At 39.1% G+C, this 72,089-nt stretch overlaps 1 protein-coding gene across 1 annotated transcript; it reads right to left on the bottom strand.

The window, feature by feature from the left end:
• Positions 1–24,749: 24,749 nt before the first annotated feature.
• On the bottom strand, positions 24,750–50,470 carry EDNRB (endothelin receptor type B). Its single transcript, XM_061170704.1, has 8 exons — positions 50,153–50,470; positions 48,830–49,365; positions 34,228–34,340; positions 33,888–34,092; positions 32,041–32,190; positions 31,505–31,638; positions 30,176–30,284; positions 24,750–27,337 (listed from the first exon to the last, which is right to left on the bottom strand). The coding sequence occupies exons 2-8, from the start codon at positions 49,313–49,315 to the stop codon at positions 27,203–27,205; spliced, it is 1,332 nt and encodes a 443-aa protein (XP_061026687.1). The 5' UTR covers positions 49,316–49,365; positions 50,153–50,470; the 3' UTR covers positions 24,750–27,202.
• Between the last annotated feature and the right edge of the window lie 21,619 nt (positions 50,471–72,089).

Genomic DNA, 72,089 nt, shown 5'->3' with positions numbered 1-72,089 from the left:
AGGACAGAGAAAATATGTGCCATTTCCTTGACACAGAATGGAGCATTTCATGTGTAGAAAATAAAGGGGAAGAGAGACCCAAGAGAGGCTGGGGGTAAGCTGGTATTAGTCTATGCAGAGATTTTTAAACCATGGGACTGATTTTTTTTAACTTTTCATTTTGAGATAATTATAGACTTGCATGCATTTGTGAAAAATAATACAGGGAGAATCAGTGTACCCTTTACCCCGTTTCCCTCAATGGTAACATCTTGCAAAACTACAATACATCCAGATATTGACATTGATACAGTCAAGATCCAGAACATTTCCACCACCAAAAAGATCCCTCATGTTGCCCTTTTAGAGCCACTTCCACTTTCCCCTTGCTCCCCCCTCCTTCTTATTCTGGTGCAAACACTGCTCTGTGCTCGATTTCTATAAGGGCAAATGCAAGTCTCTGCATAGTGAGTCTGAAGAGCAATTAATCCTTCAAGGTAGATGTTTTGCAGCAGTTAGAAATCTCAAAGAAAAGTTATGCAATTGGTCAATACTAGTTTTGGAATGTCAAAACATACTGATAATTCTTAACATGAATTTGATATTCAGCTCTAAAGAAATCAGAAAATGAGTAAACAATTGATAAAGAAATCAACAGATGAATTAATAGCAAAACTGGTCAGCCACTTAAAGCCTAGGTAGCTAGAAGAGATGTCCAAGAACCTCTCCCAGAAGGTATTAAGAGGGATTACAAATGTGGAAAAAAGAAAATGGAAAAGAGGAAGATGGAGTGAATCATTTTTATTTATTAGAACAAACAGTGTTTCTTTGTATGTGGGTATCCTTGCACTTAGCTAGTCACCTTGATAAACTGAAAGAATGCAGTCTCTATGGGTCTGGAACACTGTGAGAGGGGAGGAGATACAGGATGAGGGGGGCAAGTGCCCTGGGGCAGATTTGAAGTGCCACAAAACATGACACAGATGCTAGAGAGCCAGGGGAAAAGAAAGGTCACAAAAAGCTTAGGTTGGACTTCTTTAATAATTTTGGCCATGAATGTGTTTTAAGATATGGATAAGTGGGCTTCCTTAATGGCGCAGTGGTTGAGAATCTGCCTGCCAATGCAGGGGACACGGGTTCGAGCCCTGGTCTGGGAAGATCCCACATGCCGCGGAGCAACTAGGCCCGTGAGCCACAACTACTGAGCCTGCACGTCTGGAGCCTGTTCTCCGCAACAAGAGAGGCAGCGATAGTGAGAGGCCCGCGCACCGCGATGAAGAGTGGCCCCCACTTGCCGCAACTAGAGAAAGCCCTCGCACAGAAACGAAGACCCAACACAGCCAAAAATAAACTAAAAAAAAAAAAAAGATATGGATAAGGGAGAAGAGAGAGTATGGGTCTGTTATTTCAGCCTTGGTGCACAGTGGAATCACCTGAGGAGCTTTAAAAATGATCAGTCCCTCAACATCATCCTCAGAGATTATGATTTAATTGATCTTGGGGATGGTCTGGGCATCAGGATTTTTAGCAGCTCTCCAGGTGATACTGATGGACAGCCAAGATAGAGAAAGACTGGTTAGATGTAGACCTGTTCAATATTGTGAGATTGATGGTTTATATATTTATGTATGATGATTCTGTTATTGTGAAAGGAATTGAGTTAGGGTAAACAAGTTAGTTTACAAATAAGACCATTGGAATTAAAATAAAACAAACAAATGAAAAAACCAACAAATTTAGAGCATCCATAGAAATGACTCTGAACTCCCCCGATATATTTGAATCCTCCCAGAGAGCACTTAAAATATTCCAGTACCTGGCCCCAACCCTTAGATCTGGGCTAACTCTGCCCCAGACATCCAGTATTGTTGAAACAGAAGATTCTAAGGAGCAGCTGGGCTTGAGAACTGCTGAAGCAAATTGCAGTATTCAAATAGATGCTACCAAACACCTGAAATAAACATATTACCTCATTCAGACATTAAATGGAGTGGTTCCTGGCAACAAATTCAAAGGGAAAACATGTTACATGGCTTCCATTTTCTGGATGAAGTATACTAAACGTTTCTTTAGAAATGACATATTTCTGGAGTAAAATTTAAGGTTGAATTTTCCTGGATTGACCTTTGTGTAAGGTCTTGAGTAGTGACATGGCTTCAACCAAAGCCTTTCAATGGACACTGCCATGCTGCTCAAATGAATACTTCTTATAGAGATCTGTTATGGATGCAGAGGATATATCCTTAAAATGGGTCTGTGAATGAAATTTTGGCTAGGTAAAGAAACAAGGAGACCTGAGAGAGGAAGGTCTTTTATTATTAAACTAATTTAGATATAACCCAGTTACCCCATTAGAATTAGTTTGCATCTCTCGTTTGGGGAATCATTGAGTAGCCAGGAATATTCCTGAAACCTGATTTGCATGGGTACCCCAGATTTCCATGAAAAGGTAATATAAACATTTATCTCAGCTTTGGCCAAGTTCCTTAGTTACTTGAAGTTACTTGCCTGGGAGACATCCTGATGAAAGTTGGGCAAGCAACTTTCAGGTAAAAGGTTACCTCTAAGACTTGAAAGGTAAGGACCTGACTTCTGCCTTAAGACCTAAATAAAAGGGAGCTGAGTTGTCATCCAGAAGTGTGACACTAAATCTTTCTGTAGCACATGTGCCCCAGAGCATGTGGCTCTTGTAGCTAATATAGAGTATCTGCTCTAGGTACCAGAAAGAGAATTCAGTCATGAAAGAGCTTCCAATCAGCACTTGATAAATGGGCAAAATATCTGAGTTGAGGAAGACTCTAACAGACATTTTTAAGTTCCTCAAGTTCTGTCCCTAAGCAGCCCTCTTGGTAACATCCTGGTTGTCTAGTTACTGTTGGCTCATCTCTGTTAATTGGTTCGAGTCCTTCTTGAATTTATGGGCACCTAGCCCCACTGGGATTAATGGTAGGAAACTGTTAATGAAGGATAAGAAAAATAAATTAATAATTTCCACCACTGTGGGGAGTCATATTCTGAGTCCTCATCTTTCTAGATAAAAGTTTGTAAGGGGTGAGTTATTTAACTCCTTTATGCCTCACTTAACTCATCTGTAAAATGAAGATAATAATTGTACTAACTGGTAAGGTCGTTGTAAGAATTAAATGAGATAATGCTTACCAAGGGCATTACACAGTTCCTGACACACAGAAATCATTCGATAAAAACTGTGTTTGGGCCTTCCCTGGTGGCGCAGTGGTTGAGAATCTGCCTGCCAATGCAGGGGATGCGGGTTCGAGCCCTGGTCTGGGACGATCCCACATCCCACGGAGCAACTAGGCCCGTGAGCCACAACTACTGAGCCTGCGCGTCTGGAGCCTGTGCTCCGCAACAAGAGAGGCCGCGACAGTGAGAGGCCCGCGCACCGCGATGAAGAGTGGCCCCCCACTTGCCACAACTAGAGAAAGCCCTCGCACAGAAACGAAGACCCAACACAGCCAAAAATAAATAAATAAATTAATAAATTAATTTAAAAAAAATGCAACTGCGGAAAAAAAAGCAAAAACAAAAAATGTGTTTGTGGTCATCACTGATGTCTTCATTGTCACTATCATCATCATAATCCCTGGAGTGAAATGCAAAGGTTTCCCAGGTGGGCAAGACAATAAGATAGACATCTATTTCTAGAGTGTCAATTTTACTAAAATATTGAAGACTTGGATTGGAGAGAGAAACATTTTTTATTAAAACAAATATAAATATATTTTGAAATAAATTTCAAAAATCCCATGGATATTTAGGCTAAACTATGAGTAATTTGTGCTTGCAAAATGTCATAAATCTGTGCAACTTCATGTTAAGTCTCAAGACCTCAGAGGTCACATATCCTCTCCTGCCATCCATGGAGCAGAACTCTAGGATCAATTGCATCTTTTTTTAAAAAAATTTTTTTTCTATTTCTTTATTTTATTTTTGGCTGTGTTGGGTCTACGTTGCTGCACGCGGGCTTCCCCTAGTTGCGGGGAGCGGGGACTACTCTTCATTGCGGTGCGTGGGCTTCTCATTGCGGTGGATTCTTTTGTGGAGCACGGGCTCTAGGCGCGCATGCTTCAGTAGTTGCAGCACGCAGGCTCAGGAGTTGTGGCTTGCAGACTCTAGAGTGCAGGCTCAATAGTTGTGACGCACGGGCTTAGTTGCTCCACTGCATGTGGGATCTTCCCGGACCAGGGCATGAACCTGTGTCCCTTGCCTTGGCAGGCAGATTCTTAACCACTGCGCCACCAGGGAAGTCCAACTGCATCTTAAGTAGTTCCTTTCTCTAGAAGAGTTGAGCATCACTGTAATTCCCACTGGAATCTATAGTGCACTGTGAGTTCCCAGTGAATGGTGGGGTTGATGTGGTACTTGAGGAGTCAACTCAAGAGACAGATGAACAAACTGGGTGTGCACGCACACACACACACACACACGCAAAGCCTATAGCCTATATCTTGCCCTGTATACTGGCAAGATCTGCTGTAGGGAGACAGCTGTGGAAGCTCTGTCTTCCTAAGAACAGCTGGGAGAAGGAAGAAACCACCAAGCCCTGGTGGTAACTGCAAGGGCAGCCACTGTTGACCTGCTGCCCAGAGCTGCTACGAGAAGCAGCAGGTGGGGCTAATCCCAAGAGATGGTCCTTCCAGGATTCTCCACACCTCTCCATTACCTCAGCATGAATTACTTGAAGGAAGAAGCGTGTGTGTGATTGTATGTGTGCACGCACATCTCATGCCCAGGGGAGAGAACCAGGAAAACGTTAAAATTAGATTGGGATTTGTGGGAAGTGATGTTTTTTCTTAATCATCATCAAGGAGAGGGACTGTGTCTGTGGTGCATTCCAGTGGGACTGGATGCCTGGGAATTCAGAGGCGAACTCTGAACCAAATAAAAGCGAGTCAATAGGAAGTAGGCAGCCAATGTTGGTGTCCAAGGGAAGAGGGCTTACGGAAGGACTTGAAGGAGCAAGTGACGCCACAATTAGCCATCTCTGAGATTCTCTCTCAACTCTCATATATTTGGAACCCTTATCAGATACTTGATGGAATCGAATTTTACTTCTTAATTTGGTAGAGTAGTTATCCTGTATAGACTGAAGGAGAGCCATATTGAGTGGATGCCAAGTTTAATCCTTTAGTTGTGACCTACAGGAATTTCTCATTCCTTCTGTGTTTGGACAGAAGTGGAGCTTACAGGTGGAACCAGAATTTTCATCAGAGAATTGCACTTCTCAAGCACTTGAACTCATGCATGATATAGTCTTTTAAAAACATTGATATAGCAGGAGCCTGCCCACAGGTCTCACGTGCATCTTTTGAGCCCTACTATTCAAACCAGTTTACATTTTTAGTTGCCTACAGCATCAAAATATGAATTATGTAAGTATTTCTTATAAGTACATAATAGACATATATAATACATATATATGTATACACATTGAAGATATATATAAGGATTCAAGTTGCATTTTCCTACTTATATTTGTAATAGAATCTAGTAATAAAGAGATTAAAACCTTTTTTAATTAAATAGTTACATAAAATGGATTAAAGTTTTATAAATTTTCTAAAATTGAATGGAAAGAAAATTAGAGTCCACAAAATATCATAGAGACAAATTCTGATTTTCATTAAGCTTTTCTGTTTTGACTCAAAAGAATCTGAACAATATCCTGTTATAACAGGGGATTGCAATGAATGTCTGAAATGAAACAGGTAAACAATTTTGGCTCAAGGATACTTAAGGTGGCTAGACAAAATATGAACTCCTATAGCCTAAAGCTTAAAGTGTGGGTCTCCTAATATGAAACATATAACTAATAATTTCATCCAAAATCAGAATACACTGAAACTTGATAGGAAAAGGATAAAAATCTTTTTACAGTGAAGGGCATATTGCAAGGAAACTTCTATTTTACTTCATTTTCAGCAACATTGCTTACCGAGTCACTGCCACGAAAGCTTGCAGCCGGCTTCCTCTGATATCATTCTTCTTTTTAAATTTTATATTTGTTGCAGACTAGTCAAACAGATTACAACTTTATTTCTTTGAATCAGGCTGCCATGACAGATTAATTATGCTGAGTAATAGAGTATGAATTCTTAAACCAATGACACTGATGCTTATCATTGCATATGACAAATTGACATATTTCCATTAATTACTGAATGAAGGGTGGACTTAAAGCCATGATGCTGTAAAAGTGGACTCATGTGGAATTTGTAGTTAATCAAAATAATTTAAAATGGTTTGCTTTTTAAAAATATAATTTAAAAAATTTCCATGTCAGTTGACACACATCTTTTGGGGGGTAGGGGATATATGTGGATAGTGAGCCTTTTGTCTCTTTTCATTCAGAATGTTGGTAGATCTTTGTGGGAATTGTTCTTTTACAGATGTTGGAGAGTCATAATCTTAAAGATCTGTACATGAAATCATCATATGACCCCATATTCTGCACTTGCTTCTAGATTGTTTGTTTAGGATTTGTCCCCTGTGTTAGTCAGTGTCTCCTAAATATGTTCCTTGTAAAATTTTCCTATAATTTAGGACCCATGAAAACTTTTTCTTGATAAAATCTTTTGTGTTCTGATTTTGAAAAACGATATTTTGGCATGTCAGCCTCCATATAAGCAATTATTACACCCATTCATAGAAAAGATATAGATCTGGATTTATTTTTTATTTGTCTTTTTCAGATATCTGATATATTCTTACTTCTAAATTGTCAACTTCTTTAACTTGCATTCTTTGTTGTGGACTGCCTCAAATCTCATGTGGAAATCCAGTTGCTGTAAGTAGAATATCCATGACTTTTTCAAAGTCCATGCAAAAGTGTGACTGGGTTACACCAAATTTTTGACCCCAGTTGATCAAGTCATAGTAAAGCTGTAGTGTTTGTGCAAATAAGTGAGTATATACAGGAATAAGGCCTTTTAACGTTTGCTGTCCTCGAAGAAGTTTTTAGGATAACAAGGCTGGGCGGGGCCACATTCTTACAAGACCTGCTCTCTGTCACAAGGAGGTTCATAGCAATGCAAATGTTTCTTGCTTATGGCAACGCAAATGAATTTTGTCTGTTAGGGGAAACGAATCTCTGTAAATCTGATTCTCATTTGAATGGGTTTTAATATCTTCTGTAACTTCTAACTGGGCCCTCTTGGCTATTTGAGAGGTCTTATATCTAACCTCAACCCATATCTCCTGGAGTCAATGTGAATGTTGGAAAAGCTGAGAGTGGTTAAGAACAGCTCCAAGTCAACTAGTGGAGACTGGAAGGAATGCTGGGTGGAGAAAGAGGCCACCTTCTGACAGGCATCTGACTGCCTATATGCTGTGTCTGTGTAATCTCCTGCACTTGGAAGAGCCAGCCTTCTGAAAAGGAGAGTGATATTATCTCCCAGGGAAACTTGAAAAGAGAATAAACAATGCATTCCTCTTCATTAAAGTATGTCACACAGTTGATTTTTTGCATGTAAGAGTTTACCAAAGAAAATCTGGAACCACTAAATGCTACTTGCTCAACCAGGACCCTGTAACCATAACACTTAGCTCTTTGGAAGAAAGACGGAAGCAAGATGAGGAATAATTTAAATTAACCAAAGTCCCTCTAGATAGCAGATGCACACCATTCAGTCCTCAAGTCAGTGATGTTTGTCAGTTTTTAACTCTATAACTCTAAGTTTTATAAACATGAAAATGCTATATTTTCCCAGTTGTGTGGGTGAAGAGATAAGCTGAACTGTCTCAATATCAGGGGTTTCTCATTCTCTTAAAGGTCTCCTAGGAAAATCCTGGGAAAGTAGTGACTATACTGGAGAAAAAAAAGCAATACGTTATTAGGCTCTTTGTCAAAATCATTTCTGTGATTATTTGTCCTTCTGTTTGAGAGTAGACAAATAATCAAATACTTTACACAGAACTGTTAGATACATTAACCTTGGAGATTTCCAGGGAAAATCAAGGGCAGATACTCCCAGATCAGTTAGACTGGCTTCATGAAATGCTTAGCAAATGAGAAGTTTTGGGAAAAGTGTATTTGAAAGTCCGGTTGATACATAGTTCCTTGTTGATCTCTCCTTCTCTGGTGAACCATCAAGCATCTGCTCTGTTGTTTTATAAGATTTAACAGTTCTTTTGATGGAAGCAGACAACACATTGACACTTGAAAGGATGAAAGGCAGAGCTCTTTGTTACCTAAAACGCCAAAGGAGAGAAGGCAGCTGGGCAGTGCTATCCAAGGGTTTGTAGCCGGGGACAGGGTAACAGCTGGCTGGAGCTGTAGGGGATAGTTTATTAGGGCAGGGGGGTGGGATTATCTAGGTTTCTGGGCTCCCTGTGGATTGGCTAATTTGAATCGTTTCAGGTCCAGGATAGAGGGGCTGTTTCTGGTTGTTGGGTACCTGGCCCTGGTGATTAGGGCTGTCTTCTTATAGTAGCCTTGAGTGTGAGATCCTGAAAGGGAAGGGGTTGGGGACTTAATCAGCTGTTCAAGAAAGAGAACTGATTGGCCTCTAACTAGTCAGGACCTCAAAACCAGGTCAAGGTAGCATTTAAAAAAAACCAACTATATTCCATCCATGCCCACAATTGTGCTTGGGCTTGACAGGGCTTAGGGTGTATAGCAGGTGTATGAGAAGATGTGCTACAATTAAAGAAGCTCCAGAATAGGAGGATGATTCCTGAGATCAAATTCCCATTTGTACACGATTGTTCTTCAAGGTGCATAATAAGGAGAAAGTAAGGTATCATGATTACTTCAGATTCTGGTTTGGAAAAATTCTGCATGAGTTTCTGTAGTCTGTATTCCTCTTTACTAATTCCATGTGAATGTCTGCTTCTCTTTTTTTTTTAAAAAAAAAACTTCATTGAGATATAATTTAAATACCATAAGATTTATCTGATTGAAGTATGCAATTTAATAATTTTTAGTAAATTTACAGAATTTTGTAACCATTGCCACAATCCATTTTTAGAACATTCCCATTACCCCAAAAAGAGTCCTGCATCTATTTGCCATCAGTCACCGTTCCCGCTCCAGCCCCAGACAACCACTAATCTGCTTTTTGCCTGTGTAGAGTTGCCTTTTCTGGACATTTCATATAGTAAATGGAATTGTACAATAAGCGGTCTTTAGATCTGGGTTTTGTATCTAGCTTTGAGTTAGCATAATGTTTTTGAGGTTCATCCATGGTATAGCACATATCAGCACTTTATGTTCCCTTTTATTGATGAATAGAATTCCATTGTATGGACATACCACATTTTGTGTATTCATTCACCAGTTGACGGACATTTGGGTTGTTTCCAGTGTGAGGATCTAGTGAACAAGGCTGCCAGGAATGTTGCATACAAGTTTCTATGTGGACCCATGTGTTCATTTCTCTTGGGTAGATACCTAGGAGTAGAATTAGTTGGTCATATGATACATTTATGTACAGCTTTTATGTACAAATTTTCCAAAGTGGCTGCATCATTTTATGTTCCCACCAGCAATGTATGAGAGTTCTAATTTCTCCACATCTTCACCAACACTTGTTATTGTTTGTCCTTTTGATTATAGGCATTCTAGTGGATGTGTGTGAACATTTACTTCTTGGTCTTGGTGTTGGAGGATGGAGGGAGCAAAAAGTACCAACTGAACTGAGAAGGTATCTTGAGACTGAAACATGAGGCAAGCAGTTCCATATAAGCAATGGATCAGTTTATTATAGGGTGATTTACTCACGGGGTGGGATCCATTGGATGATGATCTGGAAGCATTCGCAGCTGTGCTCCACCCGCTGAGGAGCCATTGGGACAATTTTATAGTTAACCTAGGGTATGGGGGTACGTGCTTGGAAACAGGAAATACATTCCTAAGTCAAGATTTATGAATGGGTGACTAGTCTCGTGGGTGCTGGGAATACATCAGCAAAGGTCTTCATCATTGTTTGGAGACTAACAGAGCATAGAGGCCACCTGGACCTAACGATTATTAAACAATACTAACTACAAAGCCCTTGACGACAGAGAAGAGATTTACTACACAGTACAGCCCTAGATAGGGTCAGTGAAAGGACAGGAGGAGTTGAATGGGCCCAAGATGGCATCAGTTATGCTAACAGCCATACAATTGGTTTGACAGTGTGTTTGCAATATATCTTTACTCCAAAAGTCTCTTCTATTCTGTGAGATGAGGATATTACCTCTGTCTCGGAGCTTGTTTCCCAACCTTAAGGGGAGCCATTCAGTTCCCTTTTATTAGGACTCAAGGATCCAGGAAATGGGATTGTACTGTGTTCTTTCCTTTTATGGTCCCAGAACATATGAGGGACATTTCCAAATTGATTCCCTGACCAGAAAGTCATGAAAAGGTCATGTGATAGATAAAAAGTGAGTGCTTATTTCAAGCTTCATCTGTGGTAAATGATTCTATGGTGATAAATACCTCAGAATTAATTGCTTTTGCCCTGTTGTCCTTGGTTAATTGGCAGCACATAGCTAAAACACTTTGGAGTGAGAGATGGCAGACTTAGCCCAGATTATCTGTGTTGCAAAGTAGATTAGTTTATGGGGGAGGAAGTTGGTATAATGAAGTGAAGTTTGGATGATACTGGACCTTGAGCAGGTTCTGGGACATAGTTACCTTATTCATAGCATAGGAATGGTAAATAATCAGAGGATTTCAAAACTATTTTTTTAGTTGAAGAACTCTTTCATCTAGAAGACTAATATATTAATCAGAAATAAGAGCATTTGCTCCATTTGGAATGGGGTGAGAAGCCAAGTTCCTAAAGTTTTGCTTTCTTTTGGTGGCTACTCCTCTCTCGGGTAGCACAGTTACAGAACCCTGGGAATCTGCAGTAAGGAAATTACTGACTATATCATCTGTGAAATTCCCACTCAGCAACTAGGAATCTATAAGTATATAGCTTTTCAATTCTAGGAAAAGTTTTCTTCTGATGCGTTGTATAGATTTTATCTCTGTGAATAAACAATTGGCATTAAAGAAGCTCAAACAACTTATTCATAATATTTTACATAAAATTCAAAGCATATAGTGCTACTAATAGTCCAGAACATTTTGTAAGGGAGAAATTGTGCCATAAAAGTTGAGAGATTTTCTACCCAACTGCACTCAAAGAGTTAGGATAGAAATGCCTGTAGTTTTTGTAATAAAATCTCTTGGAAGGAGTCATTCTTAACACATGATTCTCATAATGAGTGAACTTCTTTCATATATTCACCAAACTATTTTTGACAACTAGTACACACCCATCGCTGAACCAGGTACTGTGGAGTCTATTTAATAGATGTGCAATTTCTTTGATGTAGAGAGTATTGTCTCAGTAGAATACGCTAGTGGGATTTATTGGAAGAGGACTAGACTTTGTTAACAAGGTCAGATTTTTAGAACTCTGATAATTGTCCTTCATTTCTGCTTGAAATCAGCTCTATCTGTTGACACTCAGCTACCCTGGGAACACCCTTTGGAGAACCCAGAGCACCTGATAATATCATAATTAAAATAAGAATAAGAGGTGATCTGTGCTTCCTTATGGGGAAATGGGTACAATTAAGATGTTGAGATTAGGAAAAAAGGTGAATAAACAAAGGATTTTATGTGTGCTGGGAAACTGGTCCAGAAATAATTTAAGTAAACTTTGTAGTCTCAAAAGTTAGAATTTAAACTTTCTTGCCATTAGTTCAGTTTGATTATCCGTGGAACACTGGTTAAATTGCAAGAAATAGTAGAATGGCATTTTTACCCTAAACTTCTAAAGTTTCTATTTTCTTTTTTTTTTTCATTTATTTATTTAATTTATTTATTTTTGGCTGCGTTGGGTCTTCATTGCTGTGCGTGGGCTTTCTCTACTTGCGATGAGTAGGGGCTACTCTTCGCTGCATTGCGTGGGCTTCTCATTGCAGTGGCTTCTCTTGTTGCAGAGCACAGGGTCTAGGGGTGCAGGCTTCAGTAGTTGTGGCACGCAGGCTCAGTAGTTGTGGCTCATGGACTCTAGAGCGCAGGCTCAGTAGTTGTGGTGCATGGGCTTAGTTGCTCCGTGGCATGTGGGATCTTCCTGGACCAGGGCTCGAACACTTGTCCCCTGCATTGGCAGGTGGATTCTTAACTACCGCGTCACCAGGAAAGCCCCTCTATTTTCTTTTTAAGGGAAAGGGAGACTTAGCTAAGTTCTGAAGCAGGGATCCAAATATTTTTACTGTCTCTTATAATCCTACTCTCATTTCCTGAGTCTTGGATTTTGTCAGGTTATCTAGAAGGAGCAGGGAATTCAAATGGCATTTTGTGGATTTAATAAAATGTATATTTTGTTTAATAAAATGTATATAAAATGTGTATCACTGTTTCTACCTTTATAAAATTGGAATAATAAACTTTTCTTAGTTATTTGAATTACATAAAAGACTGATTAAAGTAGAACTTGTTATTATTGTTTCTAAATTGCGTTGTTCATTACTGAAAAAACTCACTTATTGTATCCGAAGTTATCCAGTGGCTTAGAATAGCAATAAAAGGATGCACATTTGTTTTCAGTAGGCAGTTTTAAAGTTGGTATTATGCAATGTTCAGGAGGTAGATATACTCATGTTTACTTGTTCAATTGAAAAACATTGCCAGGAAAAAAAATGACTTGTTTCCTGTTCCTGAGTTGTTGCTATCTTATTCCTTTCAAACAGACCAGGTCAATTATCCATAATCTAATGTCTAAAATACAAAGAAATAGGAAGGTTCACTTTCATCATTTCGCCCTTATTTGATGCACTTTCAAATGCAGAATGTTTTTTTAAGTATATAGTTGTTGTCTTTTTGATTTAAAGAATCTAGAAGAATATGACATACCACGTGGGCATCACCTCATGTCTTTTTAGATACACATGTTGTAGAAAATCTGTCCATTTGTCTAAGCAGTTATTGGACACAGTAGTTCCTAAGTAGAAGACAGTATGATCTACTGGCAAGAACACCGGACAGGGAGTCAGGAGACCTGAGCACTTATTCTGGCTCTGTGTCCAACCAGCTATGTGATCCTGGCAACAACAGTCAACAATAACTGGCCTGGAACCAAACAGGTTCATCATAAATACTTGGTGAATGAATGGATTAACTCAGCCGATATTTGTTGTGTGTCTATCATGTTCCACGCACTGCTGTATGTGCTAGGCTTAGAATAGTAAACCAAGATTCCCTGCCCTTGTGGAGCTGTGATTCTAGCTGAGAAAGATAGACAGCAAAACAAGTAAATGTATAGGGTGGCAGATCTGATAAGCATTGCTTTGGGGACAAATAAAGCAGAGAAAGAGGGTGCCATAGATTGAATGTTTGTGTCCCCTCAAAATTCATATATTGAAACTTAATCATCAATGTGATATTATTTGGAGGTGGGGTCTTTGGGAGGTGATTAGGTCATGAGAATGGAGCTCTCATGAATGGGGTAATATCCTTCTAAAAGAGCCCCAGAGAGCTTCCCTGGTGGTGCAGTGGTTAAAAATCTGCCTGCCAATTCAGGGGACACGGGTTCGAACCCTGGTCCAGGAAGATCCCACATGCCGTGGAGCAACCAAGCCTGTGAGCCACAACTACTGAAGCCTGCGTGCCACAACTACTGAAGCCACGCGCCTAGAGCCCGTGCTCTGCAACAAGAGAAGCCACTGCAGTGAGAAGCCTGTGCACCGCAACGAAGAGTAGCCCCCCGCTCACCACAAATAGAGAAAGCCCACGCGCAGCAATGAAGACCTAATGCAGCCAAAAATAAATTAAAAAAAAAAAAAAAAAAAGCCCCAGAGAGCTCCCTCGCCCCTTCTGTCATGTGAGGACACAGGGAGAAGACAGCCATCTGTGAACCAGGAAGAGGGCTCTCACCAGATAGCAAATCTGCTGGCCCTGATCTGGGACTTCCCGGCCTCCAGAACTGATAAAGGAGGCTGCTGCTGAGGAAAGGAAAGGGTTTTATTTTCTCATCCAGGGCTGGGTTTTAAAAATGCTTTGTGGAGTTGGAGGTGGGGAGTCTCTCTGTGAATGCTCGTGTGTGTGTGTGCGCGCGCGCATGTGTGCGTATGGGGTGAGGTAAAAGCAGGGTGAGGTAAGCGGTTAGGAAGATTGCTCTCTGGCTCAACTTGCAAGTACTAAAATTTAAAGGCATGAATATGTGCAGATCCTGGCTGTAAGTGATAGTTAATAGCTGCATGAGGCCAGCTATCACATGCTCATAAGATGGAAGGGACATGTCTCTTCACATCCACTATTTATCAGCTCCCTTTGCATATCACGTATTTATTACCAATCCCTGAACAAGAAAAACAACATGCAGCATCCTGATTTTGTATTTTCCTTTTGGTTTCATACTACATGTGGTCTTACTCCTTACCTTTTCTTTTGACACAATTGATTTCTTAGGAACCACAATATTTGGAAAAGGATACACTAGAAATCCTTTTGAGTGATTCATAACGCTTCTCCTAAGTAATAGAGCTGAAGGTTGAAGCCAGGTAAGTGTGTGGAAGTGCTTTTAAAGAGATTTTACCATTTGGGATGATCATTAGAGACCAGAAAAGTAGGACATTCCTCTCATTGTCCCTAAGTGGTGGATTGTATTACAGGGAACTCATCATGACACACAGTGGTGGGTTTTTTGGATTGACACTAGCCTCACTTATTGGTTCCCAATTGCTGTTGTGAGCTGAATAGCCTATAGTTTTTTTGGATGTATTGGGGTTTATCTGAATTTATTATTCTATTTGTTGTGTCTTGATCTATTGACATTGGTTTACAACAGATTGAAAACTTAAAGGTGACCTTCAAAAAATAATTTCTCAAGCAATAGTCCTGGAAACAAATGATGAGCTGCTTTTCTCTAAGGTGATTTCTTAGCTCGTATTTTCTTGGTAAAGGCAAACTTAAAATGGTTTGTTAGACAGAGTACATGTTTGTTAAGATGTCTGGCTGGGTAAGTGGAAAAATAATTGTTTTACAGAAGAAAATTGAAAAATCAATCTAGCTTCACTATACTATCAATCTCCTCCTTTTCCATGAAAGAAAGGCCGTTTGTCTGTGCAGGTGGTCTGAGTTAGAGTCGAGTCGCTCTACTGATGACAGGTAAGATGTGGTGTTTCCCCGGAACACTGGGGTCAGAATAGGCTCCTAGCTTGAGGAAAGATGAAAAAAGTACTCTACTGGGATAGCTCTTCTTATTGCTCTCTCCCCGACCAGAGTAAATGAACAGAAGAAAAGAATTAACTCAATTCAGGAAAGAATTATAAAACCAAGCAATTTATTAGAGGACAAAAAATCTTTGAAAGGTTTCATGTAGTTGAATTATTTGTCCAGAACAAGAGAAAGTTTAAGGCTGAGTAAACAATTATCTTAAAATTATTTCAGAGAGTATTTTTTATAGAGGATGTTTTACTCATTTAATAAATAGTTCTTGGGCACTTGTACCAAGTGTACAATGGTGAGTAAGGTAAGACCCTTACTCACCAATGAGGGTAAGACCCTGCCCTTAAGGAGTTTTGCCTGGGAGAGAGCCCCTCCCACAAATCAAGTAAGTGAACAAAAGATAAAGGAATCACAAATTGTGATAAGGGCTATGAAGGAAGCATGCAAAGGGCTCAGACAAAAAATTAAAAAAGAATCTACTTTAGATAGGAAAGTCTTTTCTTTCCTGTCTCAGCTTAAATATTCCCTTTAGAGGAGGCATCACATTTAGGAGAGATGGCATTTAAGCTGAGATCTGAAAGAAAAAAAGGATCTAGCCATGCATGGCAAACAGTGGGGTGGAGGAAGAGTGTTCTAACGATTTTGTACGTGCAAAGGCCCTGAGGCAGAAAAGTGGTTGGCTTTGAGGATCTCCTGGAAGACCATTATGCTTAGGTGATGGGAAGAAAAAGAGAGTGACTCAAGATGTGGTTGGAGAGATAGGAGAAGTCAACATCATGTAGGCTTCATAGGTCATGTTAAAGACTTTGGATTTTATTCCAAGCACCAGGTGAGTTTATTGAGGGGTTAAACTGAGGTAGTGACATGATCCAATAAACATTTTAAAATATTATAATTTTACAAATATGGAAGTAGAGAGACCAATCAGTAGGCAGTTACAATATCCAGATGATGATAGCTTTACCTGCCTTGCAGAGGCAGAGAAAGAGAAAAGTGCATGGATTTGAGAGACATCTTGGAATAGAACCCAGAGGCAGAACTTTCTATTGCATTGGACATGACAAGTACAGAAAAGGAAGGAATCAACATTTCTATTTTTTGAGGGGTGGGGCGGTGGCTGGTAGTACACTTGGCTTAACAGAGGCATACTGAGAGTGGTGAGGTAGAAAAGAGATTTGATGAGAAAATCAAGAATTTTGTTTTAGATATGTCATGTTTCCTATGTTCATGGGACTCCCAAGTGGAGACGCCAAAAGGACGTTTTAAAGAGAAGTATGGAGCATCAGAAGAGGTCTGGGTTAATGATACCAATGTGGAAGTCAACAGCTAATTCAAGGCTGTGGGAATGGGTGCAATCAGCTATTAAGAGAATGGAGGGAGAGGAAAGAACAGGCGAGGAACCCAGCCTCCATGAGCATGATAGAGGCTGGGTCAGGAGACAGAGCAATCTAAGGAGAGACCGCTGATGAAGCAGAAAGAAAACCAGCACACGGGGCATGGGAGTCATGAAGAGAGTGTTTAAAGGAGGGGAGAGCAGTCAGTTGTGCCAATTGCTTCTTAGAGGTCTGAGGACAGAGTAACTAATGCCTACTGAGTTTGACAACATGAAGTTTTGGGTGATCTTGACCCAGGCGTTTCCTTGGACGGTAGGGCTGGAAGACCATATGCATTAGGTTGAAGAACTAAAATGGGAAAGAAGGACATGAAAGGTAACCTTCTGTCCTACGTGCTTAAGACTCAACCATGCATCCAACACTGGTGATTTAGGAATAATTTTATGACAGTCAAAATTGATTTCCTCTTTAAAAGAAATGTAGACTCTCTCCTTCTTTGAAAGCATTTTAAAGCTCCACAGTTCTTGATATATCCAGAATGCTTAATGGTAGTCTAGCTACCAATATTTATTGTGTTATCTGAAATAGAATTTAAAATTTGTCATCAATCACTATTTTTTGAGTTTTCCTGCTTACCCAGGTCATCTAATAAACAAAAATTTAAATCTGCACTTAAATGACTATAAGCTGGTGGTCAGCATTTCTGAATATCCACAGTGAACAAAGTATCATGTAAAGCACCTGGGGGGTTACAAAAGAGGCAGAGGCATAATCACAAAGTTCCAAGGAATTTACAATTTCAACTCAAGCTGTGGCCCAATATTTATAGAAAACAATTAAGCAACTTTCTCTCATAATAATCTCAACAAAGTCCTGTTGTCCCCACCATGGTTTATTATAAGGAAGATTTTCTGTACAATTAACGAATTAAATATCATCTATTTCAGTATTCCAGAATGTATTTTGTAGATATATGGTTATGTGTGTCTCAATAACAACTTTTTAGAAGCGGAGGAAAAAACAGAGACTCGAACCAAGATTAATCAGAAGAGTTGTTTCTAGTATAATGTTATATGCCAATTACATCTCAATTTTTTTTAAAAAAGTTGTTTCTCTCTCTCTCTTCCAGTCTAAACCCAATCTGTCCTTGTAGAACTCCAATGCCATCTCCTCACACTTTCTCAGGGTTTTCATCTTTACAATATCCCCCAAATCTTCTGTATCTTTTACCTCTCCCTCTCTAGCAGTTTACCCCCATCATTATGTAAACTCTCAAGATTCTCACGTATAAAAAAAGACAAATGAATTACAAGCTCCTCAAGTTTAAGAGATGCCAACTCAAATACATGTTCTCCCCTCACTCCTGGCATGCACACACACACACACACACACACACATACACACACACACCCTTCAAAATAATTTCAGGCTTCCTTTCCCTTGTGATTCCCCCTCTCCGTGAACGACATCACCCAAGCCAGACACCTGGGATGTGTCGTTGACTCTTTAATTACCTGACCCTCACTTTTCATTCATCACTAGGTGAGGTCCTGTTGACATATCTTCTAAATATCTCTTTAGTCCAGCTACATCTTTCCAGGACTATTACCCTAGTCTAGGGCACCATATCTGTCACCTAAATCACCTATGACCTTTTAACTGGTTTCTGGAATTCCAGTTTTACTCTCTTTAACTGTCTACAGTGCATCCATGGTGATCTTTCTAAGTGCACATCCCTGGATTAAAAGTATTTAGTGTCTCCCCATCGCTACCCAGGTCAAATCTGAACCTCTTATCTTTGAAGAGCCTTTCTGAACTAGATTTGTTCACCTGCCTGTCACTGTTCTCTTGCCCTGATGCTACACACACATATACAAACACACGTACACACAGAGACATACACACAGTTCAGATACACACACACGTACACATGCACAGAGACATACACACCCATGCACATGCATGTGCGTACATAGAGACACACACACACATCTTCAGAGATCATGTTCTTGCTCATCTCTAGGCTATGTGGTGCTGTCTTCTCTCCTGGGAGAAATTTCTTTGTTTATGATCTCTGTCTAGCTAACTCCCACTCATGCTCAGACTTCAGCCTAAATGTCACCTGCCCTAGGAAGCCTTCCCTAAGTGCCGTAGAGTCTGGGCTCCTCTGCACTTTTCCTGTCAGAGTTCTTACTGAGCTCCATGTGTGTGATTGATTTTGGGGCTGCTGATAGGAATAAATAAACAGTGTTGCTTATCTCAGATTTATAACTTGGCTTTCTCCACAATCTTTTTAAAATGTACTGAACAACGAGTTTCCAAACGACTACAATGTCAATTTAAACAACTGAAATAATAACTTTCCTAGTCTAAAAGTGACTAAGATAATGCTTATTCGTGTCTTGTTGATTATACTATGTTTCAACCTCTTGGAAAAGATAATTTTTCTAGCACCACCTACAACACATTAAAATGAACTTCACTTTCAGCCATTGTTTTCTTTTTCTCCTGTTTCCTTTGATTTGCCAAAAAACTTAAACTTTCAAGAATTAATTTAATAAGGCATTCGAATTTACCTGCTTATTATATTGAATGTATTATAGTTTTAAAATCCCCTTTGGAATTTATTCACTTAATCTTTAGTCAACATTACAAAATGCTTCTATATTACCTGTTTAGTAAAATAACCTTGTCATACTTCTGCCAACCCCAAGGAATACAGACACTCTGCAAATAATAAATACCACTGTGATTAATAAGCAGCATAAAAAAATCTAACCAGAATGATTATAGAGCGTACGACCCAGGAAATGCATTCACATGCCTCACTCTACCACTAATCCATTTTTCAAAATTAATTTTTATATTTATTAAACTAACATATGCACCTAGTTTACTGTAAGAAGGTTTATAATGAGTAATAGCTGCTTCCTGCCCCTTCCCCATATCCTTTGCTTTTGTGAATTCTGTACCCTTAAATAATAACTTTCTTTTTTTCCTAGCCTTTTCAGGCTTTTCCTTTCATATTCCTAAATAACATACTTTTACTGCTATTCTCGATTTTTCAATTATGTGTTATCTATATTTTTCCTGTTTTGTTTTTTTTTTTTACTTCTTAAATTATAAACTATAACACAACTATAGAAAAGGGCATAAGACATGTATACTTAAATAATTACACAAATTTAGTAGTATATAAAGTGCATCATATTTTATGTCCTATGTATATAATAAATAATATATGCATAAAAACGTAATTTTATATAGTACTTATATAATATATAATATAATGTATAACACATGTATAATATAAATAGTGCTGAGGTTGAGAAAACTGTAGTAGAGTATTTCATTGTATGGCTATACCAAACACTCTAGCCACAGAAAATTATCATAGAAATTATCATAGATGGAGTTAGAGTTCTTCCATTTTAGGCCTAAACAAACAATACTTCTATGAACATTCTGTTATCTGTATCCTGGTCACATAAGCAGTTTCTCTACAAGTAGAAATTTTGGTCATAGGATAAGCATATCTTCAACTTTTCTAGATAGTCTGCAATTGTTTTCCCAAGTTGGGTGTTAGGTTTTTACAATAGAAAATTAAGATTTACCTTTGTTGCACCATAACCATCATACACACTTTTCTTCCAATTTATTTAAATCACAATTTTATTTGTGTCACAAGACTATTTAAAACAGTCTTCGGTGTTCATATTGACAACATAAATTAACTTATATCCAAGTCATGTACCTATTATGATTATTTTTCTCTGCAAGAAAAAATTTTGGAGATGAATAATTATATAATTACTTTTTTTGTTTGCTTACATTCTATGTAACTTATCCATTTATCCTTAGATGCTTTCATAGACTTATAAACTCCTGTAAATATGGTCAAACATAAAAGGTAATCTCTCTGTTCTACTTTTTCTTGGAGAGATACTTCCTCTGGTCTTCAGCTCCTAACTAGATTAACTGCATTGTAGACAGGTTAAACAGTATTTTTTCCCCCTCAATCATCCTGGGAATAGTTTTTGAGTCTTTCCTGTGTTGGATTCACCTGTTTCCTGGATTCCTTAATTTCCTTCCTCAGTTTAGCTTAAGCACATTTTGGAAGAATAGCTTTACATTCTACTTTCCCTCAACTTCATCTCTGAAATCCTTTAATTTGATTTGATTTGATTTCTCCCATCATATTTTCATTTTCCGGGAGCATTTTTGCCATCTTTGAATGTCCCTTTTATTTATACAGCATCCAGTTTTTGCTGTTTGTTGTTTATTGCTCTGGGAAAATCAATTACAATTTTGTTGTATTTTTTTCTTGTGCTCTCTGCACTTTTGTTTCCTCAGTCTCCCCACTTTTTTCTCTTTGTTTCAGGTTCTTTCACTTCAGACAATTTCCTAAAATGTCTACTGGTCTTTGCCTGCTTGTTCATATTTCAACCTGTGGCACCAAGGGGCAGATTGGAAATTCTATGTGTGTGTTGGGGCAGAAAACCCATTTCAGTGAGAACCTTGCTCACCCTCAATATTGATATCTGTAGGTATTCTTTTCCTTGAGTTGAGCTGGTTATTTCCCCAGAACAGAGTCTTCAGTCTCTTGCCAGGATGTAGAAGGCTGCCGTCACTCTTCTGGTGTGTCTAGTGGGGGATGAGGGCTGAAGCTCTCACTGTCTATAAGGCAGGTTATTGCTTAATCCTTCTGATTCCAGTAAGGGGCCTCCGTCCCTTGCCACCTTCAGCTGTCCTCATTGTGTGACCAAGTCCACGGATATGAGGCACAACCTCTCTGGAAGATAAGCTACGTGTCTTCAGCTGACTCGGAGCAATCACTGGTTGTACAGGCTGGAGATGCTTGAGTCTGATCTCTTAGAATTTTAATAGAATCTTTTGTTTCTCGCTTCACTTCCGTCCCTTGTCTTCAAAGACACCTGCTCCTCCAGCTCCTGAGCCTCTTCTGGGCTGTGAAACAGGTCGGCTTGCCTCCCTGGCAGACACTGTGTAGAGAAAGCCCAAATCTGACTCTGTGGTCCCTCATCTCTCTGGTTTTCATCTTACACAATACCGTTAACATTTCTAGTCAGCTGCTATCTCCTCTTTCATCTCTGTCTTTGTGGGTTTATACCTTTAAACATTTTTTTCCTGTCATTTTAGAGGAGTTTTGGAAGGAGCATGAGGAAAAAAGCATATATTTTTAATACGCTATCTTTAACCAAATGCTTAATCCTTCTCTGTTGCTAAGGTGACATGCTATATGACATATATATAAAATGTGTATTAATGAGTTAATAGGACATGAGAAAATAGACATATTTTATCATCATCATCTCTCTCTCTCTCACACACACACACACACACACACACAAACTGCTCCAGATGAGATCTCTGATGTTTCTCAAATTGCCAATTTCAAAGGTTGCTTTGAACATTCTCATTTTACTCTGATTGACAGCCTACTTCTTTGTTTTTGCATTACCTTCCCATGACTCTGGGGACACCAGGCTTCCTTGTTTCTTACAGTGTCTTCTGAATTTCTCTTCTCTGTTCACTCATGCATTTGTGACTCCTGTTATTTTATTCTTTTTTTCTACTTTTTCTGATTCTCCTTGAACATTTCCTCCCTTTAATTAGCATCTCTAAGCCATGATAAACACATTTTCGTCTTGCATTCCGATAGAGCTCCTAAGTTTCTCCGCGGCTGCTCCATGGTCCCATAAGCTCATTCTACCCCAAACAGACTTCATATCATCCCCAGATTTCTTTTTTTCTCCTCCAATTCAATTACTACCTCTGTTTTCCCTTAATGCTGTTTATCTAAGTCAGGGGCTGGCAAATGTTTTCTGCAAAGGACAGATAGTAAATACTTTAGGCTTTGGGGGCCGTGCAGTTTCTGTCACAATTGTGCTGTTGTAGTGAAGGGCAGCTATAGTCAACATGTAAACAAATGAATGTGGTTGTCTTCCCAAGACTTTATTTACGAAAGTTGGCCAGTAGGCTGGCTTTGGCTTGGCCTATAGTACGCTGATCCCTGATCCAGATTAATGGCCATCCAGCCAGAAACCTCTTAAGAACTTTACCTTACACATCTATCTGCTTCGTGGGTTACGATGACTGTGTCTTTCCAGATCTGGCCTCCACCATCTTCACACACTTTCCTCCCTCAGACCCGCATCTCTCTCGCCTGTCAATTGCAGTAGCTGTTTAACCCACCCCCTTGCTTTCCATCTCGCAATCGTGCTCCACATTGCTTCCAAAGCAGTGTCTCATGAGAACAGAATTTACTCTGTTACTTCTTGTTTAAAATACTCAGTGTTCTTCAAATCTCTACACTGCAGGGCTTCCCCAATTTTAGATGTATAAGGGCTACTTGAAGTCTTTGTTAAAGACTTCTGGGTCCCACCCCAGAGGTTCTGATGATATGAATCAGAGTTGAAGGTCAGGAATCTGCATTTTAAACAAGCATCCAGATGAGTCTGCAGCAGGCAGTCCTCAGATATTTGAGAGACACTGGCCATGGAAAAGGGCAAACCCTTCTGTGTGGAACACAGGCCCTGTGATCTCTCCAGCCCCACCTCTCACAACCCCTCCTTTAACATGTTGTAGGTCAGCCCTTTTCCTGAACTGGCCGTGCTGGTTCACCCCTTCAGTTTCCCTATTAGATGGTCATTTTGCCGGTAATGTCAGTAACTCCTGGTCTGCTGGGAAAACTTCCTTTAAAGCTCAATTCAAAACTTCCTTTAAGGCCCAACCCCTCTGATGAGTTTCCCTGAACTCTCGATTCTTACTGTGTATGTATCTATATTCTAGTATCTATAACAAATTAATTGCTTTAATTTGTTTATTTGTCTATTGTGATTGTGAGTTGCTGGAGGGCAGGAACTATGTCTTCTGCATTTGAGTATACCTATGTTTTAGAGGCGACAATAAAATTATATAGTAAGTACGCTAAAAATTTGTTGATTCCATGTAAGAATTAGGTTGGGAATATTAATATCTACATTTTATAGATAATTCAACTGGAACTGTAAGATATTAACTGACTTGTTTGAGGTCAACCATATTGATGAAACGATCAAGGATATCATTGTTTTTTGACTTTTGATGCTTTTTCCATTACACGTGCTGCCTTCCTACCATGATGGAGTTATTCCCTGTGCTTAAGCGAGCCTTGAATCCTGAAAGTGTTCAGTGAGATTTTCTGATTTGAGTATACACATTCGATCTGTTGATTATTTAACGTTGTCACTTCTGAGGCTGACTAACGACTGAAAGCAAGTCAGTCCAGCCAGATACATTGTTCTTCCCAAGCTTGGCCTCTGCACTCTTTGGATTTCGGGACATTTCCATCTTAGAGCTGTCACATCTTTTGGTTTTCTTCCAAGAATCTAAGTTGTATTTATTCTGCCTACATTTACTATAATGAATTATGTGGGCATTATTATTATTTTTGTAACTTGACAACTAACAGTTCAAGAGAAGGTAGGCTCTTTTTGGTGACTCCTGAGAGAGGGTTCTGCCTGGGTTTTACTCTCTTGTACTTCTCATATAGCTCCTGAATTCAGAACACCTATATCTCAAAATACCCAGCTCAGATTAGGCAGCTGAAATCCAGCAAAGGTGAGGGATAACTCATAGAAACCTCTGAAACACTAGGCTGAGTTTAAGCTAATGATATGGGAAAATAGTAAATGCTAATTCTAGATTATTTTTGTCAGGGAAAGAAAGGGATTATGTGCTAAGAGATACAGACACGTGAACCTCAAGAGCAGTCAGTACACAGTTATTTAGTGGTCACTTCATTTTGCCTTGTATTAAATTTTGTTATCATTTCTATCTCCTGTCAAGTAGGAACCTCTCATCTTATTAATTTCATCCCATCTTGCACTCAAAAGGAGCTTATGAACTGAAATGAGTCATTCCAAAATCTCATTTCAGCCTTTCAACTTTCACCTATGGTACAATAATGATTAAACAATGAAATTGCTCCAAAGGCAGGAAATCAGAGATGGAAAGACACAAGGTGCCATTGGAAACAATCAATCAGATAATCAACCTTGGAAAACTGAATGTATATATATCTGGTTACTCACCACAATAAAACATAATAGAAACTTGGCATTTAAACGTAACAGCTTTCATATTTCCTTGATAATTGTGTGTTTAACATAAATAATGTCCATTTGTAACATTTGTATTTCCTTTAAACACTTAATAATAAATTAGTATTAGTTATTGCCTGCACAGTGAAAAACAAGCTGGTCTTTTTTTAAAGCAATTAAAATTTTTATTGATTTTGTTTACATAACATAGAATTAGCAACTACAGTAGTTGCCACTTTAAGTGACCCCAGAAAAACAAAATATATAATTATTTTACATGGTTATATTACAATTTTATAAAGTTAGCTACAGCATACCCATGCTTTGTTATAAACTGTATTCCTTTGGCCATATGTTGTAAGCTGTCAATACTAACACGCACCCATATTAGCAAATATAAAGGAGAAAACAGTCTAAAATCGCGTATAAATCTTTTAAGTTTTACATCCATGTTAACATAATTTTTGTCCATTGTCATATTATACAGTCCTTAATACTAGAAAGCATGTTTTAAAGTCAAACAGTAGCACCTTTACCCATATTGATTTTATTTATGCTAAGAAATCATGCTTGTTTCTTACCAACCTTTGTCAGTATGTTAAAATTTTGAATCAAACATTTTTAGAAAAGCTACTGAACACAATTTCATTATAAATAATGCATGTATATACTATTTGTGTGCAGTTTAAAATTTGGCAAGATGATTACAGACCACAACTCTGACAGGGAGAAGGAAAGGGCATTATGATGCAGATGAGAAACAAAATGAATGGTAGTAAAATGAGCTCAAATTTAAATAGGAATAAAAAATATATTAACGAACTGAAAACAGTAGTAACCCAAAGTTAATTTAAAATCCGAAGTTTGAAATGTCTTTTGTGATGACAAGCATCTGAAAAAGTGAATGGGAAGAAATTAATAAATAAGCCTGGGATTGTAAATAGATTCCATGTGGCACGTGAATTAATTACTGTCCTTTCCTTCTGGCCCCATTATTGGGGTTTTGGTAGCATCACGTTAGATGCTGGCAGAAAACAACATTGCTCGCTTATTCTCAACATGTGGCTGTGGCCCTGGGTTACCAAAAAAAAAAAAAAAAAAAAACCACACAAAAAAAACAAAAAACAAGGGTAGAAACTCTGTTATATTTTAAGACAGAGTTAAAGCTCTTGGGCCCAATTTGTTCCTGAAGCCACTGTGAGAACATTGCACTGTTTTGCTGGAACAGAATCAGGACCTTTTGCATTGATGTGACGGGCAGTGACGAACATCAGGCTAAGGAAGGGAATCTGTCCCCATGGGTTTCCTCCCACCCCATCTCATTTCCTCTGTCTTCCGTTTTCTCTTGTACATACTTTCACACACATCTCATCCAAGTTAACCTGAGGCACTTTGCTGGGGAGATGAAAGAATTAGGCAAGAATGCACAAAGTAAGAGGTTCTTAACAGTTTCAAAAAGCAGTTTTGCCTGTAAGTGACAGGAAAGCACCACATCCAGAATTCTTTTCTATTAGTTATTTACACAAATAATATAAAAATTAGTAATAAGCTTTACAGGTAACTGTTACATTGACTCTAATATCTATGATCTTAAAAATAGTATTTTAACTATCGTATGATACATTGCCAGAGACCATCTTAACTGCAGCAGGGGTGAGAAAAGATGCTGCTTTCTCCTTTGCCATGTGGACACTGCTCCAGGCAACTCACATTCTGTCCATTATGGGGTTCCTGGCATCTCTCCATTGTAAAGGTATGAACACTGGGGCCTGCCCTTCATTTAATCATCTACACGTTGTGTATTGTAGCTAAGTATTTACAGATGACAAAACTAAACAAATAGCATTTAAACTACAATAGTGAAAGAAGAAGAATGTTTTAATAATCCTCAAAAAAATTGTAGGTAGTATTTTCTTTGCAGAGTACACGAAGAGGAGATTTCAAAGCAGTGTTTTGGGATGGCATTCCAAACCTTCTCTCTCTGTCCCTTTGTGACATTTGATCTTATCTGAATGTAAAGTTGAATATTTTCAAAAACTTCAATCTCTCTGATACTCCCTCCTGATCATTTAAATATGTCTCTAACATCAAACAAATACACCGGCTGAACTGCTTTCATATTTTGTCTCCAATTATAGTCCAACCAATGGTGTGAGGCTATTAATAGAAAAGTTCCTTTAAAAGATTTTTAAAATTTTAAATTGAGTCATTTAAATTTCATTTAAAAATTCTGTTTCGCAGCAACACATTTTTCCTTTGCATCAGATTCACCTTAATTTAAAAAATAAACATCTTTAATAGGAATTCTGAGTGAGCTCAATTTAAACTTTAAGTGGTGTATGAATATACCAGAAGTTCTGAAGAGCCACATTGAAGTGCTGACTGTAAAGGATTAAGTGCTTTCACAATGAGGCTTTCTTAATTCTCATCGCTTTTCTTCTCAGGCTGTAAACAGCTCATAAAATGTCATGAGTAACTCTGAGTGTTAAGAAAATAATTACTCTTACATTTTTACATTGTTTTGTGCAAACACACAGTTGTTTTGTTTTGTTTGGCGGATGCCTCATTGTTTTAATGATTTCTGTCCAAAGTAAAGAAAATGAATATTCCTTCTTTCAAGATGAGCTGTATTTATTACTGGAACGGAAGTTGTCATATCCGTGATCATTAGCTTTGAACTTTAAGCACGACTGCTTTTCCTCCAAGGACTGCTTTTCTTCAAATGACTGGCACCAACAGCATAAGCATGACTGTACAAAACAAAGTAACTCGTTATAAGTTTACATCAGTTACACTATCACAACCCTTCCTACTCTCCAGAATTCTGGCTTTCTTTGCATGATATGCAATTCTGCCAATTTCTTTCCATGCCCTCTTATTTTCCCCTTAAAAACATACAATTACATAAGTAGCATATGATAATGTTTTTAAACTAGAAAATACAGAGAAGAAAAAAATGTACATAATTAAACTTCCTCATCTTTTAATTAAAATTGAAAGAGAAAGCCACTCTTAATTCTTGATACTTACTCTTGATTACTTGAGAAATACTTTTAATCAAGACTTTTTCCTATGCAAATGGAAATATTACCACACACATATATACACATGACTGTATATGTGCATGTTTGTGGAAGTGTGTGTATAATTATGTTAATAAAACTGGACTATACATACTACTCCATGGCCTTGACAGTGACGTAAACATCTTTCCATGTCAATAAACTTAATATTACATCACCATTTTTTTCAGCCACGTGTTTAATCTCATGTGACCTTTCAATACTGTTACACAATAAGGTTATAAAGTCTATGTGTCTCAGTTTTAGTCATCCAAATTTTTTCTTGGATTTTTAAAAATCCTGTTCATTCTGTTTGTTTTCTGAGTATTTATATGTATAAGAAAATGTGAGTTCCATTGCTTTCTGTTCTGTAAAATGAGGGACCTGATCTGGTGACATTCTCTCCTAGCTCTAAAATCTATGAGTTTATGAGTAAGCAAAGAATTTTATAGACTGCCTTTGATTTTACAAGGAAGCTAAGTTCTCGGTTTTCCAATCATGAACTTCCAGTGGAACCAAGCAGAACCAAGGCACCACGCCCTCCAGTACAAAACCGAGCAGTTAATAATTAGGACAATAGAGCCACAGACTCAGTGTCTGATGCACATTCCCGAGTTGTTTTACAGGTACGGTAACTGCCACCAGAGGGAAAAAGCTAACTCCATGATGACCAGACTGTAACCATGACATAAGCTGCCATCCTGAGCAGTACTGAATCTATGGCTAGCACAAGTCCAAGAACCAGCCTCAAGAGAATGGGATCAACATTATTGCTCATAATAATCTGTATCTTGGTGGGCAGCAAAATAATTGTAGCTTGTTCTGCCCGTATATGTAAGCACGCAACTACAATAAAATTGTCAGCAAAGAGATGTTACAGACCCATGCTGACATCTTCCACTCTGAGAACATGGCGTCCCATGTCAGCATGAAGAAGTTACAGAAGATAGACCTTTGCCCCTAATCCCATAGAAATGGAATGGTGTTTGACAGTGGGGAACTGAAAGCAGCTCTTTTGCCCCTTTCCTGTTTGCCCATTTCTGTTCCCCTCTAACCTTGAAAGAACTTAATTATAGGAATGAGATCACTAAGCAATTGAAACTAATTCCTGACTTATGCTCTCCTGAATGCACACCATGCCTTGTCTAACCTGTTGATTCTCTTCCTAGATAAAAAGACATAAGACTAGCTCTCTACCCACAGTAGCCCCCCCTAAGCAAGCCTGCATGCAGACCGCTGGGGCAAGATAACATCTGAAGAGAGAGCCAGCCAGTCTGTCCGCAGGGGAGAGGCAGAACCCAACCTCCTACCTTGATGATTCATTGAGATTCTTCCCCTTCCATTTTTCCCTTTAAAAACTGTCATGGCTGAGCAGAATCTTTGGTGTTGGTCTCTGGACACGAGTCCACCATCTCCCCAGACTGCTGGCTTTTCTGATTAAAGCACCTTTCTTTTCTACTGACACTTGCCTCTCGAATTATTGGCATAGGAGTGGTGAGCAGCTGAATCTGAGCTCTGTTACACCAGGGACAAGTGAATCATTCCCACATAAGGGAAGGGAATATTTTATTTATGCTAGATTGTTGAAGGAGTGAATGAATGGATGGATGGATGTTACACACAAATGCAAGCAGGCAAATGAGGAATAATTTCACATATTCCACATCAAGGAGCACTTCTCTGCTATAGAAGGAAGGCAGAAAAGTGGAGGTAAAACCTGAATTAAACTGCTTTGTTTGACTCGTTATGGTCACCTCTGTATGAAAAAGAAACTAACTTAGTTATAATCTACAGTGTGCTGCATAGTCCAAAATCTTCCAAAAATGGGAACAGTGCCTTTAATCATGTGTAGCTCTTATTTCATCATGTGATATTTGTCAGACATCAATGCATGCAATTTTTATTCATTTTCTGCGTAACTCTATGAGTAGAATTGATTGGTTGAGGCAGCAGGGAATGGTTGACTGGGATTTGTAGGCAGAAATCAATTATAGTGATTTATGAGCAAAATTCACATCTAAAAAGAAACGTCTAGGGCTTCCCTGGTGGCACAGTGGTTAAGAATCCACCTGTCAAGGCAAGGGACACGGGTTCGAGCCCTGGCCCAGGAAGATCCCACATGCCGCGGAGCAACTAAGCCCGTGTGCCACAACTACTGAGCCTGCCCTCTAGAGCCCCCGAGCCACAACTACTGAGCCCACGTGCCACAACTACTGAAGCCCATGTGCCTAGCGCCGGTGCTCCGCAACAAGAGAAGCCACTGCAATGAGAAGCTCGCGCACCGCAACGAAGAGCAGTCCCCGCTCGCCGCAACTAGAGAAAGGCCGTGCGCAGCAACAAAGACCCAACGCAGCCAAAAATTAAATAAATAAATAAATAAATAAGAAAGAAATGTCGATCATGTAATACTAGGGGAAACTGCAAAACAATTGACTAGATCTCTTTGGATAGAAATATTAATAGTTTGGAAGGGTTATATTTGATGCCAGATTAAAAAGGGCTTTTGATTTTCGAATACTCTCTTACCTTAAAGCAGTTTTTGAATCTTTTGCTCACCAAATACAGAGCTATTGGGTTAATACAGGAATTCAGGGAGGCCATGTTGATGCCAATGTAGTCCAATACCAACAAAAAGCTGCAAAAAATAATACAAGACATGTCTGTAAAAAAATATGCTGCTATGAACATATATTCTTTACAGAATTTTGTGTTTTTGTGAACAAAAAAATTAGCCATTTACAATGGTTTTGACTTTATCACTAGTCTTCGCCGATTATGATCTCTCTCTCTGCCTCTCTCTCTCTCACTCTCTGTCCCTGTCATCGCCCCACCGCCCATGCCCAATTCTCTCGTTTAAAATGAACTCTCGGGACTTCCCTGGTGGCGCAGTGCTTAAGAATCCGCCTGCCAATGCAGGGGACACGGGTTCGAGTCCTGGTCCGGGAAGATCCCGTATGCCGCAGAGCAGCTAAGCCCGTGCACCACAACTACTGAGCCTGTGCACCTAGAGCCTGTGCTCTGCAACAAGAGAAGCCACTGCAATGAGAAGCCCACGCACCGCAACAAAGAGTAGCCCCTGCTCGCCGCAACTAGAGAAAGCCCGTGTGCAGCAACGAAGATCCAACGCAGCCAAAAATAAATAAATTAATAAATTAATAATAATTTAAAAAAATGAAATCTCTTTTGGAAGCGCTGAGGCTGGATGAAAAGAAAGGATTTATGGGCTTCCTTGGTGGCGCAGTGGTTGAGAATCTGCCTGCCAATGCAGGGGTCACGGGTTCGAGCCCTGGTCTGGGAAGATCCCACATGCCGCGGAGCAACTAGGCCCGTGCGCCACAGCTACTGAGCCTGTGCGTCTGGAGCCTGTGCTCCGCAACAAGAGAGGCCGCGATAGTGAGAGGCCCGCGCACCGCGATGAAGAGTGGCCCCCGCTTGCCGCAACTGGAGAAAGCCCTCGCACAGAAACGAAGACCCAACACAGCCAAACATAAAAATAAATTAATTAATTAATTTAAAAAAAAAATGAGTAGAGGCTTCTTCCTTCAACTCTACCAAAAAAAAAAAAAAAGAAAGAAAAAAAAAAAGGATTTACAAAGTGCAAAGGAAGATCAGACCTAATGTTTTCAATTGTGCTACTCACTCATTTGGACAACCCTGGCTCTCCATTCCCAGTGTTCTCCTAAGTCCCTTTACTTCTCCCTTGGAAATAGGAGTAAAGGTAAAAAAATGGCCATCTTAATTGCTCCCTAAGGATTAGAAAAATGGTACTCTCTCTTCTTGCCAATGAAAGGAATCAATGGAAAAACTTCTGAATGGCATTTATTTACACAACTATTTCTATTTTACCTTTCTTACCTCAAGAGTTCACATCTATTGGGATCGTTCCGATCATAAAGAGTGAGCTTCAAAATCCTGCTGAGGTGAAGAGGAAGCCAACACAGGGCAAAGACAAGGACCAGGCAAAATACTGTTTTGGCCACTTCCCGTCTCTGAAATAAAACCACAGTCAGACACTGAATAGATGCCTCATTATAATCACAGCGTTCTCGCTTTCCAAACAAAATATTTAATATCGTTTACAAAAAATCAGTGGCATTTGTAAAAATTCAGGACACTGAGCTTTAAACTGAATAGCTAATGTGAATTAGACAGAAAATGATTAAAGATTCATCTTTAAAAAGTAATGGCTCTTTTTACATCTTTTTAGACTATGTAGAATATCTCCAGATAGATAATATAAAAAATGTTCTTTGTATATTAAAAAATACCAGCACAAGAAAAAGGAAGTATACTGTGGTGTATGATAATTTTAGTTTCTTATCACCATGATAATTTTCATATTCATAATCAGGATTGTAATCATGAGTCAGCAAATATTTCTATTTCCTTACCTGCTTTAAGTGATCATTTAAAGCAATTTGCATGCCACTCTTCTTTCTCAACATTTCACAGGTCATCAGGGTATAAAACAATGCAGTGATGGCCAATGGCAAGCAGAAATAGAAACTAAATAGCCACCAATCTTTAGCTGTCTTGTAAAACTATGGGGAAGAGAGAATGTTACACTTAATAGTCCTCTGTAAGAAAATCTTACATATCGAATGTTAAATTAAAAAATAATCATCAAGGAGAAATTATCTTCTAAAGTCGATTCATTTTATAAATACTATGTAGAATCTTTCAGGCCACGTCTGCTGAACAAATAATTAAATTAAATGAAACAAACTTTTTCTAAAAAGCATTTCAATTCTCTAAGGAAGTGTGCTATCATTACACATAAAAATGTAAGCAATTGGGCAAAATTTTAAATATTTGGTAATTCAAATATTTTTGTCTTCACATATGCAAGTTATCCTTAAGGAATTCTTTGTGTGGAATACCACATCTGAATGGGTAAAAACATCCTAGTGTTTATGGGAGTTTTTCACTTTTTAACAAGTTTGTTTATGGGAAAAGCAGGTACAAAGAGGTCTATATTAATCATTTACCTAAGGGATGTATACATCTAACCTATCAACTAAAAATCAAAGCTGCTTGTAACATGCCTTTTCTCTTATTCTTTTTCTGCTCCTTTTTTCTTTTCCTTCTTAAAATTGTTGTTCCAGGTATGTCTGTGTTGGAGCAGAATTTATGTAATCTATGCAGTACTTTTCCCATTTTAACTAATAAGAAACAAGAAAACAGCAGTCTCATTCTCAATTTCTTTATTCTTTTGTTTACCATGATCTATACATATATTCATAAACCTTTATCTCGTCTTAACGTGTAAAATAGAAAATAATCATTGGTGACATTTGGACCAGCCCCCTTTGTATTAACTCCTCTTAACCCATTCTGTTGGGAAGAGCCTTTTACACTTAGGATCTATCTTCTGATGACCAGTATTACCATTCTTTTCCTATTTCCTGATTAAAAGCTCTTGAATAGATGGCCAAGATGAAGTTCTTTGCAACGGCAGCTTTCCCTTTAGAGAGAGGACAAGCTCGTTATTCATACCGAGCTTCACGGATTCACAGGGATTCCGATCAATCCATCCATACCAGGGCGACTTCTACTTGATCATTCCCTGGACCACACACTCCCTCTGATGACCGCTGTGCTGCTTCATACAGAATATGTAGTAGCTGCCAGTCCTTATGGGAATTTGATAGAAAAGCTATAAATTCAAATCGATTCTCTCATGTAAACTTGGTTTATCTGTATTCCTGAGCACCAGGGGATTCTTGGAGAAGTAGTGACCCAGCTTCTTGCAGCCTGGGCCATTAGTCACCGTTAACCCCACAGCCCTAGGACCTACACTCTTTTTTTTTTTTTTTTAATTAATTAATTAATTTATTTATTTTTGGCTGTGTTGGGTTTTCATTTCTGTGCGAGGGCTTTCTCTAGCTGCGGCAAGCGGGGGCCACTCTTCATCGCGGTGCGCAGGCCTCTCACTACCGTGGCCTCTCCTATTGCGGAGCACAGGCTCCAGACGCGCAGGCTCAGTAGTTGTGGCTCACGGGCCCAGTTGCTCCGCGGCATGTGGGATCTTCCCAGACCAGGGCTCGAACCCGTGTCCCCTGCATTGGCAGGCGGATTCTCAACCACTGCGCCACCAGGGAAGCCCCGGACCTACACTCTTAATTCATGCCAAGGACAGTCATAAATCAGTAGCTTCCCAAGAAGAGGAGATCAGGGGAAAAACAGCTAAATATTTATAAGGCAACAACAGAAAGGGGGACAAAAAAGTAAAATTTACCTGCATGAAGGCTGTTTTCTGAGTGGGATGGAGCAAACAGATTCTCAGATAACTTCCTTTGTAGTCAGTGGTAATCATATCAAAACCCACGGCTTCAGGGACAGCCAGGACCACGGAGACCACCCAAATTAAAACAATTTCTACTGCTGTCCATTTTGGAACCCCGATTCCTTTAATTCGACTCCAAGAAGCAACAGCTCGATATCTGAAGAGTAAAACATAATCATTTGCCAAGCTGGCAGAGCCTAGTTTTATTGAATTACACAGTTTGTTTTCTAAGTAGCATAGCAATCACTAGGATAGCGGTCAGGATATACCTGGCTTAGATATATGCTCTTACCTGTCAATACTTAGAGCGCATAGACTCAGCACAGTGATTCCCACAGAGGCCTTCTGTATGAAAGGCACCAGCTTACACATCTCAACTCCAAAGGGCCAGTCCTCAGCAAGTAGCTGCATTGAGGAAACAAGAAGCTCTGTTAGGGAGATTTTCACAGGGCGCCCTCTGAACTGTATGTATCACTTAGTGGAGACAAATGAACATGTAGAGTTAAAATAACAAATTCCAGTTCTTATTCTTTTTCTCATAGACTACTCCTTTGAAAAGCACTTGCGTTTGATATCTGGAACAAGAGAGTGGATTGGGAATAATGAAAGGGCAGCCAGTTCAGGAGAATTAGCTATACACAGATAGTAGCTTAGGGTCAAGGTCTCCTCCACTGCAGGGCCAACTGGGGCCAGTTGCTTAAGTTCTCCTTACAAGATTGGGCCTGCAGTGCTGAAAATGCCTCTCATACTGTTATGGCGTCTCAAATACTCAGCTGGTGGCCAAATCAAAATAAGGTTAACTAAAAATAGGTGACGTGGGACTTCCCTGGTGGTCCAGTGGTTATGACTCCACGCTTCCAATGCAGGGTTCCATCCCTGGTCGGGGAACTAAGATCTCATATGCCATGTGGCACGGCCAAAAAAAAAAAAAGAAAAAGGACAAATGTCTCTTAGCCAGAGAGACTAGACGACTCCTATGTAGAACAGTGTGCATGTTCGTGTACTTATTCTTCACTCTAGTCAACCTGACTGCTCTGTAACTCAGCACACAGCTCCTTGAACCCAGCAGGCACACTCCTTCCTTAGGGCTTCACTTGAGGTTCTTCCTTATCCTGGAAGGCTTTTCCCCCAAAGATCCACTTGGCTAACTCCTTGACCTCCTTCAGGTCTTACTCAAATCTCATCTTTTCAACATGACTTACCCTCACCACAAGTATAGGAACTGGTCAGGCCTCCCCATCTCCCTCATCCTACTCCACTTCCCGTTTCAGCCACAGCACTTATCAACTCCTATTGTATATATTATAACATACTTGTTTGTTTGGTTAAGTTTTTGCTGTCTGGAACCCCTAGCCCATCAAACAGAAAAGAACTTCTGCAATTGCCTAGTACAGTTCCTGACACACAGCAGATGCTTAAATATTCAGGCCCCTAAAATATATAGACAGTGGCTATCCAGTGAGCAAAAGACTTGGTTCTATACATATATTTTCGTTTATCTGACTTCAGACTATGCAACCATCTATTGTTAAACTCAGTGATTTTCTTTTTTAGGACAACTGGGTGTGCCCCACCCTGGTAAATGAATCACTTTAGGTAAACATCTGGGTCGAACGTTCATGAGGTTTTGAAAATAAAGTATTTCAAATCTACGTGTCTGTGTGTGTGTTTTAATGTTTTAAAAAATAACCTTCCAAAAGTGAAAACTATTTTGAAACACAATTGAGTCTTTCCGTTCTTTCACTCGTGAAGGTTCTTTGTGGAGTTTGTCATGCTGGGTGATTGTTCTGTAACTAGAGCGGCACCCAAAGCTGAAATGTGTGTTTCAGTACGAATATGACTTGGAGCTCCAACGTGGAACCAATTTCATTTCTAAGGTAGACATGAAAAGTTACACCGACATGTAGAACAAATGTTGGCATACTTACAGCAAATATGCTTTTTCTAGGGTCTGAAAGCCTGCAAGGCCAGGCAGGCAACAGAAGAGTGGAGGAAGCCAGGTGTAAGAAAGTCATTGGTGTCAGGAAATAATAGGGAACAGAGGGGTCTGGGGTAAATCCTGTCTAAAAGGAGCTGCTGCTAATAAACTTGATGTGATTTTTGCCAAGAGATCCCCAATACAAAAGTATCTTGATTTTTAGCCCCAAATTGGAATTTTTATATGAAATCTCACAATTTATAAAAATTGTCAACTAGTTCATATTTTTTTAAAAAACCAGTCAGATAACATTGTATTAACAAAATATTTTTATGTGTCAGACCAGCCTCTAACTTGTGACCTCTGGATTAATGAGCTGACTTATAACTCTGCTTGTTCATTCATTCATTCAGCGAACATTTATTGAGTACCCACTATGTGCCATACACCATTCGGAGTACAGAGTGCCTATCAGTGAACAAGGCAAACTTCCTGCTCTCATGGAGCTTACAGTCTAGTGAGGGAGGCAAACACAAAACACATGAATACTTAATATGGTGTCACACAGGCGGTGTCACCATATTGAAAGATTATGGTGGAATTTAGGGAGCTTTCTTGATAGGCTTCTCAGCAAGGTCTCTCTGAAGAGGCAACCTGCAGTAGGGACTTGACTAAAAAAAGTAAGCCATCCAAAGAACATTCTAGGCAGAAGAAAGAGCAAATGCAAAGGCCCTGAGGTCAAAAGAAGCTTAGTGAGAGGAAGGGACAGCAGGAAGGCTCTCAAGGCTGGGGTCGAGTGGTCCAGGCCAAGTGTCTAGGAGATGTAGTTGCACAGGGAGGAGTCTGAATGGTTTTTTTTGTTTTTGTTTTTTTTGAGGAAATCCATTGCAAGATTTTGAACAGGGAAATGGAAAATGGCATCATCGTATTTATGTTTTTTAAAAGATCACTCTGGGGACTTCCCTGGTGGTCCAGGGAATCAGCCTTCCAATGCAGAGGACGCAGGTTCAATCCCCGGTTGGGGGACTAAGATCCCACGTGCCGTGGGGCAACTAAGCCCGGCACGCCGCATCTACAGAGCCCGTGTGCTTTGGAGCCTGCACACCACAACTAGAGAAGCCAGCGTGCCACAACTAAGACCTGCACAGCCAAATAAATAAATAAATAAATTAATTAATTAAAAAATATAAAAAGATCACTCTGGAAGCTCAATGTAGACTAGAATGTAGAGTCAAGAAAGGAAGCTTTGATGAGACATTGTGGGCTGAAACTTGTGGTGCCCTGGGGCTGAAAAGAATGGGTTATAGACTGGATATGTATTGAAAGCAGAGCTAGCAGGACTTGTTGATGGGTTGGATATAAGATATGAGGAGTCAGGAAACTCAAAGAGGTTGATCATGTGAATGGTGGAGACATTCGCTGAAATGGGGAAGACCCAGGGGAAGACCCAGGGGACGACCCTGCAAGTCTGAACCAGCTATGAACTCAAGGTGCTTTAAAAGACTTGCCAATTACCCTTGGAAACATAATAAAAAGATTCCAAACAGTTAAAACTGCCAGACCCAGTTTGGTACAAACTATCCAGCTAATATTCTGTCTAATCATTCTGATTGCCTTTATATGCATTGGGGCGGGGGGTGGGAAGCAAAACTAACACACATATGGTGCTTACAAGGGACTAGGCACTATTCTAAGCCCTTTACACATGGTATATCATTGAATTCCCAAAGCAATCCTATGAGGTAGTATTACTATTACCCCCATTTTATAGGTAAAAAAACGTAGGGGCACTTAGAAGTTTATTAACTTGCTGTGTTGATTTTAAATATGCCCACAAATTCTTTGATAATCCTCCCTTCAAAAGATGAAGCCTCATTTTCCTCCCCTTGAACACGGGTTGGACCTAATGATTTGCTTTTAGTGAATAGAATGTGGTGGGTGTGATGATGCGTGACATCTGAGACTAGTTCATAGAAGGCGTTATGGCTTCCTCGTTGCTCTCTCTTGGATCACTCATTCTGGGGGAATTGCCATGTCAGGAGAAGACTCAAGCATCCCTATGAAGACTCCAACAGGTGACAAGGAACTGAGGCCACCTAAAAACAGCTGGCACTAATTTGCCAAGTGTGTGAATGAAAAGATCCTCCAGCCTCAGGCAAACCTTCTGATGACTGCTGCCCCGCCAACATCTTGACCCTCATGAGAGACCCTGCGCCAGAACCACCAGCTAAGCAGCTCCTGAATTCCTGACCCACAGACAGAGTGTCAGGTAATAAATGCTATTCTTCAAGTTGCTAAGTTTGGGGGTAATTTGCTACTCGGCATTAGATAACTAACATATTTGTCCTTGGTCACTCACTTAAGTAAGTAATAGATCCACATTTGAACCCACGTGGCCTGATTCTAGAATCTATAATGTTTTGAAGAAGCTGATCTTAGATGAAAAGTGTTTAGAATTAAATCAATAACAGTATTTTAAAACCCACAACTATGTGTCAAACAATGGTAAAGTATGTAGATGTAGAGTAAAAATTTCTTCTAACCCCCCAGCTATTTTATTCATCTACTGTCCAAAAATTCAGATAGTGTCAAGTGTTTTCTTGTCTTCAACGATTTCCAAATATGCAAATATTAGTATCACGTAGGTACAGCCATCAGATGAATCAAGATGAATGAGTGTCCGGTCACTGAAGGGAGAGAAGTCTGGCCAATGAAAATGAGCTCTGCACTGAATCCAGGCCCTGTTTTGAGGTTACTATTGTTTTTGGCTCAGCCTAGAAATTGGATGATTGCTCTTCATACCAGTGGGAGGCCTGCAGCCCAACCTCTGACCCAAGTTATCACAGAGGACAGGGAAACACAAACTGAAAATTGTAGCAATTCTCTTCAAGTTCAACACAGAGATAGTCAGAAACCTAATCACAGCTGAGAGATTACAGTTTTCTAATCTACCCTTCCAAAGGGAAAGAGACTGAAAAAAAACTCATCATTTCAACTCAGACCTGAATGCTGCCAGTCGTGAGAGGCCGCAGAAGGTGGGGGGACGGAGTGCCCACTTCTATTATTTTGTAGTCAGTCAGAAGGATGACTTTGGCAACCTCTGCTTCTCTGATCAGAAGGCTTTGTGGAGACACCAAGAAGCCTGATACCCTGTGACAGAGACCACGCCTACTGCTGAGGCTCATCTCTGTCTGAATGGCCTCCAGCCTCAAGGCCTTGGCAATTTAGGGCTTGGAGCTTATTTAAAATGCAAAAGACGTCAACCTCTTGTTTAATCATAAACAAAGCTCTGGGTAGGGGAAAAGCTGTGAACTTAAAAAAAAAAAAAAAAAAATCACTCTCAACCAAGATGCCATCTTTAAAATTTGGTGAAAGAATGTTCTCAGAGATTTTTATAATTCCTGGAAATTAACTATTTCACTATTTCTTGACAAAAATAATGACATCCAACATCTATAATTTGAAGTCCAACAATACAGCTTTCTTCTTGGTAGAGGAAACTGATTCTCCTTTATTGCAAGAGGAAGCAACTCTAACTTTAAACCCAGCAATAATATATTCTTATTCCTTATTTGCAGTTTTCCCCATTCAATTAGATAATTTAAGGGCACGATCTGAATACTGAAGACAAATCATGCATGTAATCAAATCTCTCTGATCCCAAAAAGAATGTTAGAGTTCCATATTGTTTCTAGGTCCCTGCCACGTGAATTAAATTTTTAGGTCCTGTTTAAAACTAAGTTTGAATATATATTACCTACCATTTATCAAATGTGAGCCAGTCAGAAAATACTCCCATAACTGACACTGGTTTTCACATGGTGATGGCTCATCCAAGGAAGAGCTTTTGTTAGTGTTGGTCCTAGGAGCAATGTGGTGTCCATTTGACAAACGATAGCCTGTCCTCATGCTGGCCCCTTTCGCCTAAGGCTTCTACTGCTTCCCTAGCACATTTCTTTTGTATGAGTAAAGTAAACACAAATAAATAAATAGACACTAGATTGAAAAAAGACTTGGTCATACTGACTACAAGGTTTCTACACAAGGATGGCCATGATTTCATAACTTTATGTTGAAACAGCTGTTTGAGAAAGAAAAAAGTCAACAGAATCCAAAAAATTATTTTATATCATATTTAAAAATTACTTTTATATTAAATATATATTATATAATTTTTTAAAAACTTCTAAAAGGATAAATAACATGAACAGAAAATAAACATCCTTTCCGTAAAAGTATGATTAAGTGAGTGCTACAAAATCTCTCCAACTGGGGGATTTATATTTTTCAATTCTTTTTGTAATTAAAAATTACATTCTCGAGAAATTAAATGGAGAAAATCCTATTAATACACGCCACTCTTAATGCCCAAAGGCATCTAGCCCCGTAGAGTCAGGAAATGCCAAAGTTAACCATCTTGCACTAACAAATGTTCAACTGCCTCATTAACCATATATATCATTTTCCTCTCCTATTTCTTTTTTTTAAATTAACAGTATACACTGAGCTTTAACTGTTTCTTTGTTTCAGAATATTCTACAACATTTTTAGTGCCTAGCACAGTGCCTGGCACACAGTGACCGCTCATTAAATGTTGTTGAATAACAGTGAATGAATGAGTTCATGGACGAATAAATGAATTTGATCATAAGGCAAAAATCTTGTGATAAAACTTCTGTCATGAACTTTTCAGTTCTCATATTTGAAACAAATTCTTTAGAGAATTGGGATGACTATGCATTTTATATATTGATTGATTTTTGTATTGTCTACTCCATGCCCTCCTCCCTTCCAGATGATCCGGTCTTCTTGACACATAGAGCCAGGGCCTCTGGGATTGAGGCGTTGGCTCTTCTCTTGGACTTCTGCCTTCCAAGCAGGCCGGAAAAGGTGGAAAGCAAAATTCCTCCCCTCCCCTCTCTCCCCTACTCAAACCTATCAGGGAAATGACTTTTAAAAAACAGAACCTACTGTTTCTCACTATCTGATGGGATTCAGTGAGGTGCTTTAGTTGTAAATTTGGTGGAGATGGACTCAGGAAGCATAGAGATGCTGTAAGAGACGGTCATTTAAGAAGGTAGGTGAGCAATACATTAAAAATGACAACTAGGGTTGCTTTGCCGGATTGCTGTCTGTTCCATCTCGTGATGAACTGTGAACATTTCTTTCAAATGACTGGCATTATAGAAATGTTTTTACAGTCAGAGTCAAAAGAAGGAAATAATGGACTGGTTGTGTTTCACAGGTTTGGGGAAGGGTGTATTCTTCTGCTTTTATCTCTGTTTCCTGTAGTAGATAAGAGTTTTTCTGCAATTGAACTGGCATCTTAATAAGATAGTACACCCTCATTCAAGGATTTCCCATGTCGGATCTCCCTTTCTTTTTTTTTATTCAAACATACAGTGAGAATTTAAGCTGCTGGTCAAGTGCATAGAAAATATTTTCTTGACATACGTTGCACCCTTGCCCTTGGGGACGAATATCAGTTACCAGTTCCATCCTGGGTCCATTAAAATGCACTTAATCACTTAAATATTAGGCCATGTGGGTTAGAATATGTGGATGAGGAATAATGTCAGCTTATTCCCCAGGGGTACCATTTAAATACCACAATATGAACAGTGCCCCCTGGAGCTGTGCAAGGCAGAGGCCCTGTCCTAGGAATCTGTTGTGTGCACACTGGCAAAGAGAGGGCTTTCCACTGCTCTGGAAAGATTCTTATCACTTGCTGAAATAGAAGAATGACTCCATTAAAATGAATTAAGTTTCTGGAAACAAAATCTTTAAGGGAAGCAAAGAGATAGAAAAAAGATAAAAAATAAATATGTCTTAGAGAAACTTAAGTTCACCTTAAATATATATCCCTACTTTTGTTACAGTGAAATTTATTTCCAAGTCTGTAACAGGCCAATAAATAAATGGATTGCTACTCTCCTATTACCTGAACTTAAAAACTTATCCACAGTTTGTGCTTAAAACCTTTCATTGACATGTCACATATTTTGAAAAGATTCAGCTAAGAGCATTAAGACATGCTATTCACAAACCTAGCTTTATGGTCAGATTCACTTAGCTGAGCTGGATCTTCTAAGATCACTGTGACACCTGAAGGAACTAAAGAATTATAACCTGATGGCCTCATGGCTCAGAAAGTGACTCTCAAACTTAAAGAATTCAACAAATCTTATTAAGTATTTTCATGTCTTACTTAAACCTAATTCTATCCAGAGAATGGCTTATGGGATAAGCTATGGTGAGAAAGCGTTTGATTACCACGGAATTCAAAAGCCTGTTAATATAATTTGAAAACACTGTTTTTGGGGGGAAGAAGATATGTACAAAGTAAACGTCCAGAGAATAGGCTTCCTTCTTTCTGGAAACCATGATGAAGCTAAGGAGGAGAGAAAGAGAGGGGACACGAGTTAGGAGGTGTGAATATGGCTGGGAGACTGAGGGACAGAACACTTCTTGATAAATGCTTCTGTCAACTTTGCTAATATACTTCTGACTCAAGAACAATCCTCTTTCTCTCTCTCTTCTACCATCCCAGTTTGGCTGTTTTCTTGTTCCTTTACATTTTCCCCAGAGGATCTATAGGGAAAGAGAAAGAATAAATCTCTAAAGTAAAAGCACTGGAAAGGAAAAAAGTCTGAAATTAGAGAAGTTGCTGACTAAGGTATATCCATACACCATGCTCAGCTATCTCCCAAACATAACCAACCTCTTCTTAACTTTGCAAAGTCCTGAAAGAGAATGTTTCACATCATAAATTACCTCTAGAATCTTATTTCAGCTCAGGCTTTATCTGTCAACACCCTTGAGAGCACTTAATCATTGATTAGCATTTGGCATGTTTCTCTAAAAATCATCAACTATAGCGTATTAGCCATACCTTATATGGTTTTCTTTGGAAAATGAAGACCCTGGCTCCCTGGCCTTGAAACAACATGGTCTTGGCTGTGTCATCCTCTTGTACAACTATGGAAATGCCTTCGATCTTGAACGATTCATTTAAAATGAGCAAAGAAAAAAATGTAAAGCCTTTGATAGATAAGCCTTACCACATTGAAAGAAACATTGCCTTGACATTTTAAGAGCCTTGGGTTTATGGAGTGACCGAGTGGCAGATCAAAGGCAAACACAGGAAGTACCCTAGAGTTAACCTGGGGAACATTTCATTGCCCAAGTCCAAGAGTTTGCCCACCATTTTGTCACAGGCATCCACAGCCAACATGTGAAGCAGTGAATCAGAAATAGGAAGTCTTGAGTTTCTGGGCTATTTGACATCTGCTATTGACCTATTATTCTGTTATGGCCAATATCCTCATACATATAGAAAAAAGAACAAAATTTCCCCCCCTTTTTTTGGACAGTTATAAAAATATGAGTATAACATCTTTTGTCAACAAGCATTTGTCTGGAATTGATCGTTGCAGGCACTATGCTACGTGGGTGTTGGGGGGTTAGCTTTATTTATTAATTGACTCAAGGTCATTCAATGCTAATAGTCTTACTCTTTATTAACACTTTTAAAATGTTAATACTTCAAATGTGCTTAATTAACACTCCTTAAAAATTTTGTTGCTTTAAATAAATGAACCTCAAAGGTATCTAGGTTCTGTTTTGGGTACAAAGTGCTTCTGCTACTAAGATGTCTTTAGACATCACAAAAATGTCACTAAAATATCTCAGTTACTTAACTGGAAATATGCACAGTGTTATTATCTTGGGCAAAATTAGACTCCTCTACCCAATGATACCTTTACTTCTTGTATTGCTATATATGCATAAACTGCATTTACTAATCAGAAAAGTATAACTTCGAAAGTTAAATTTGATGGTCCTTCATTCACTTTTACTTCTAACTATGAAATTAGTTAATTATATGCAGACTTGTTAAGTACTAGAAGTAGTCTAAGACTGGGTAGTGAGAAAGGTGATTTTGTTCAGAAAGACAGCTTTGATTGTGTTACAAGCAGGAATGTCTGACTACGTGACAAGGTCACTTCGCTCCGAACTCATTTGAGGGTTCAGTGAAGCAATTCCCATTTTGACATACCAGCATTTTAATGTTACACGTACCTCACCTCAAGTAGTTAAACGTTAAAGGTCAGTAGTTTTGCTTCTCAGAGCTATGAAGGCAGCCTCTTTAACTCTAATAGTAGCCTACGAAGTCTTAACAAGAAAACCATCTAGAGGCACTCCAACGGGTCACCAGCTCAATTTTTAGAAAGCTCTCCATCACCACTAGACATCTGATTATACTTGGATCCTTATCAAAGTCTGCCCATGTAGATATCTGTCATCAGTTTCCAAGGAGATTTGTTCTCAAACTCAATTTGCTTACACATAAAGGAAGCTATATTTATGTTATTTATTATATTTATATTACATTATATTTATGTTAACTATATATCTATTGAATCAGTTATTCCATGCAAATATAGTACAAAGAGAGTGAACTTGTTATAATTTAAAAACTCATTGTTTGCTCAAGCATTTTTAACTTCTTAAGATGTTAAGAGAAGTTAAAGAAATTTTAACTTCAACCTGCAATCAAGGCTTGTTAAAAATCACTGCTAAACTAAACCAAGCCATACCAACTAACCAACCAACCACCAACAACAACATAAAAAACTTCACAGCATCTACAAGTATACCCAGCTCTTCCTATACAGCTTTGACACTGGTGCTACTCCAACTTACTCTAGGCTCCTATAGGCAACAAATGTCTAGATTATTCCATTCATTTTAGTCTACACAGGAATGGCACAATAAGTAGCTTGTGAATAAGGAGATATTCATCCTCACATCAGATGCTTAAACACTGGTTTTGGGGTCAGGTACATACATGGACCATGTAAATACTGGCATAGTGACCCATGTATGTATTAAAGACAGACATTGATACATATATATGTATATGGAGATGTTACATAAAATAGTGATTCAAACTAAGAGTACAACAATAATTTTGGGGTACAGTATGGCAATATCTATCAAAATTACAAATGCACATATCCTTTGATTCAATCATTCTAATTCTAGAAATTTACCCTTCAGATATAGTCACACATGTGTGCAAAGCCATATGGACAAAGATGTAATTTGTAGTCATGTTTATAATGGCAAAAGCTGAAAAAAAAACCCCCAAGTTTCCATTCTTATTCACACACACACACTCACATTCTAATAACATTTATTATTGGCTTACTTTGTGCCAGGCACTGCGACCAATGATATTCACCTATGTACTTATGCATCTATACATTCTTATAACATTTAATATATTTATATATGCATATGTATACATATATTTTTTTAAACATCCTCTTTGGACGCTTGCTTTTTCATTTTTCATCTGGATGCTCTTATGTAATGCAGTGACAGCCCTAGTGTGCGCTGCTGAGAAGGAGAAACGAGGCTTTTATTTCCAGCAGGTTCTCATGATTATCTGAAGCTCCTTTAGAGCTTCGATTTGCTCAGTCTCCCAAAACACCGATCTACCAGGATTGCCTCCTTGACACAGGAGCCCTGGTGAAAAGACTCTGTCTAGAAGTTTCCAGAGAAACAGTTCCCTGAGGGAGTCAAAGCAGAGTAGACACATTCTCTGGGGTTTGTCAGCCCTCACAGCAGCCTCTGCCTGTGAAGTCCCATCCTGTTCTATAGCCGCATCAAGGAACATGGCTTCCAGCCAGATCTATGACATTTTGTGGTTTGTCAACTTTACTGAACTCTAGATTTACTGAAGTCCAGATTAATGTAATAGATTCACGTTGATGTTTCTGGCCCTGTGGGTAAACCAACAGAGGAGCTGTGGGATTCTATGAACCCTCAGAAATTGTGAATGTACATTATAGTATCTATTAATTATAATGTATATATAAATTATCTATTTATATATTAATTATATATAACATATAAGATGGATAATTAACTGGATTCTCAAGAGAATAATAACACCCCACAAAAACAAAATTAGAAATCGCTAGTTTACTTTAGGATAAATTTAAATGGCACTCATAATTCACTTCAATTGCTTTGTATGAAGTATAATACTTGACTACTCTGAAATTATAAATGCATTTTTTTTAACTTATATGGTGTCACAATTATTTAAGGGAAAATGGCTTTTAACTAGCCCTGGATTAGGTGTTTTTGTAAATAAAGCCTTTAGAATAACAAACAGTGATATTATCAATATTATACATTACAGATCATCTGAAGGGGATTTCAGGAGATAGAAATCTTCAGATGACTCAAATTAAAACTGAAAATGCTTACCAAGTATCCTACAATGTAGTAGTGTGTCCCATAATTGCAGCACTGCACTCAAATGAGGTCCTAACAATACTCCAGGTTGGAGAAGGGCAATCTATGCTCAGCTCACTCTGTGCAGGGGGCCAGGAGGACCACGGGTTCTAGGGCCAGAAGGCCTGGGTTCAAGCCCTAGTTTCATCACTTTCTAGTGGTGTGACATCGACCTTCTAGTGGTGTGACATCGAGCAATTTACTTCTTTACCTCTCCAAAATGTAGTTTCCCCATAAAACAGGGGTGATAAAAATACTTCTTCCATAGGGTTTGTTGCAGTGATTTAATGAACTAAACCAAGTACTGAGTACATAATCAATGGTAGCCATTATTGTTATATTATATCTCAAGTGACACATATTTATGCACAATATAAAAATAAACCAAAAGCCACTATGTAGGGTTCACTGATGGCAAACCTAGTGATGGGACCTAATTCTATGTGATGGATTTGTTCATGACCAAAAAGGATGATTACATGGCCAGATTTGTAATGACTCAGTTTGTTTATTTCAGAAATAGAAACACAGCTTTAACGGACTGAACGGTTTCAGGCAAAACGTTGTAACTTCCTAGGGAAATCATAAAGGAATTTGAAAGGAAAGGAAAAGCTGTGTATCCTTTGGGAGTAGGATATTCTCTGGCTTATCGAATGTAATAATTTAGCCAGACAGAGAAAGTAAGATGGTCCTGGAAGAGCTGATTTACATCTGATCTGGAGGCAAAATGCCCTCAATCCAACCTTCCATACAGCACGTCATCTGCTGGCTGACTTAGGAGGGTTTCTAAATGGGCTGACCATGTGGGGTTTCCTGGGACCTTCCTAAACAATCTTTCACAAAACTCTGTGCAAGCCTAGCAAAACTAGATGTAATCTCCCTTTTCAGAAGGATCTTATCACTTATTTAAAATTTCTCACAACACCTTGTACTCTAAAATTTCTCAAGTCAGTTTTGAGGAATTGAATTGAAATTCTCCTGCCACATTGGAATGGTAAGACTTAGTCTGTAGGACTCCTAAAATGGGTTCCTTCTGGCCCTAATGGAGCTGTGACTGCATTTAAGGGACCCATTTCAGCCTGTGCTTCTCCCAGGAAACCCTCAGAGTTCACAAGAGCTGGTAGCCATGCAGGAATTTAGGATTTCATCTATTTATCCCTCATTTCTGGGAGTGTTGCCTTCTAGGACCTGGATCCTAATCCAAATCCTGTCTCTAAACCTCAGAAATCTCTAGAATTCCTTAATGTATGCCTTGTTGGATTAGGATTTCCAGAGATTCATAAAAGGCAATTTAAAGGCATGCCATCTGGTGACTTCTCCTGCCACAAAGATCAAAGTATCTCCCACAATCCTTTCCTAAACCAACATGCCTTTTCTTTCCCTTGTACTGAGCCCAGGACTAGCTTTAGGCAAATCCCCAAAGTACATTCCCGGTCCCTTACACTTTTGATTCTGTTTTTATGCATGACTTCCTATTGCTGGTTACGATGGGGAAGCAGAGTTTTACAAATTTGCATCGTCCTTTAAAATTTTCCAGCTCTTTCACTTAGGCTATTTTTCTTAACACCACAAAACCCCAGTCGGTGGGCACTAGAAACCTTATTGTAGAGTTGAGGACGCTGAGGCCCAGAGATGTTGGGAAGCGTCCAGAGTTTCAAAGCGGGAGTCAAAGAGTGTAGGGGTTTGCGTCCTGCCCTAGCTCTTCAAGCCCGTTCCCTCTGATGCCTGCGGTAATCACATAATGATGTTAGCTACTGAAACTGTTAGAGACTTTATGTTCAGGGCCCTTGGTCTTGTCCACAAAGTCATTGATGGGGTGCAGTTTGCACTTTGGAACCTGACAGATTGAGCCTGATTCTCCTCACCTCCATCACTTACTCACTGTGAGACCTTGAACATCCTATCATCTGTTAAATGGAGTAATGTCTACTCATGGGTTGTCAGAAGGAGTAAAGGAAAGTAACACATCTATCCCAGCGCTTGGCCCATCGTAGGCATTCAGTAAAGGGTAGGTACAGTATGGTCATTCACAGCAGGTGAACTGTGTTTTCCTACTCTCCTGTCTGGGTCTCTTTCTTCTAGGCCGTTTGTCTCCTAAAAACCTATTCGAGCCCCTCTACTGTTAGGGTCCTTTAAGAAAATGCTTCCCAAGGTTCGTATGCATTTGAATCACCTAGGTATTTTAAGATGCAGATTCTGATTTAATAAGTCTGGGTTGGACTTGCAGTTCTAACAAGCTCTCAGGTGATAACAATCCTGCCAGTACATGAACCATCAGTTTCTCAGTAGAGAGAATGTACCTTGTGAGCTGGATTTAGGGACAAGGTCCTTCAGGACCAGTGGTTCTCAAACCTTACGTGCAGGGCTTGTTAAAATACAAACTACTGTGCTTCACCCAGAGTTCCTGGATTAGTAGGTTTGAGGTGGGGCTATAAGATGTCATTTCTAACAAGTTTCCAAATTATGTTTATGCTGCTGGTCTGGGGACTATGCTTTTTCCAGGCTTAGCAGTGGGCTACTGAAACCAGAAGGCTATTTGGTTCCAACGATTACTGACTTCTAGGAAGGGAGGGATCTTCGTGACTAAGCTTCCTGCAAAGGCTCTGGCATCTCCCCCTTCCTAACGGTGTGCCCTCCCATCGCGATATTAGCAGGCACCCTTTACCTTGTAGACATTGATGGGGATATCAATGACGATGTGCAGCAGATCTCCCAGGGCCAGGCTGGCTATCAAGATATTAGGGCCGTTTCGCATGCACTTGTTCTTGTAAATGATTCTCAGCAGTGTGGAGTTTCCGATGATGCCCAGCACGAACACTAGGCAGGACACCACCGTGTTGATGTACTTGAAAGTCTCCTTGATCTCGATGGGTCTTTCGCACGGGGGCGGGGGGAGGGTGCGCGGTGGGGTTCCCGCCATTCTCCCTCCTTTCGGCATCTGCGGAGATGCGGACGACCGCTGCACGCTGGCGTTGGACCCCCTGGGCCAGGAGGTCTTAGTTGGGGGCGCCATGATCTCTCCGGCCCCCAGAAGTGGCGGAGTGGCCCCGGCCGGCGGGAATCCCCTCTCTTCAGCCTGGACCCCCACCACGCCGCAGGCAAGGATCAGCGCCAGCAGGGCGCGTCCGCACAGGCTGGGCAGCGGCTGCATGCTGCTGCCTGCTCCGGGGGGAGTCGGGTGGCCACTCTTCAGCTTTCAGTCTGGAGATCAGCAAGGGAAGGAAGACGGGACACCCGGGTCAGCTACCCCAGCCACGCCCCTGCAAGCGGCTAGCGCAGAGCGCAGCCGCGCCCGCACTATCCGCGCGCAAAAGTAACTCAAGTTTGCGCGCCAGTGGGGGGGCGGGGGACTCTGGCGCGTGTGACCCGCCCGAGCCCGTCTCCTGCCCTTCCAGAACCAGCTTTCGCTGGTTTTTCTCCCCTGCGTCTCCCGAGGGGTAAATGACTCGCAGTGGGGCGGGGTATTCTGGAAGGGGTGTGACAGGGAGGAAAGGATGGGTGTCTAGAGCAAAGCTTTGAGCTCCTATGTTCGTTCTGGCTAAGGGCGCGTGGGGACGGGGGGAAATCAAGGCACCTAGAGGCCAAGGGATGTGCCAGTCTCTGCATTTGACTCCTCAGGAACCTGGGATACCCTGTGTCTGGACGCCCAGACTCCTTCCTCCCTGCGGGGGAAAGCAGCTACTTCCCGGCTGCCTGCGCTCGGGCTCCCCCGGACCCCCCGCGAGCGTGCCGGCTGACTCGGAAAATCTCTGGGACATCTCAGTTCTGATTGGGAGAGTATCTGCATTAACGCGGAAGCTTCTGTGCCCTCCAAGTGGCTTCAAACACTCACGCGCTCTCCTTCGCTCCAACTCCATTGTAATTCGCTGTATCCATCCATTAAAAAAAAAAAAAAAAAAAAAAAATCCCCAAACAAGTAATCCAAGCTGAAGCCCCAGGATAAGTTTCAATCACTGATTTTAATGCAACACCAAGCCAGAACTTTTACCTCGCGGACCGGACGCACCAGGCGCAGGGGGACCTCCTTCCCGGGACGCACTTGGCTCGCAGCTGGCCTCCAGGCTACCCTGGAGCGGAGCGCGCCTCCCTTCAGCTGCGGGCGGATCTGGCTCTGACGAAACGCTGAGGGAATGCCTGACCGTGTAGCCTCCGCAGCTTGCTCGGGATCCTTGCTGTCCCTAGACAAGTACCTTTATTCATTCGTCCCTTCCCCATCAATCACCGCCAGACTCCTCCCGCCCCTTGCGACCGCGCGGCAACCTTTCCCCTTGAGCGACGCCTGGACTGCATCAGCAGGACCTGCCCGCTGCCGCAGAGGGCAGTCCTCGGCCCGCGACGCGTCCTGAGAGGCTGCGGAGTTGTCATGGTTCTCAGTTCTTCAGATGATGAGCCCAAACCAAGGGCAAGTTTTCACACACCCCGCGACGCTCGAGGCTTCAGACTAGACCCGGGCTCTGAATTAAACGTGTTTCAAGCCCGCTAGGACTTTTCAAAGAAAAGTTAAGTATCCCGCCGTGATACCTAAACCTTGATTAGTTGTTGGGAGGGCGGGGGAGAGGCTGCTTTTGTTTTGCCCTTCAGTTTCAAGTCCGCATCGGCCCCCACCCACACGGAAGACCACGATCCTTTCTTCTCAAGCCCTGTCACTGCCCTAGGAGAGAACTAAAATTCCTCCTTCTTTTTCTCTAGCAGAGGCTCTTCTCTCTTCCTGCGATCTCTTCAAGTGTTATTGTCAGCCTATCTCTGGATTTTATTACTGTCGAAGGACCCGATACCTATAGGGGGCATGAAAATCATCAGAGAGCTGCCATTCAAATTTAGAATATTTATTTATGAGGCAGAGCCATAAAGTAAACTCCTCCTATCCATACTTGAACTCAATTTTTAAGGGGTAGAAAGAACAATAGTGCCTGACAGTTTTGGCCAGAGATTGTATAAAACAGAAGTCAGAAATCCAGGCTGCGCCATGTACACTGGAAATTACTCTGCTGTCCTCCAGTCAGCTAAGTCCCTGTTGGATCTGTGAAATTTCAGAGCCAGGAGGTGCCACTCATTGTAGCAGTTCACAGTAGAGTCCAGGTGGTTCATTCTTGGCTTCACAGCTGGTTAATGGCATAGGTGAGACAAGCATCTTGGATTTTTTGTGTTCTATGCAATGCTTTCTGGGAAAGTCGAAGTAGAAAATCAATTTCTATTTTAAAAAGGTGAACTTTAAGTTTGAAATGTGGTCTAAAGAATATGATTAAGGACTAATGCTAAAGGAATGAGAAATATGGCTTAGGGTTATGAGTGCTAATTCCAGCGCTAATTCCAGCGCTGGCTATTTTGATTTCAGTACTCATCCTCCTTGCCTTGGTAAAAACAAGGTCAACATTCAGTCGCTTCAAAGCTGAGCCGAGTAACAATATAGAGTGTTATGTGAATGAGGAATTACACGGATGCATTTGGAGTATGAATATTCTGCCCTGTTTTGAACCTGCCCTTCTTCCCATTGTGCCTAGAGCCCTACAGATGGGGCCATTTTCTCTTCCCTCCCAGTTGCTCTCCCATCTTCACTACTACCTCCATTCATATTTCTGCCACCCAGTCCTGGATGTCTATTCTAAGCCCCACTGAGATCTCACTCTCCTCTTTTCTCTTAGCACTTACGACTGTTAAATACAACTGAGCACTTGATCCCATTGAGGCTTTTTTGGCTCAATATTGATTTCATGTGTATTCACTTCTTTTTCAGGACAGGGACAGAATGATAGGTTCTTTCTGGACCATCACAATGTACCTGCCACAAGTGGAGCTCAAGAAATAATTTTTACAGATGTGATAATTACATTTAGGTTACTCAATTGAATTATATTTTGGTAACTCTAGTCATAAGTCTCAGGGTCAAAGCCAAATAATTTTAAGGTAAACATACACATTCCTCATCTGGAATTTAAAATACAGTACTGGCTACCTATTACAGGACCTACTAGGCACCTCATCCACAGGATTTCATTTACTCTCTCACAGTAGTCTTTAGGTTAGGAATTGTTTTTCATGACTTTATAGATAGTGAAATGGAGCTTTAGAAGTGCATGTAAGGTCACATAGCTGGTTAGTTGTGAGACTATGATTTGGAGCTAGGATTTGAATCCGAGCCTATCTGGTTACATAGACTGTGCTTTCGATTCATTACATAGAGTCTAAACAGATTTTTTTTTTTTCCTAATTTGAGAAGGCAGTATTTTAGACATCAGAATATTTAATTGAAGTTTAACCTTAAATTGAGTGAAAATGTAAAAGTAACCATGTGAAAGATTTATTATTTGATCCTCATGAATGACCTTAATCAAGTCACAAGAAATGTCTCAATTTCCCCTCTTGTAAAGTGGAGGGAAAGGATTAGATGATCTTTAAAGCTGTCTCACTCCAATACATCAGTTTAACAGATAAGCTAACTGATCCTGTAAAAGTGGCCTGAAAAGCAAAGAAACAAGGCGAGATCATATGCCAGACCTTAGTTTTCTTCTTTGTACTTTCTCTACTCATGCTTTGAGTACTACTACTACAGATACAAGAGGTTTTTTTCACCTGATGACTTAAAAGCCCTTATTGATAAACTTTATTTGTAAATTCGCCAGTAGTTAAAGTGCTGTGTAAACGGCATTGGTATATAGGAGTAAAAAGTTGGATCAAGTTTTAATAACCCTTTCCTGAAAACTTTTGGGTTTGAACTAATTTTGCTGTTAGCACTGATGAAGGATATTTTTTTGACTTCGTAAATGTGGAAACTTTTACAAAGTTACTTTTACGAAGACACTTTTTGAAGTGTCCTAGGAAGTATATCAAAATCCTAGATTGGCTAAGATCACCCGTCAAAGACAGAAAGCGTGGTGAAGAACAATGTCCCACAATCCTTTTAAATGCTTTAACTAGAAGGTCTTGAGGGCATGCACATTCAACAATGCACTTCAGAATTCATTCCTCAGAGACGTTTGCCATGGGGAGCTTGCCCAAAGCAAACCTTTTCCCTGGTAAGAGAACAAAGAAAAGCCCTTTTAGTCATAAAAAAAACCTAATACTTTCATGTGATCCCCTTGATATGAACTTACCTTACAAAATCTACCTGGCAGTCTCTAAATCATGAATGCTGGGGAACACGGTGTGTGAAAAACAGAAAGCGTTGGTTCAATTGCTTCTCCACACATGATGATCAAATAGTGGTTGAAGGAAAAGCAGACAGAGGATTTAAAGTGACTGTACAAATCAATAGCAAACAGCCTGAGCCTTTCTATTTTGGGATTTTTCTCATATATTAAGTGACTGTAGCTATTTGGGCCTTCTGGCTAAGGATGCTTTTTTAAGTCTTTTAAAGTTAAGGTATAATTCATATATAGCTAAATGGACAGGGCTTAAATGCACAGTTTGCACTTTTGGAAGAGTTTTGACAAATGAATGCCTCCCTATGACCCACACTTAACAGGGATTTTTGAAAATTCATTTATTCTTCTAAAGTAGCAACATTTGAATATCTTGGATTTGGATACTATTCTATTAAAATTTTTATTTAGACATTATTTCTGCTCTATTAACTTATTTTATACATATTATCAGTTTCTGTAACTGAGACATGATTCATAAATCAGAGGTGTGCTTGTAATTGAAAGAATCTAAGATTTGAGACTTTATTGATGACTGCTTAATAATGCCCCTAAAGTAATAAAAATTTGATAGGCTTATAGTAACTAGAAATAAGACATAATTAGTTCTTTTCTGCTTATAGAAAATATGAGAAATAGCAAGGCCACACTTCCTTTTTTTTTCTGTTTGAGAAAAGCAGTGTAGTTCAGCTACCTTAGGCTACAGTCTACTTTAATTAAAGGATTTAATTAAAGGATTTGCTCTCTTGCTTGTGGCTTAAGTAATTTTTATATTCCTTTCTTTGATGTATTTTTTTTCAACACCAGTGTCAGTAAAAGAAAAAATGAGTATAACCTGGTCTACAAAATCCTTAAAACTGTTCACAAGAACTATTTAGCACAACTTAAAAATGTATTAGAAATTCCTTTTAAGCCAGCAGTCCAACCTGGCTCACTCAGTTTGCCAGTGCACACTTGACATTTATGGAAATTATTCTTAGGCCATTCAGTCATGGACAAAACACTCCCATTCTTTGATATTAGAATAATCCCATCATGTGTAAGGAACTCCTTTGGGGGCTGTTATTTCAATGATATAAAATTTATGATGAATTTATGGATCTTTTCCTCTATTCTCTTTAATTTTCACCTTTCCTTATTTCCATTCTTTTAATATCCTAATGGTGTGTCCAAAAGGATGTGAAATAGTCAAAGGAAGTTAGAAAGAAAGGAGAGAGAGAAACTTGGGGATTTAACAATACCCTGTTGAATAAAGGAGAATTGCTATTTTCTTAAAGAAAGGAAAAGTTCTTCGCAGTACAGAATAGAGTGCGCTAGGAGATGAGAAAAAATTTCCACAGCAGGCTTTTTTTTAAAAAATTGTATTTCATCAATGAGATACTTTTATTTCACTTCTGCTAATAATTAAGGTCTGGATTTTAATGAAAATCTTTTCAATCAAATTCTGTTGACATCTTTAAAAAGTTTCCTATCCGTTGAGATCTAGTAGTAGAAGAATAGAACTGCCTGAACTAAAATGTAAAGGGAAACAGTGAATTTCCTGAAAGTTCATTTACCTTACATAAGATGAATAATTTTATCTCCAGTCCAAACTAAAATAAATAGCTCAGAATTATGGCATCTTTGTTAAGGTGAGGGATCATCAGGGGCTTTCAAAGCGGTGCCTGATTTCATAAGGCTGTTTTTGGTCATCTTCCTTAGAGATGGATGTGCAGAGAGTTGCCTCTTCTTTTTCAGGCCTTCGAGGAAGAACAGTTATTTCTACCTGTGGAAACAGGGATTCTGAAATGGTTTTATCAGCTGTGGATTATTGAAATTGCTCACATGCTTTCACAGGAAATGCACAAAAGACGTATCCCTTCAGGGGCTGCTGGTCCAGATGCAAGGCTGGCATTCGAGGGGCCACTGCAGAGGCAGTGGATACCAAGGAATAGGCAGGGAGGCAGGCAGGATAGAGCAATAAGGAATCCAAAGAGTGGTTCATCCTTTGAAAATCTACATAGTTTATTTTTTTATTGTGATAAAAAACACATAACGTAAAATTTACCATCTTAATCATTTGTAAGTGTACAGTTCACTGGTGTTAGGCCTTGTTACAGATCTCCAGTTTTCATCTTGCAAAATTGAAACTCTGTACCTTTTCCCTCTCCTCCCAGGACCTGGTAGCCACCATTCTAATGTTTCTATGAATTTGACTACTTTAGATGCCATACAGTAATTGCTTTTTTGTGACTGACTCATTTCACTTAGCATAATGTCCTCAAGGTTCATCCATGTTGTAGCAGGTGACAAGATTTCCTCTCCTTTTTAGGCTGAATAATAATAATAATAATGTTCCATTGTATACATGTAGGCAAGGAGGCATATATATACACCACATTTTGCATATCCCTTCTTCTGTCCATGGACATTGGGCTGCTTCTACCTCTTGGCTATTGTGAATAACGTTGCAATGAATATGTGCTGTAGACTGAATGTGTGCCTCCAAAATTCATGTGTAGAAATCTAATCCTCAGTGTGATGGCAAGTAGGAAAACACAGGCTGGGACTGATAAGCAGAAAGCCTTGGGCCAAAACTGGCGAGCAGGAACCATATGCTGGGGTTTTAGCAAAACTTTCCTGAGGGTGGGAGCCCCGGGTGTTCTGCACACATGCTGCTGGGCACACAACTTGAAGCTGAGTTTCAGTCCATGTGAAAGCTTCCACCTTTACCCTTGTGAGGCAATACCTGTGGGCTTCCCTGGTGGCGCAGTGGTTAAGGATCCACCTGCCAATGCAGGGGACATGGGTTCGAGCCCTGGTCCCGGAAGATACCACATGCTGTGGAGCAACTAAGCCCGTGCGCCACAACAACTGAGCCTGCGCTCTAGAGCCTGTGAGCCACAACTACTTGCTCCTGATCTTAGAGGAAATGCTTTCAGTTTTTGACCATTGAGAATGATGTTTGCTATGGGTTTGTTGTATATGGCGTTTATTATGTTGAGGTAGGTCCCCTATATGCTCACTTTCTGGAGAGTTTTTATCATAAATGGGTGTGGAATTTTGTCAAAAGCTTTTTCTGCATCTATTGAGATGATCATATGGTTTTTATTCATTAATTTGTTAATGTGGTGTATCACATTGATTGATTTGCGTATATTGAAGAATCCTTGCATCCCTGGGATAAATCTCACTTGATCATGGTGTATGATCCTTTTAATGTGCTGTTGGATTCTGTTTGCTAGTATTTTGTTGAGGATTTTTGCATGTATATTCATCAGTGATATTGGTGTGTAATTTTCTTTTTTTGTAGTATCTTTGTCTGGTTTTGGTAACAGGGTGATGGTGGCCTCACAGAATGAGTTTGGGAGTGTTCCCTCCTCTGCAATTTTTTGGAAGAGTTTGAGAAGAATGGGTGTTAGCTCTTCTCTAAATGTTTGATAGAATTCACCTGTGAAGCCATCTGGTCCTGGACTTTTGTTTGTTGGAAGATTTTTAATCACAGTTTCAATGTCATTACTTGTGATTGGTCTGTTCATATATTCTGTTTCTTCTTGGTTCAGTCTTGGAAGGTTGTACTTTTCTAAGAATTTGTCCATTTCTTCCAGGTTGTCCATTTTATTGTCATAGAGTTGCTTGTAGTAGTCTCTTATGATGCTTTGTATTTCTGTGGTGTCTGTTGTAGCTTCTCCTTTTTCGTTTCTAATTTTATTGATTTGTCCTCTCCCTCTTTTTCTTGATGAGTCTGGCTAAAGGTTTACCAATTTTATCTTCTCAAAGAACCAGCTTTTAGTTTTACTGATCTTTGCTATTATTTTGTTTCTATTTCATTTATTTATGCTCTGATCTTTATGATTTCTTTCCTTCTACTAACTCTGGGTTTTGATTGTTCTTTCTCTAGTTCCTTTAGGTGTAAGGTTAGATTGTTTATTTGAGATTTTTCTTGTTTCTTGAGGTAGGCTTGTATTGCTATAAACTTCCCTCTTAGAACTGCTTTTGCTGCATCCCATAGGTTTTGGATCATCGTGTGTTCGTTGTAATTTGTCTCTAGGTATTTTTTGATTTCCTCTTTGATTTCTTCAGTGATCTCTTGGTTATTTAGTAACGTATTGTTTAGCCTCCATGTGTTTGGGTTTTTAACGTTTTTTCCCCTGTAATTGATTTCTAATTTCATAGCATTGTGGTTGGAAAAGATGCTTGATATGATTTCAATTTTCTTAAATTTACCAAGGCTTGATTTGCGACGCAAGATGCGACCAATCCTGGAGAATGTTTCATGTGCACTTGAGAAGAAAGTGTAGTCTGCTGTTTTTGGATGGAATGTCCTATAAATATCAGTTAAATCTATCTGGTCTATTGTGTCATTTAAAGCTTGTGTTTCCTTATTAACTTCCTGTCTGGATGATCTGTCCATTGGTGTAAGTGAGGTGTTAAAGTCCCCCACTATTCTTGTGTTACTGTCAATTTCCTCTTTTATAGCTGTTAGCAGTTGCCTTATGTATTGAGGTGCTCCTATGTTGGGTGCATGTACATTTATAATTGTTATATCTTCTTCCTGGATTGATCACTTGATCATTATGTAGTGTCCTAACTTGTCTCTTGTAACATTCTTTAAAGTCTATTTTATCTGATATGAGTATTGCTACTCTAGCTTTCTTTTGATTTCCATTTGCATGGAATCTCTTTTTCCATCCCCTCACTTTCAGTCTGAATGTTTCCCTAGGTCTGAAGTGGGTCTCTTGTAGACAGCATATATATGGGTCTTGTTTTTGTATCCATTCAGCGAGCCTGTGTCTTTTGGTTGGAGCATTTAATCCATTCACGTTTAAGGTAATTATTGATATGTATGTTCCTATTACCATTTTCTTAATTGTTATGGGTTTGTTTTTGTACGTCCTTTTCTTCTCTTGTGTTTCCCACTTAGAGAAGTTCCTTTAGCATTTGTTGTAGAGCTGGTTTGGTGGTGCTGAATTCTCTTAGCTTTTGCTTGTCTGTAAAGCTTTTGATTTCTCCATCAAATCTGAATGAGATATTTGCCGGGTATAGTAATATTGGTTGTACGTTCTTCCCTTTCATCACTTTAAGTATATCATGCCACTCCCTTCTGGTTTGTAGAGTTTCTGCTGAGAAATCAGCTGTTAACCTTATGGGAGTTCCCTTGTATGTTATTTCTTGTTTTTCCCCTGTTGTTTTAATAATTTTTCTTTATCTTTAATTTGTGTCAATTTGATTACTATGTGTCTTGATGTGTTTCTCCTTGGGTTTATCCTTCCTGGGACTCTCTGCACTTCCTGGACTTTGGTGGCTATTTCTTTTCCCATGTTAGGGAAGTTTTCGACTATAGTCTCTTCAAATATTTTCTTGGGTCCTTTCTCTCTCTCTTCTCCTTCTGGTACCCCTATAATGCAAATGTTGGTGCATTTAATGTTGTCCCAGAGGTCCCTTAGACTGTCTTCATTTCTTTCCATTCTTTTTTCTGTATTCTGTTCCACAGCAGTTAATTCCACCACTCTGTCTTCCAGCTCACTTATCTGTTCTTCTGCCCCAGTTATTCTGCTATTGATTCCTTCTAGTGTATTTTTCATTTCAGTTATTGTATTGTTCATCTCTGTTTGTTTGTTCTTTAATTCTTCTAGGTCTCTGTTAAACATTTCTTGCATCTTCTCAATCTTTGCCTCCATTCTTTTTCCGAGGTCCTGGATCATCTTCACTATCATTATTCTGAGTTCTTTTTCTGGAAGGTTTCCTATCGCCACTTGATTTAATTGTTTTTCTGGGGTTTTACCTTGTTCCTTCATCTGGTACATAGCCCTCTGCCTTTTCATTTTTTCTGTCTTTCTGTGAATGTGGTTTTCATTCCACAGGCTGCAGGATTGTAGTTCTTGCTTCTGCTGTCTGCCCTCTGGTGGATGAGGCTATCTAAGAGGCTTTTGCACGTTTCCTGATGGGAGGGACTGGTAGTGGGTAGAGCTTGGTGTTGCTCTGGTGGGCAGAGCTCAGTAAAACTTCAGTCCGCCTGCCTGCTGATGGGTGTGGCTTTGTTCCCTCCCTGTTGGTTGTTTGGCCTGAGGCGACTCAGCACTGGAGGCTACAGGCTCTTTGGAGGGGCTAATGGTGGACTCCAGGAGGGCTCATGCCAAGGAGTACTTCCCAGAACTTCTGCTGCCAGTGTCCTTGTCCCCGTGGTGAGCCAGAGCCACCCCCCACCTCTGCAGGAGACCCTCCACCACTAGCAGGTAGGTCTGTTTCAGTCTCCTATGGGGTCACTGCTCCTTATCCCTGGGTCCTGATGAACACACCAGTTTGTGTGTGCCTTCCAAGAGTGGAGTCTCTGTTTCCCCCAGTCCTGTCGAAGTCCTGCAATCAAATCCCGCTGGCCTTCAAAATCTGATTCTCTGGGAATTCCTCCTCCCGTTGCCAGACCCCCAGGTTAGGAAGACTGACATGGGGCTCAGAACCTTCACTCCAGTGGGTGGACTTCTGTGGTATAATTGTTCTCCAGTTTGTGAGTCACCCACCCAGTAGTTATGGGATTTGATTTTATTGTGATTGCACCCCTCCTACCATCTCATAGGGGTTTCTCCTTTGTCTTTGGATGTGGCGTATCTTTTTTGGTGAGTTCTAGTGTCTTTCTGTCAATGATTGTTCAGCAGTTAGTTGTGATTCCTGTGCTCTCGCAGGAGGGAGCGAGCACACGTCCCTCTACTCCGCCATCTTGAACCAATCCTCCATTATGGTTTATCACAAGATATTGAATATAGTTCCCTGTGCTATACAGTAGGACCTTGTTATTTATCCATCCTATATGTAATAGTTTGCATCTTCTAATCCCAAACTCCCAGTCCTTCCCTCCCCCACACCCTCTCCCCCTTGGCAACCACAAGTCTGTTCTCTAAATCTGTAAGTCTGTTTTTGTTTTGTAGATATGTTCATTTGTGTCATATTTTAGATTCCACATATAAACGATATCATATGGTATTCGTCTTTCTCTTTCTGACTTACTTCGCTTAGTGTGATCATCTCTAGGTCCATCCATGTTGCTGCTAATGGCATTATTTCATTCATAAGAAATGTTGTTCTTAATTGCATAGTTCTCTATTCCTGGTGGTAGAAGTCAGAGATTCAATGATCACTTTGGGAGCACTAAGCCCTCAGGTCCTTGATCTGGGAGCTTGAGTAAGTTCAGAGATTTTCAAGTTGAGGTAGGTTGAGGGTTGGACTCTTGAACTGTATTGTTGGACTCAGAACTTGTTCTGGATTCGTGTAGAAACTGGGAAGGCCTGAAATTGCACAAGAAGGGTATTAACAGACCCATCTGGGGGGATGTGAGGATTGGGGAAGTCTGTGTCTAGAAACTAGGTCAAGGGTTAACAAGGGTGGGAGTGCTCAAGACAAATTTAAGACAAATTTCCCCTTTTTGACCATTTGGTAAGAGACTAGCCGTGGAATTTAGGTGAAATAGACAATCAGGAACTTCATAGAAATGTTTTCATGATATTTTTCCAATTCCAAGGTAGTTGAAAAAGTAGGTAAATGATTATTATCACTGCGGTGCTTTGGATAAAATTTATCCTGAGTAAGAGCTATAACATCTTTAGACTTTCACAATTTCTTTTCTTCTAACTTTATCCATCTATCCATCCATTCATCCCTCTATCCAACCATCCATCCATCTAGATATTCACAATGAATAATCCATACCTTGTGAGGGAGTCAAGTATTCGTAGAAAAAGGTTATTGTTACTTAGGTATATTCAATCTTTTATATGCAAGCAAGAAGACAACAGTTAAATTAATCTTTTGTCTTATAAAATTTGGGAGGTAAATAAAATACCACTTTTATTTATATATATATATGTGTGGATTTAATATTATATATGACTATAATATATCATCATATTTTCAAATCTGTAATGTTAACCACTGTCTTATGTCAAGAACAAAATGACCTGATCTTTACCACCAAGAAATATTCTGAGGAAATATTTCATCCCTTTTGTTTACCACAGGGTGGTATTGTTACCAAATATTTTATATATTTTTTTCATGACAGTGTTTTCTGGTGTAAAATTAGCTAAAGTACATGATATTTTAAGGAGCTTTGTTTCCAAAAGGAATGTCTTTTCCTGAAAAGGTTTACCACTGAAGGCATCAACAATGTGTTTGGCTTAAAACTAGCTCTAAAAACACGTATTTAAGTTATTCAATCTGAAATATACAAATGCAAATGGATTTGCCTGAAAAACAAAAATGGCCCCTTCCCTTGGAATTCCAGACATAATACACCTTCTCGGAAGTCTAGAGAAGATCAAGTCTGAGAACAATGCGATCCTTACCTTTACTCTAGGGATAAGCTGAATTTGCTCAAGGGATAAGAAGCAAAGGCAAAATGTCATTGTCTTGGTAACATTTTCACCAAATTATTTAAGAAGAACTAAAATATTTCTAATGCTTAATTTAACAATATTCATCTTCCAATCCCCAACTGTTAAATTAATTTCTGTAAGTATCAAACTTACTTCAAGCCCAGGCCATTAGCAGAAGATACAAAGCAATAATGACTGAAGCATTTTCAGTTGTATTCAAACATGTATCAGGTTGAAATTTTAGGTGCAGACACTGAAGAAGGTCAAAAGGTGAGTGACTCATTTCCTGTACTTGTCACTATGCTGCTTGTTACAACAGATTTCTGGAAGTGACTGACAATGGAAATAATCATGCAAAGGGATTGTTCGTTTTGCATGAGCAAATGAAATGTGGGCCTAGTACCATGAATTGTTTTGATTATTAGAAATCCTCAGAGCATATGAATGAGATGACCAAAATATACAGGACTCGATCTCCCTAAACAGTCACTAATATGATGTAGGGGAAAAGGGTAAGATAAATATCTACGATCTGGTCATGGTAGGTGTACTTTTCATCTATACATATGTGTGAATATTCTTTGATACTTAGTGATGTTACATTGGCTTCAGCTTGGTCTAATAACACAGCTCCTGTTCTCTTTAGGTGGCCTTTATTTTTTAAAAAGTACATTAGAAGACTTCCCCTTCTTTGGTTTATTTGCTATTATTTTTTGGCTGAGATTGATCTATCTATCTTAGAACCATGAGATATCAACTCTCTTAATTCTTATATGGGCTAGATGTTTCTTAATGACCTGAAGACATATTTGTACATGGCAGGCAAATTTTCCAATACCTTCTTGATAACAATCTTCTTTTTAAACCTCTGGATTAGAAAAAGGAGAGACTCATGTCCCCTTACAAGGGAGGTAGCCTGGAAAAGGTAAAAGAGCATGGACCTTGGCAACTCTGAATCCTGGTTATTTACCTAGCCGAAAAGCCTTACGTGAATCATTTTACCTCGATGTATCTCCTGGGTAAAAGGGAGAATAAGAATAGTGACTCCACTGTAAAATTTAAATTCTACAGTTTGTAAAGCATTTAGAATAGTGCTTGGGATAAACTGACCATCTAGAAATATCAGAGATCATTTTTATTATTAATACATTTTCTGGTTGCTTGAAGGTAAGTATTAAGGTGGGGACACTGCATGATGGAGTCTCTCTGGCGAGGCTTGCTTCTAACAGAATTGACACATGTATGATTGATTGACAGCTGAGTTTATGCAATCCCTGGTTGTTGTGCTGAATTGCTTTCTTTTGATGGTCAACTATATGATGACCAGAAGTGAGCAAGTCTGACCATCTCAGTGATAGTTTAACTGGTCTTCAAAGACATGGCCATTGTCTTTATGACCAATTCAATGATAACCACTTGAAAACCAGCCAAGAAAACTGAAAACTGTGAAAATTAGTTATATAGATGCTGATTTTGCATCACTTACAGAGTTAGAGCTACATAGATTCAGTTGCCTTGTTTATTCCAGTAAGTTCTTAATATGTACTTTCATATAAGAAGTGTGCTCCAGTAAGCTACTTTTGGAGAGGAGTGTATAAATAACTGGTTCATTGGGCTGTCAGTTCTAATTTTTACTTCAGAATACTTTAACATTTTATATTTAATATTATTAAACATCTGTAACATGGCACCACAAGTTAGCATAAATGATTTCTACTTTCTTTGGCTGTTTGTTCTCTGGAAGACAATAGCATTGTGATGGAGAAATGGTTTCGGGTAGAAATTTCCATGTTGGTGGACATGTACTATCCATCAGTGCAGATCTGAGGCCAAAATCATGTCAGAAATTTTGATAGTTTGTAACATACTAACTTCTCATAAGTATATGCAGAACGCTACTTAGAAAAATCCAGCATTTACTGATACATCTGTTATGTGCCAAAATAGAACTTTTAGCAGTTCTGAGATGTTCTCAGCAATAATGAGACTTGGCTAAACGCATGCAGTGCTTAAAGTGTAGTCTTTGAGGAGTTTAACATGCACAGCTGGGTCTTGTTATTGGTGCCAGTGGAATTTGGAGCACTATCTATTTTATGACATTTCTACACCTATTTTTACCTTATAAGGTAAAGACCCAAACTCTAAATGTGTATTATACATAGGCCTATATTTAGCAGCAAAATACTGATTTTTGCAAGCCAAAGAGAAACTGAAATTCAGTCTCCAGATGCTATTTTTGAAAAGCAGCATCTAAATAGTTGCTGCCCAATGTCATGATGTTGTTGTTGACTAAGATAATTCCAGCCTGTTTTCGTAAAGCCATTATGTAAAGCCAGATTTCTATTTTTTAATACAACATCTAAAATACTTACATGGATAATTGACACTAAAATCAAATGAAACTTCAAGTATTGTAAGGCCATTGATGAAGTGGCTCAGTTTTATTAGAGTTTATGTTTAAAGTCATGCCCCCAAATCTTCCTTTCCTTATATTGGTGAGGAATTTTTCAAATTTTATATGAGAAGTTATATTAAACAACAACAACTTTTAATCAAGCTGCTTATAAATGATACTCTTGGAGAAGCTTCCTGACCCATAGAGGTTTCTTCCTCTGTCTTAATTATGCAGCGTTGTACCCGCAATGAGACAAATGTTTGTACCATAGGACAGCCTTGCTGGCCAAAGCCGATTGGTGGGGAGGTACCAGACCCAAGCTGTCCTACTGTCCTATCAATGTCCTTCTCATAGTTGTTTTGTTTTTGTTTTATAGTATGTCAGGGAAACATTCTTTCACAGCAGATGTTAGTGGTGTCTCTCAAATGGCAGGGGTCAGTGCACAGTTAGGAGAATTTCACCAGCTACCCAAAAAGGGTGGGGAAGAGCTCTACTGACTTTGAATCCCTCCACCTAGTTTTGTTTTTTGTTTTTTGTTTTTGAGGTCTAGCCATAACCTTCCCTTTCCTTAGGGTTAAAATAGAGGAACACGAAAAAACTCCTCTTTTTGCCAAATTATGTTCAGTAGAGCATCTTTCAGGAAGCATAGTAGTCAAAAATAGTTATGACTGATACAAAAGTAAATTCTATTCCATGACTTGCCCCCTCTTATTCTGACAGATTGTACACCTTTCTGTTTGACAGTTGTCTGTCTTACTCCACTAGAATATAAGCCTACAAAGACAAGAACTTTTTCTTTCTTATTCATTACCACGTTCACTGTGCCTAAACAGTGACAGACACATGGTAGGTTTTCAGTGAATATTGATAAGTGAATACATTACCAAAATTTAAAGATGGTTAGCCATCAGCATATCTCTTTCCTGGTGGCAGAGAGGAGGTGCTTATCTCTGTCAAATATTAGGGGATTGAAGAATGAATTTGTGTGTGTGAACTGATAGTAGGAGGATTGGAAACAGAAATTAGTTTTTCAATGAATGATGGCTGACTCAGATGACCTGGCTAACCTATCTCCTTCATGTCTTTATTAATATGAAATTTTTTAATAAGGAAGACTTTCCAAAGCTGCAATAGATTAGGCCTCCTAAGGGCTTTCTTATCACAACAGTTATTACACTATATTGAGATTGTTGTTTGCTTGTCTGCCTCAATGTATCCAACAATTTTCTCTACTTCTAATACTGCCACCACTATAATCACCATCACCACACCCTAATCACCACCACCATCACCAACACCACCAAGTCATCACCACCACCATCACTACCACCACCAAAGATTGTAGGTCCTTTGAGATCAGGGGCCATATGCATACATACAAACAGGGCAGGTTTTGAACAAATATGCTTAGGTGTGTATCAGAGGTTGGAAATATAGAAATATATGGCTAATGTCTCTAAAACTTAACTGAAAAAAACCCTTCATGGAATGCTAGGCTTTTTTTCTTTTGGAAAAAATATTACTTGAATTTTCTGATTTTCTATTTCAAATGTATGTGAATGCTATTGTGATTACTGTAATGCAAAAATTTATTGAAGTAAACTGCAGTGGAGAAAAAATTAGAAGCAACTTACATGCAACCATTAAAAAATTGGTTACAACATAATTTTATTACATCCATAGTAGGAAATACTGTTTAGTCATTGATGATTGAATAAAGTATCAATAGATCTATATGGAAAGATGTTCACAATAGATTGCTGTATGGAAGAGTCTGCTTCAGAACAGAATGTGTAGCTCCTGAATATTTTTATGAATTATATACACACATGAGCATGCACACATGCACATACATGCTTATATGTAAAAACATAAAGAAAAATTTTAAACTATAGACAACAAATCATTTATAATATTTATATTGGGGGTGTGAAGTGTGTAGAAAGCTTATGAAGGACTCTTATATTTTGGTTTTAGAAGTATGTGTTGTTTAGAATATATTTTAATTAGTACGCAGTTAGTTACTGTGGCAGCCAGTCTCCAAGATGGTCCACCATGATCTCTGCTTCCTGGTATTAAATCTGTGTGCAGTCCTTTCCTACATTGTACCAGGGTTGATGTGTTGATCTGTGTTATCAATAGAATGTGACAGAAGTCATAGTATGTGACTTCCAAGTTTAGGTTATAAAAGACCCTGCATCTTCTCTCTTCTCTCTCTTCTATGTCTCTTTCGCTCTCTCTGTGTTCACACACACACACACACATACATATTCTCGTCTCACTCCTCACTTGATCTGAGGAAAGCCAGTTGTCATGTTACAAGCATTCATGTAGAGATGCTCTTCCTATAGAAAAACTGAAGGCTCTGGCCAATAGCTAATGAGAAGCTGAGGTCTATTAACAGCCATGAGCCAGAGCTTGGGAGTGGATCTCATAAACTTAGTCGAGCTTCAGATGACTAACTTCCCAGTCAACAGCTTGACTACAGGCTGATGAAATCCCTGGGTCATAACTGTCTAGCGGTACCACTCCTAGATTCTTGGTCTCAGAGACTATTTGCTATAATAAATGTTTGATATTTTAAGCTGTTAAACTTTGGGGTAATTTGTTACATAGAAATAGATAACTAATACAGTTAGTAAGTACTTATTGAATGAGTACCTGAATTAACTTTGATTTCAAAAAATATGTAATTGTATTCAAAGAATGAGAGAGCACTTTTAAAAACCATTGAATCCATGGCAGTTCTATGTCATTATGTGCGGTCTCAATCCACAGATATGAGAAGCAAAATTGCTGTCATATGGAGGAAGTGTTTAAGACATATATTAACATTGTAAGTATTAATATCATATTCGAAAGGGTTAGAAACACTGTTGTAGACTATTGTTTATAAAATTGAAGTGATTCTGATTTAGATTCAAAGAAAAGCAACCCCTTTTTGTAAAGTGAGTTATTTTTTACATAGCCATATATAAATATTTATAACATATATACTCATATGCATATCTATATGTGTGCGTAACATAGACATACACGTAATTGACATGCTAATAGAAATTAGATTGTTTACAATCAAATGTAAACTGAAGTCCAAATTATAGTAAACAGTGAAAATACATTATATATTAATGTCTTTCTCATTAAGGAGGTATGTGGTTACATTCAGAAAAATCCACCTATTTACAGCTAAGTGCTTATTGGATACATAGAAAACCAAGGTACTTTGGGTAAACTTCTTCAGCTGGCTTACAGGACCATGTTAACTGGCCAGTGATGCTGATGTGGGTGAAGGGGAAGAGACACTTAGTAAACAATAGCAATATATCTATTACCAGAAAAGAATTTGCTTTACAAGGATTTAGACACTGTCATGAGACACTGATTTTGCTCTTTAGAAATGAATGCTCAGGTTACTTTGTTATTTGGGAAAAGATTTTCTTAAGATGTTTTTATTTTTTGCTTTGATGCTGGGTTGCCCTGATTGGGGGCAGGGGCCAGCAGGCAGTGCAGTAGCGATGGTGCTTGGTTACTAGTTTTTAAAATACATCTAATATCTGAGGGCGGAATGGTTTGCTACACTTTTTATTCATAACTTTTCCTCCATATAATAATTCTTTTCCTTGATGCTTAAATTCCTAATAAAATTCTTGTTGAATTGAATATAATTCATGCATTCATTTCACTCATCCATTCATTTATATACATAAAAAAAAACCCCACAACATTCTGAATGTCTTTTCAGACTGTAAATATTTATGCAAGTGTTCTTCATTGAACACTACTTCTTTGAATACTACTTCCTGTTTCCTTTCACATCTTTTTCTCTCTACCTATTCTAGGTTAGAGTATATGCCATGTCATTTGGAGTAATCATTTCTTATCTGGGAAAACCTAGCTTGCAAGTTATCTCTTACTGTTGGCTATGGAATTTGGGTACATGTTGAGTTAAATGAGAATTTCTTCCAGGCCTGAATTCTGTGTATTCTCTGATTACTCACTAAAATATGCTGATGAAAAATGTCAGTTTATCTCCAAGGTAATCAGTTTACGTGATGCCAAATATCCTCGTGTTTGACAGCTTCTTTGTTAGGTCCTATATTTGAAAATTTTCCTTTGGATTTTTTGATTTTGAAGGTTCTATCTGTATCTTTCGTTTTCACTTGTGGTGGAAAACTCTGTCCAATCACAAATTTGGTGCCTTTGATCAGGGCCCACCTTGAAGAGTGGGTAGCTATACTTAGGTTGTGATGAGGGTTCAGAGACCTGACCTGTCACAAAATTTTAGCATATAAATGACATTTGGAAAATTCTGGTCTGCGTGGGAGATGTTGAGAATTCCACTGTCAGGGAACTCTTGTGAAAATTCCTACAAAGGGTTATATTAAGTAATTTTCAGGTGGAAATTTTCCTTATCATCTTAGAATTTTATTCTGAATTCTCAGTACACACACTGTACAGGTTTTGTGACCCACAATACAAGGTGTGTGATTTTTCTCAGATACAAAATACAATGGTAAATTGTCTTCTGCTTATAAAATTGAAAAATAAACTTATTTAAAAATCTGAACAGAGAAAATAATAAAGAGCATAGAATACCATCTTATAAAACAAATATTTAAAGAAGTAAGAACGTAGGCAGTATTTAGAACTTGGTCACTAATTCCTAGCTTAGTAATAAGACTTAACCATAATCTTAGTTTTTTCTGTCCATCAGGATGTTTGTTTATTAACTCACCCTGAAACATGTCTTTGAGCCAACTCTTTGTCATGATTAGAATTTAGCTGCCAAGTCTTTGGAGCAAGTTAGCATCAAACTTTCAGACTACTTCCCTTAGCTACTCTAAGCAGCTTATTTTCCTTCTTGGACTGTCTGAGTTATTTAAATAGATGATATTTGTTTGCACTTCCAGGTTTCTGATCTTTAGGAAATCTGTACTACTTTCTCAGTATCTTCTCTGCCCATTCCTCTCCTAAGAGCTGAAGGAAAAAAATGAATTGACCACATGTGGCTTGTCTGTTCTGAAAATATAAGATGATTAGTTATGTCTACTTGAAGTGAAGTAGTCTCTGTGTTATTATTACATAGGAGTTAAATATCCTTTCATCTAATAATAGTTATCTCTAGTTAAATACATTGGCTAGAGTAGGTCAAATCATACAATAAAAGTTCTCTTTAGTAAGAAGCATTAGCTCACAGACTAATTTTTATACAACTGTTTCCTGAAAGACTCAATTCTGTTTGTATAGATAAAAAAAAGACGAAATAACATCCGATTCCAATTTTATAACACAGACATAAGTATCTTGGCAAATTAGATTATCAGAAAAATGTGAAGAAAGAGTCAGTTAAGAACAGGGAAGGAATAGACCCAAGGGTGGAGACAGAAGTCCTGAATTTTTGACACTGTCTCAGAAAGGAAGGCTGAAGAAGGTACAAACATGAACAGATGAAACAAGGATTCCGGGGATTGAAGATGCTCAAAGTCTCTGAAGTAAAGTGCACATCATAGACAGTTTCACCTATTTCCTAATCTTTTCAGTGTCTCTCCTTGGATCTAATTTATCAGAACATATCTACATAGTGACATGTGAAAAAGACAGGAGAAACATCAATCTCTATTATTTATTTAACAAGGTTTATTATTTAAAACAATACTAGTAGCAATAGTTTTCATTTATTGAGTGAAATCTCAATGACACATCAGTTACTTAATTTCTCTATGTGTATGACTTTATTAAAATCTTATTTAAAAACCCTGTGAAGTAGGTATTTCCCAGCATTCAAAATGAGGAAACTAATGCAAAGAGAAAGTAAGTCTGGGCCTACAGACATAGAGCAAGTAAGTGATGGATGGAGAATCTGAGACTAAGTCCATCTGACTGCAATCCCACCCTCTTCTCCAAAGGTTTTGATCATGCTCATATTGACAGTGCATGTCAAGGTCTATTCACAGCTTCCACTGACATACTTATAGAAAAAGACAATATATACAATCAAAACCAAAAATACTAAGTGAATCATTCCAATGATTGGTGTTGGTCAAAGCAGTTTTTCTTTTAATCCCTTTGTAGGCGGAACTCAACTTTAATGTTTTAGTAACACAAATTTAGAGTTCAATTCAAATCTCTCCAAGATTAAAGCAAATGAATAAGTCAGGAGGCATAATGACTTCTGGAAAACATCCAGTTGTAATAAATCTGTCATGACCAACTAAAGAATACATCACATTAAAGAAGCAAACTTTGATGTTTTGCCACGTATTAAAACATGCAAATTTCCCTTGAGTGGCATTATATATATTTAAGAAGTGTTGGTGACAGGGCTGTTTTAAATGTTCTGCAAATGTCCTTTTATGGAAATATTTTTTCTGTGGTGATCTTAAGATGCTAGCAGCTCCTGTGCCCATTTCAAAACACCCGTGGATATCGTGGATAGATAAACTTCAAAATTTAATTTGTGGAACATTTATTCTGGTGGGTAGAAAAGTAGGTTGGAATACTGTATTGGGGACTTTTAACTTCTATGACCTTCAGCAAATTTTCTAATCTCTCTGAGCTTTAATGTTATCATTTGTATATTTGTCAAAATAATACCTTCTTCACAACTTTGTTGGGAAGATTAAATGAAGTCATGAATGAGAAAAAATGCTTTGTATATTTTAGGTGCTCCAGAATGTCTATCTTAAAGAATTGCTGTGCAAATTAAATGAGATGATGATGGAAAAGGATTTGCACAATGTGAGCACTCAGCAAACATACATGATTCTCTTTGTTAGGCATTCTTTTAAATTACGGTAACACGTTGGACTTAAAATTGTGTACAGACTCATGTTCTTATGTAATGCACTTCATGTTGATATTCACCATTACTACAGCTATCTCATCATTAACTTACTCCAGCAATGAATAAGCAAACAATTATTGATTCACCTCTAGGTTCTGGGTACTACGCTAGGCACCAGAGGTTGAACATACAGAGGGGGATCAGATGTTATTATTGCCATAAAAGAGATTCATGGTAGGCATGTGATAAAGGTGTGAAACATCAGAGAGAAGGCAGAAAAGGGAGAATGGTTAATTCTAACAGAAAGAAGTTTAAGAATTTTTTTAATAGGGACGATCATAAGGGAGCTGAGTTCCAGGCAGAAAAGAAAGATAGGAAATTTCAGAAAAATGGAGACTCGATAAAATTCTCAAAGATATAAAATTTCCAAAGGTACCTGGGGAGCTTCAGTGTCAGTATGGCTGGAATACAGAATAGAAGAGGGGCATTGAGGGCAATAAGGGTGAGATCTGAAGGATCATGGAGGCTCCAATACACCAACCTAAGAAGACTATGGTTTACCTTTTAGACTTGGGGAGCATGTGAACTCACATTTGGTGTCATGAGCATATTAGTATCAGAAAATCTCATTCCAAGCCAAGTGAAGGACGGATTGGATGTGTGTATGTGAGGGGGTAAGTGAGGATGCACAGAAAGCACTTCGGCTAAAATTATCACAGTCCCTGAGCAAGATGAAGAGACTTTGGCTTCAAATATTTGGAGAGGAGATGGATGGAAATTGAGAAAGTCATTTATGACTCAGAGCTCACAAGATGCGGTCTCTGTATGTGAGTTGAAGGGAATGAGGAGTCTGGAGGTAATTCTGGCTTGGGTGCATGTTTAGCATCATTCATTAAGAGAGGAAGCCCAGGAATTTTGGGGGGAAAGATGGTAAGTTCAGGTTTGGACTAGTTTAATTGAAGATGTCTGGGAGATATCCAGGTGTGATGTCTGGGTGAAAATTGGAGGTGTGAGTCTGGAGCTCATATCTTAGATGCAGATAAATGTTTGAGACTTATCAGCATTTAATTTGGATGCTTTCATCCAGGGTGGCTATGGGAAGTGAGTGCTGAAGCCAGCCCACAAAAAGACTGAGAAGGGATGGCCCAAGAGGAAGGAGAGTAGTCAGAGAAGACCAGGAAAGGAAGACATTGAAGAAGCAGCCCCGAGGCACAGTGTAATGGTAATTGAAAAGTCCATTGGAGAAAATTTTGTTTGTT

The sequence above is a fragment of the Eubalaena glacialis genome, chromosome 16 (assembly GCF_028564815.1).
Source record: "Eubalaena glacialis isolate mEubGla1 chromosome 16, mEubGla1.1.hap2.+ XY, whole genome shotgun sequence".
Lineage (NCBI taxonomy): Eukaryota > Metazoa > Chordata > Mammalia > Artiodactyla > Balaenidae > Eubalaena > Eubalaena glacialis.
This window is presented reverse-complemented; position numbering and strand designations above follow the sequence as displayed.

Bases quoted from the DNA above. Each gene is read 5' to 3' on its own strand.
- EDNRB (XM_061170704.1), bottom strand. From the start codon at position 49,315: ATGCAGCCGCTGCCCAGCCTGTGCGGACGCGCCCTGCTGGCGCTGATC. The intron at 34,093-34,227 runs GTAAGAGCATAT...TTTACTCTTCAG, and splicing joins TGCGCTCTAAGTATTGACAG to ATATCGAGCTGTTGCTTCTT. The intron at 31,639-32,040 runs GTAAGGAAATAG...GTTTTATTTCAG, and splicing joins TAAATGATCACTTAAAGCAG to AGACGGGAAGTGGCCAAAAC.